The following is a 72089-nucleotide window of genomic DNA, read 5'->3' on the forward strand; positions in this document are numbered from 1 at the left end:
TGCCTTTCACATTCACAATGAATAAAGCATCTTGTGTGAGATTTAGAATAGTCATTTACATTCGTATTTCTTAATTCCCTTTTTGTGCTAATTCTATCTTGCAGGAACATGAGAAAAGCTTGAATTAAAGAATTTTTCGATGTTTTCAATTCCAGTGTTGTAATAAGCTAGATATTAATAAAAAATCTACATTTTCAGTCTTAGATTAGAATGGATGAGCATGTAAATAACATCTGTTTCATTATTTTCCTTTGTTTTTGAAAAACTCACAAATGGAAACACGAATGGCACGTGCACCATTCTAATAGGAGGTGACTAATCCTAAGTTGATGATTTGCATCAATAGCCATAGTTAGGATGTGAACAAAACTTCGGATTTTCATCTTTTTTGGAATAACACTGGATCCACACTGGATCCTTTTTAAAAAAATCATCATATTTTCAAATATTTTTTCTCCTTTATTAGAGTTTAATTTAGAAATTAACTCAAGACATATATCAATGGCCACAGTCAGGATATATTGAGAGATTAATTTCATTTTAAACCCTATAAAGGCACCAAAATGTATTTTATTCTCTATTTGAATTCAAATACGATTATTATATAATGCATTCAATGACCATAGTCAGGGATGTATTATATCTTTAATCCTATTTTAATTCACTTAAAGAATGAGATATGATTTTCAAATTCTTTAAATTCATTTCATCATTTAGGATAGAATTGCATCATATTTTCAAAATTCCTTTTCCAAAACTCCAAGTGATCTCAAATATCTTTCTTCAATCTCTATTTCAATTCATTCTTCTATCTTATTTCAAAGATTTAAAATTTTGATTTCAAAGTCCGATTTGACTTTGAAATTTCAAATTCAATGTTATATTCAAAATTTCATTTCCAAATTCAAGTCCAATTTCAAAGTTCAATTTAACTTTGAGATTTCTGATTCATCTTCTGATTCAAAATCAAGTCTATTTTCTTATCTTCAAATTCTAAATCAAAGTTTGAGATTGATTCTAAATCTCAAAATTTAACTCTTTCTAAGTTTTAAATTCAATCCGGGTTTTCAAAACCCAGACTCATCTTCAAAAGTCCCATTTGGACTTTCAAAACCCAAATCCAAAGTTAGAACCCAATTCCGTCTTGGATTCTAGATCTTGGATCCAATTCTATTTAGGATCCCAAACCCAACTTTATCTTGGATCTCAGACTTTAGATCCAAAATTCCATTTTAGGATTCCAGATTTCGGATCCAATCCAATCTTGGATCTCAGACTTCATATCCAAATTCCATTCTAGATTCCGGATCCAATCCGATCTTGGATCTCAGACTTCTGATCCAATTCCATTTAGGATCCAAAATTCAATTTTATCTTAGATCTTAGACTTTGGATCCAATTCCACTTAGAATTCCAGAACCTGGATCCAACCCTATCTCGGATCTCAGATCCAGTTCCATCTTGGATATTAGACTTCAGATCAAAATTTCATTCTAAATTTTCAAATCTAATTTCATTTCCAATTCTCAAAGCCAATTTCAAATTTATTTCTCAAGTCTAAATTCAAATTCCTGTTTTTTTTTATATTGATCGATTCTTGAAAATTGATTCTAATTCAAAGTCCATTATGACTTCAAAAAATCATTCTTATTTCAAAATTTTAATTCTAAAATCCCCTTTTCTACAGATGCATCTTTCCAAATCCTGATCATTCTGTGATCATCGCAAAAATTTTCCTCTCTTGTGGTTTCTCTCTCTTCCTTCTCTTTCCCTTTTCTAGCCTCTATTTTCCTCCTTTTTAAAGGAAAAAAAAGAAAAGAAAGAGAAAAGAGAAAAGAAAGAAAGAGAGAGAGAGGAACTCTTTTGCGCGGTCTCACTCGACCTTTATTTGAAAATATTTAGAAATTTAACTCGCCTCCATTTTAAAAATATTGCGGGAAAATGGAGAGACGGGATTCGCTCGTCGGCACGAGGTTCGACCGTTCCTGGCGCCTTTACCAGGGGTAATCAAACCAAGGATCGAATCTATGCCTTTTGCTTTGCCTAAATATAATATAAGAATTTATTCTAACTCTAAATGCACAATGAATCATATTTGTGCAATACAATAATGTATGCTCATTTTAAAAGATGTTTTGAAAATTTCCAAGTATTCTGAGACGAACTTGGTAAAGGAGTGAAGAAATTATTGAATCTAACTTTAGAACTTGAGATAGATCAGAGAAGTTCTAAGTTTTTGAAATAATCAGAGTTGAAAGAATAAATCTTAATTTTGAGAAGGAATGATTTAAAGCTTTGAAAAGAAAGGAAATGAAGTTTCAAAGTCAGAAATGGACTTTGAATTTGAACTTGAATTTAGAAAAAGAAAATGAATACTTGAGATGGAATTTGAATTTAGATTTCTGAAGTTTTGAAATTTAGAATGGATCTGAGAAATCAAATGGTATTTAAGAATAGAAATGGATTTAAGAGATTCAGATTAGATGAAATTGAAATCTAGAATTGGAATTGGATTCCGGATCCTAGGCAAAATGGGATCCGAGATTTAGAAATCAAGATGGACTTGGGTTCTGGATCCTAAAATGGAGTGGATCTGATGTCTGAGATCCAAATGTAGAATTGGGTTCTGGATCCTAAGATAGATTTGGATCTGAAGTTTGAGATCCAAATGAGTGTTTGAATCCTGGATCCTAAAGAGGAATTGGATCTTTAAAATGGATTTAAGATCTGGGATCTGAGGTCCAATATAGAGTGGATTCTGGATCCTAAGATGGATTTGGATCTGAAATCTGAGATCCATAGTAGAATTTGGGTTCTGGATCCTAGAATGAATTTGGATCTGAAATCTGAGATCCAAATGTAGAATTGATTCTGGATCCTAAAATGGATTTGGGGTTAAATTCAGGACATGAATCAAGAACTTCCAAGTTTAAGTTGAACTTGGAAAACGAATTTTAGAATTTGAATTTTGAACATACAAATGAATTTCAAAGTCAAATTAGACCTTGAATTTTGAAGGGAATCTCAAAGTTAAATTGAACTTTGGATTTGATTTGGAGTATTTGAATTTGGAATTTAGAAGATGAATCAAGAGTCTCAAGGTTAAAATTGAATTTGGAGTTTGATTAGAGTTTTGAATATAAATTGAATTTGGAATTTCAAAGTCAAATTGAACTTTGAAATCTGATTTGAATTTGAATACAAAAAATGACTTTGAAATCTCAAAGTTAAATTGGACTTTGAGATTGAAAATGAAATTGAATTTGAAAATGAAATGATGAATTGGATTTTATAAGAATAGATTGAGGAAGATATTTACATCACTTGGGGTTTTTGAAAAAGGAATTTTGAAAAATATGATGCAATTCTATCCTAAGTGATGAATGAATTTAAAGAATTTGAAATTGGATTTTGAAAAGCTATTTCATTCTTTGGATGAATTAAAATAAGATTGAAGATATAATACATCCTTGACTATGGTCATTGAATGTATTATATAATAATCTATATTTAAATTCAGGTGAAGAATGAAACATATTTGGTGCTTTTATAGAATTTAAAATGAAATTAACTCTCAATATACCCTGACTATGGCCATTGGTATATATTTTGAGCTAATTTTAAGTTAAATTCTGATAAAAGAAGAAAATATTTAAGGAAAATATGATGAATTTTAAAAATGGATCCAGTGTGGATCCAGTGTTATTTCGTAAAAGATAAAGATCCTAAGTTTTGTTTACATCCTGACTATGGCCATTGATGCAAATCATCAACTTAGGATTAATTATCTCTTACGAAAATGGTGCACGTGCCATTCATGTTTCACCATTGTGTGAATTTGAGAAATAAAGGAAAAATGCATGAATAACAAGTAATTCATGATATTTACAATGCTCATTCATTCTATCTAAAACAGGAAATGTAGAATTTTCATTAAGATCTTACTACTACAACACATAAAATTGAAGTTACAACTCCAAGTAATGATATTTTTCGCACATTTCCCTGCAAAACATGAGTTAGCACAAAACGGTAAATACATATGGCAAGAAACATTATTGTGGACTGGGAATACAAGTGATATACTAACCGTGTATGGCCTAAAATGAGGAAAGCATTTGATTATACCTAGATGATGTCTAAAATGTCCTTTTGGACAAAGAATGCTCATACAAGATGAAGATACAGGAAGTAAATATGATGACTGCTTAAATTTATAGATATATATATGCTACAACAAAGTATCTAGTAATAATGATGGCATGCTATATACTCACTAAGTGTGTCTACATGATATGTTGCTACAACAGTGAAAGGAGTCTTAAGTGTTCTGAGGAGATGGCTACAATTTACAACAAGTGCGACAATTATTGTGAGAGTGTCAATCAGCTACAAGGAATGAGGCATATATACTATGGTTGGGAAAAGATTGACAGTAAGTATGCAGGTAGAGGGTAAGATGAATATCACATGGAATGGATAGTGCAGCAATTGAGTGTTATATTGGGTTTGAAACAACAAATCACAAAAACATTGACAGTAAGGTACAGCTGCAACCTACGAAGCATGTTTATATAATATATGGTGAACAGGGAATGTAAAAGATGCAAGAAAAGGGGCATACCTTCAATCCATGCGATGTGACCATCACTATCCTCTGATTTTGTCAATTTCTAGAGATTCTGGAAACCTTAGGTTGGCTGTTGCTGAGAGATAGAATAATTTCGCTGCGCCGATACTCTGGCTTGAAACTTTATTAGGCATAACTTTTTGAACAGAGTTGAAGGTAAGGGTGGCTACTGGACAGTTTGTAGCTGAAGTATTGGTCTTTTGCCATATTCTGGATATTTGCCTGAACGTATGATGCCTACACAGACTTTATCACATTTCCTACTGTTAAATGTCCCATGACAGCTTTGGGAGAGAAGTTTGCATCAAACTGACGTTGTCACAGGATTTTCCCATTCATATGTAATCCAACCAGATGGAATATACACTCACAATCACATATGACACATGATACCATTAAAACCATATTGAAAAATTCACTGCAGCAGGGCAAAAGGGTAAAACAAGGAAGATGGTATCTTCATTGAAGCAGAACTTTAACAGACCTATAACACGAACCATGATGATTAGCACAAAACCTCTCTTAACTTTGAAAGAGCTCATCTCATGAATCTGACGAATCATTGTCTTCGTCATGCCAAATTGCTTACAATAGGTATGTGGGTATAACCTTATGCACAACATGAGAGCTCTTAGTAGTTTGCAGCCCAAAGTAACATGATTTCAGCAGATGCAGAAACAAGAATTGCAATTTCAGAAAGTATGATAAGAATGATGTTCCGGAACAAACCTAGTGGAGAATTACAATCTTGCTACCGCCACTTAATCCTGCAAAGATCATAGTATTGGACTTCACTCGCCTGGTGTTTCTGATTGCAGGATCTTGCTCCACAGGTGGGCCATGGTCAACAAGAATTTCTTTGCAGCAGTTTTGTTTACTTGCAAGGGCTCCAGAAACTCGACAGAAGTCTGAAACTTAACTACTGATGCTAAATTACTGGATGATTCCACTGCCTTTAGACAACGAAACATCGACACATAGTGGATCAAATGAGATTTTCTAGTGAACCAGATCTGAGGAAGCAGACGCGACTGGAAAAATCAGATATTGATATGCTGCCCTGAATTGCTAATGCTCACTATGTAATGATGCTTTAGCATATCTGGTGTAATGAGCTAAGGTAACATATTTTTTTCTTTGAAACATTGATATAGCTTGCATATAAACACATCTATGCCTAACTGATCCGATGAGGAGTGATACATCGATTTGACATTGCAATGCAAATTATGCACAAATACGCAGGATAAAGATGCCTATGATCAGCTGAGATGCTAAAAGAAACAAAACAAAATGCTAATGAAAATATGAATGAACAGGATACAGGGTAATCAATGAATGCCACAAAATCATACGAGATGCAATGTGAAAATGCTGTGAAACATAAATTCCTATGAGGAACAATTAAAATTATGTTAACTTGAAATACTTATGAATGGCAACTACGAAACTAAAGTATTCATCATTGTAGAAATGAAGTATACTGCCATCGGACTGATACAAAGGGGGGCAATGGATCTTCTCATGTTTTGTTTGGATAACATTGCATTAGAAATCATTATTTTCACCAGCAACCCTTGCAGACGTCGAGGAGCATGAAACCATAGACCCTCCAGATCTCCAAAGGGAAAATATAAATCTAGATAACACAACAATTCATTGAGTCTTGAAGATTACACTTAACAGATGCTTAACTGACGACAACTGCATATCTACACCCAGGATCATACATTCTTTTCTTTTCAGCGAAATGCAAATATACTCGAATTCAGGCAGGAGATAACGTTGTTATAACTGATGATAGAAATCTGATCCCGATCTCTGTTCAGTGATGGAATAAGCCACAACTAGGATGTCTATCTTCCCTTGACACTGACAACAGGAGGGTTTACCGAGACAACCATAGGCCCCAAGAGCTTTCTGTCACAGAGTGATGCTCCCCATGCCTGATCTTATTCAAAGGGATGTTCAGTGGCCACTTGGATGATACACAAGTTCGATGAATGTAACACCAGAGTAAGTAAATATAAAAGAAAATGATGAAACAGATTAAATCAAAGTCCTGTAACGAATGGTAGTATGCACAGAGAATGTACAGGGTTTGTATTTCTGTCAACCGAACTCAAATCTTAATTGTACACTGCATGTCGACCCCATATTCAAAATAGATCCTCCAACAGTTGAACTGATACAAAGGGGGCAATGGATCTATCTTACTTGATCATACCTGTAGGTAAGATCGGTACAGAGTAAGCAAAAAAATAAAAATAAAAATAACATATGATATAATAACAATGGAGAAGATTTCTTGAAGTAGATAAGCTTGAACCAAATATCCAGCAGTAAAAGCAGCCATTCAACAACTTAGAAAATGGAAATCTGACCTCTGTCCAAGTGCACTTAGCACGAATTTTGTTGGCAATAACTGCAATCAAAAAGTCAGTAGCAAGCTCTATTTTCTGATAAAACATCCACGCGTGTATGAAGAAGCAGACAAGTCTATTGGAAGTCATGCTACTGCGATGAAATGTATCTCAAAAGGTAAATTAATCTCTGATTTGCACAACAAATCAATTTTTGAAGATGATGATTTCATCCCCTTTGACAGATTTCAAGCATCTATAGGAATTTTTGCAAGATTAGTCTCTTGCTAAATCGGATTTTACCAAGTCCTTCAGTCATATGTCAAGATATACCATCCTTTGATATTTCCAAGATTCGCATCAGTAATGGCTTCCGTTCCTCTAATATCTCAACAACTTTCGGCAGATTGCAGAGTCCACGGTAAATCTCAATTTGAATATGAGTTGATTCATAACTACATTGTTATAGCAGACAGACGAGCTTTGAACATCCTTCCCGATTATCCTGGAATTGCTTAAGCAAATATAGAATGTGATTTAACTAAGAAAATGCACAGGGATAACGTACTGAGTGAGGATATACCTAAACAATGCAAGCCTGTCATGCAACAAACACCACATAGAAACGCATGAAATTTATATGAAAATGGCCTTAAGACATAATACACGATTATAAGATCATAATATAAGGTCCAAATGCAGAAAATTAAATCGCGCAAAGGCATGCTTGCAAACAATAGAACAATACAGTATATGATGTTGCAGGTTATCAAAACAGGAAACCCAGATTCGTGGATGATCAAAGATGGATATAGCACTTAAAGATCGCACGGAAGACCAATACATGAACTAATGGACTTCGAAAACTGAATGCCACACGATAACTGCAATGAAAACAAAATGAACTAAGATACAGATTGTAGTCATAATATACAGGGTTGATGAAATTCAACATGAAAGAGAGGGGAAAATAATGAATCTGATAATATAAAAGCCAGAAAATCTCATGTGTACAGATAATCACGACTAATTTAGAAAAGTAAAGAAAACGAAAATCAAAATGTTAACTGAATCATTTTGAGAGGATCATGCCTTCTAAAAAAAAAAGGGGTCGACTACGGATTAGAAAGCGATGTAGACAGCATAATAAATGAAAGAAAAAGAAAAAAATAAAAATACAGCGATGTTGGAACACCTCCATTCCTTTTTGATATAGCAACGGGTAGATCGATTCTGCTATATGCAGATCGACTCTACCGTAGATGCATTTAAGATAAAATGGAAAGAAACAACACACAAAAAAAAAGGATAATTTAGAAATGAAGGGGCCACTTACCTGTGACTACGGATACCTCGTGGTCGCCTTCCTTTGATCCGATGGAAGAAAAACTCAGGAAATGAGAGAAGAAAAAGGAAAAAAAAAAAGGGGGAGAAGAGGAAGATGGACCAGGAGATGATGGGAGCAATGGGGAAATAAGGAGGCAGTCGTTCAGAAGAGAAGGGTGAAGGCGGATTCGAGAGAATGAAGAAGGATGCTGGGGTGAGAGCGGATCGTGAAGGAGGAAAGAAGAGAAGCATGAATGGGGGGGGTGAAGAAGCGGTATTGCTGAAGAAGGGAAATGGGGAGGTGATAACGGATGACCTTGGAGGAACAATGGGATTTGTTAAAATAGGGGAAGAGGGAAGAACCGAGAAGGTGATTCGGTTGGCGAATCAATGGTTGGAGATGGAGGATTCGTTGGTGATGAGGGGTTGAGAATCAGCTGTTGGAGGGAGTTTGCACATGGCCATGGAAGGCTCGGGTGAGAGGTCGAGAGAGAGGCGGCTGAGGGGGGCTGAGAGAGAGAGAAGCGAGAGTTAGGGTTTTCAAAACCCTAACTCGACTTTTTTAAACATCGAGAATCAGATTTTCCAAAAAAAGGCCTCTTTGAAAAGTTTTCTCTAAAACGGGTTTCTAAAAACTATTTTGCAATTTTCTTCATTTATTTTTGATATTTTTTTTGGTTCTTTTCCGAGTATTTTTTTTTTTTGTATTTTGGGAAATACAAAATCCTAAAATGTACGGCAAAACAAGGATTTAAACTATTTTTTTTTGTATTTTTGAGAAATATTTACAAAAAGAAGGTTTTCAAGGCTATTTTGAGGAATTTTTTTTTTCAGAAAATGGGTTCGGACCTGAATTTTGAGAAAATGTTTGAGTTTTTGAAGCTCGAATTTGAGAAATGTGATGGATCCAAACGGATGTCGAATGGACTGTCCGAGCTATTTAAAGACTATTTTTGGTATTTTCTATAATTTAAATTTAAAATTTGAACGAGGAGATTTAGATTCGGATCTGGACAATGGATCCAGATCTGAAATCAATTTAAACATATAAAATGAATTTGATTTCAGTAAGATTTGAGAAATGAACTGGAATTTATATTTAAAAATGACTCATTTGCTCAAAAAATGAATTTAGGGGCAAAAAGGGAATATTTAAAAGATTTTGAAAAATTTGGGGGGTTCACACATTCCAAATCTCGATTTGGAGATTCAAGTCTCTTCTTCCAGATCTATTCCAAATCCTGAGTTCGATTCAAAATTTGAAATCAAATGCGATTCTTTGAGTCATCTCTTCACTCCATTATCAAATTCATCTCAGAAACACTTGGAAATTTTAAAATCATTTTCTCAAAAGAGCATACATCCTTGCATTGCACAAGCATGATTCTTTGTGCATTTAGATTTAGAATAAATTCTTAGATGATATTTTAGCAAAGCAAAAGGCATAAATTCGATCCTTGGTTTGATTACCCCTGGTAAATGTGCCAGGAACGGTCGAACCTCGTACCGATGAGCGAATCCCGTCTCCCATTTTCCCGTAATATTTTCAAAATGGAGGCGAGTAATTTTCTAAATATTTCCAAATCAAGGTCAAGTGAGACCCCGCAAAAGAGTTCCTCCTCTTCTCTTCTTTTCTTTTCTCTTCTTTCTTCTTTTTCTGTCTTTTATTTCTCCCTTCTAAACAGGAGGAAATAGAGGTTGGAAAGGAAAAGAGACGGAAGAGAGAGAATACGAGAGAGGAAAAAATTTGCGATGATCACAGGGCACCAAAAGGGTGTGAAGAGAGCAAGGTTAATAAGTGTTGCTATACTTCTTTCAGAACAACTTCGTTAAGCTGGTTCCTCAGATCATTTGTTCCTTGTTCTTCAGTGAGGTATATCCTCTTATTTGTTTATTGCACCTTGTGTGTTTGTAAGGCTTATGCCTTTTGGCCACCTTGTAATCTTTCCAAGAAGATAGTAAAAGGTGCTGACCTATCAGTCGTTGTGGACGTACCTCAGTTGAGAGGGAACCACGTAAATCATTGTGTGTTATTTTTGTTTCCGCTGTTGGTTAGTTTTTATTTTCTTCCACTGTCAGCATCACATTGTTTTCATCGATTCACAATTGTGGGGAAGACTCGATCTGTCTATTTGTTTCCGCTTTATCCCCAATATCTGGTATCAGAGCTTTGGTTCGTATATTCGTGTGTGAAGTCATGGAGAACAACGTTGTCGAGCGTATAATCAGTTTGAATGGCATAAACTAGATAACATGGAAAACTAAGATGGAAGACCTCTTAGTCTGTAAAGATCTGGATGGACCCATTGAGGGTGTCAGTAGCAAACTAGAAGAGATGAAAGACGATGAACGAAAAAAGCTAAACCAAAAGGTGGTCGGTTTTATTCAGCAGTGGATAGACGACAGTGTCTTTCATCATGTTTCTACAGAAACTTCGGCGCATAGTCTTTGAACCAAACTAGAAAGCCTTTACGACAGAAAGATGACAGTGAATAAGACTTTTCTATTTCGGAAGCTTGTAAACCTCAAGTATAAAGAGGGTAACTCTATCGCAGAGCATTTGAACGCCATCAAAAGCATCGTGAATCAGTTGGCCCCGATGAAGATCGCTTTTGATGATGAGTTACAAGCTTTGTTGTTCCTCAGTTTTCTTCCTGAGAGTTGGAAAACATTGGTGGTTATTGTTAGTAACTCTGCACCTGATGGAACGGTAACTATGAGCCAAGTTACCAGCAGCCTGCTTAATGAAGAGATCAGGAGAAGGTCATCAGGTGTTGCTTCTACCTCCCAGGCCCTTGTAGTTGAAAACAGGGGGAGTGGTAGGAGTAAGAGCAAGACCCCGTACTTCCGGGGCCAATCCAGAGGCCACTCACACTCGAGCTCAAGGAAGAACGTCGAGAGCTATTATTGCCACAAGAAGTGGCACATGAAGAGGGAGTGTTGGAAGCTCAAATTCAAGGAGCAGAGCAGAGAGAAGAGCCCAGAAGAGAAGTAGGGTGCCACAGCCGCAGTCACAGAAGAAGAGCTCATGGTTGTCTGTGATGGCACTAGCATAAGTTTGATTGGTCAGGAGACCGATTGGGTGATCGACTCTGGAGCTTCATTTCATATTACCTCACGGGTTGACTTCTTCACTTTCTATTTGCAAGGTGATTTCGGTAATGTCTGAATGAAAAATGAAGATGTGTCAAAGATTGTTGACATAGGCGACATTTGCTTGAAAACAAGTGTTGGCTGCAAGTTGTTGCTGAAAGACGTGAGGCATGTACCAGACATCCGACTGAATCTGATCTCTGCCGAAAAGTTGGATGATGAGGGCTACAACAATACCTTTAGTGATGGAATCTGAAAGTTAACCAAGGGTACCTTGGTGGTAGCCAGAGGGACAAAGGTTTGTTCCCTTTACACTTTGCAAGCGAATATCTGCAAGAGTGTTGCAAATGCTGTGGAGACTGGCTTGTCCACAAAATTATGGCATAGAAGGCTCGGGCATATGAGCGATAAGCGGCTGCAAGTTTTGGCCAAGAAAGAGCTCCTGACAGGTGCAGCAGGTACACCTTTGGAACCATGTGTCCATTGCTTCCATGGTAAACAGAATAGAGTTTCTTTCCATAGAAGCATTGCATATCGAAAATCTCACATTCTAGATCTTGTATATTCTGATGTATGTGGACCTCTGAAGGTCAAGACACTTGGTGGTGCACTATATTTTGTGACTTTCATTGATGATCACTCAAGGAAAGTCTGGGCTTATACTCTGAGAACTAAAGACCAAGTTTTAGAGGTATTCAAGCATTTCCAGACCATGGCTGAAAGAGAAACTGGTAGGTAGTTGAAGTGTGTTTGTTCGGATGATGGCGACGAATATCTTGGGCCATTTGATCAGTATTGCACTAATCACGGCATCAAGCATGAAAAGATCGTGAGGATGACACCTCAACAGAATGGAGTTGCTGAGAGGATGAATCACACCATTCTTGAGAGAGTCAGATGTTTGTCGTCTTACTCTAAATTGTCAAGATCTTTCTGGGGTGAGGCAATGAGGACATCAGTTGATCTTATCAACTTGTCTCCTTCTATTCCTTTGAAGGGAGATGTTCCAGAAAAAGCTTGGACTGGGAAAGAACCTTCCTATGGACACTTGAGAGTATTTGGCTGTAGAGCATTTGTTCACATTCCGAAGGAAGAGAGGTCCAAGCTTGATCTAAAAGCCAAGTAGTACATCTTCCTTGGCTATGGACCTGAAAAGTTTGGCTACAGACTGTATGACCCTGTTAATAAGAAGGCAGTCAGAAGTCGAGATGATGTCTTCTTGGAAGATCAGACCATTGAAGACATTGGTGAGTCTGAGCCATCAAAGTCCAGTAAAGGTGATCTTGTTGACATAGATCCCCTTGATGCTCCGGCTGTTCAAGATCCTGTGGAGGAGATGTCACCTCTTCAGGATGATGCAGAGGAAGGAGGTGTTGAGATATAAATTGAGGGGGGAACCAGCACTCCAAGAGTCACTTCCTCAGACTCTGATAAGGAGGTCTACTTGGGAGAAAAAATCATCCAAGAAATACACATTAAATGAGTATGTGATGATTACAGATCAAGGTGAGCTAGAAACTTTTGAAGAAGCTTTGGAGGACGCAAACCAAGTTGAGTGGCTTAAGGCAATGAAAGAAGAGATGGATTCATTGCATGAGAATCACACCTTTGATCTGGTAAAGACACCTAAAGGGAAGAAGGTGTTGAAGAACAAGTGGGTCTTCAAGTAGAAGACTGACGGCAACAACTCCCAACCTAGGTACAAGGCACGGCTTGTAGTGAAAGGTTTTGCTCAGAAGAAGGGAGTTAATTTTGATGAGATCTTTTCGCCAGTTGTGAAGATGTCCTCCATCCGAACTGTACTCGATATAGCTGCAAGCATGAATTTGGAAGTTGAGCAGCTTGATGTGAAAACTGCATTTCTGCATGATGACTTGGAGAAAGAAATTTATATGGAGCAACCTGAGGGCTTCATTAACAAGGGTAAAGGGCATTTTGTCTGCAAGCTGAAGAAGAGCTTGTATGGATTAAAACAAGCACAAAGGCAGTGGTACAAGAAATTTGATAACTTTATGACTGAGCATGGATATTCAAGAACCTCCAGAGACCATTGTGTATTTGTGAAGAAATTTTCAAATGGTAATTTTACCATTCTCTTGCTTTATGTGGATGATATGCTGATTGTGGGCCAAGACATCAACATGATAAATGAGTTGAAGCTGGAGCTGAGTGAGACCTTTGCCATGAAGGATTTAGGTCCAGCAAAATAGATTATTGAGATGAAAATCGTTCATGACATATCACATGGGCCGATCTAGTTATCACAAGATAAGTATATCAGAAAGGTTCTTGAGAGGTTCAACATGGATAAGGCAAAGCCCGTTAATTGTCCACTTGCAGGCCACTTCAAACTCAGCTCAAGGTAATGTCCTGCAAATGATGAAGAAGGAATCAAGATGCAGAAAATTTCCTATGCTTCGGCAATAGATTCATTGATGTATGCTATGGTCTGTACTCAACCAGACATAGCTCATGTTGTTGGAGTCGTCAGTCATTTTTTGTCAAATCCAGGGAAGGAACACTGGGCAGTAGTGAAATGGATTCTCAGGTATCTTCACGGCACTTTAAAGATGAGTTTGTGCTTTGGAAAGGATGAACCTATTCTTGAAGGGTTCACAAATTTTGATATGGCTGGTGACGTAGACAATAGAAAGTCTACTTCTGGGTATTTGGTTACCTTTGCAGGGGGAGTAGTTGCATGGCAGTCAAAACTTTAGAAATGTGTAGCTCTCTCCACTACAGAGGCTGAGTTCATCTCCATTATAGAAGCCAACAAGGAGTTGCTGTGGGTGAAGAAATTCTTGCAAGAGTTGGGCTTGAAGCAAGAAGTGTATGTTCTTCACTGTGATAGCCAAAGTGTGATTCACTTGAGTAAGAATTCCTCGTTTAATTTAAGATCAAAACACATCGATGTTCGATATCACTGGATTCAAAATGTCTTAAATGAAAAATTGCTGCAACTGGAAAAAGCGCATACTGATGACAATACATCAGATATACTGACAAAATCATTGCCCAAGGATAAGCACGAGAAGTGTCGATTCCTAGCAGGAATGGAAGAAGCTTCCACATAAGTCGAGAAGGGGGAGAATTGTTGGGTTTCTCTCCATATTTAGCTTCGCCGCACTCCAAGCCCTCTTCGCTGCAGTCTCTTTCAAGCACGTCGCCTGATCTTATTGAGGATGGTTTTGTATTCGTTGGTCAGTGATTTGTAGAAGTCCTTCTCAGTTGAATGACAATTCAGCTATTCAGAGTTTGTGGATCAACGATTTGTGGTTTGAGTTTGGAGCTGTGTAAGTCGACTTCGTATTTGCTGGAATATCGATTTATGGTTATCGCTCGAATAGCGATCTGTGGTTATCGCTGGAATAGCGATTTGTGGTTATCGTCGGACAACGATTTGTGGTATCACTGGATAGTGATTTGGTTATCGCGGGATAGCAATTTGTGCTGTCAGCAGAACAACGATTTGGAGTATCGCGGGATAGCGATTTGTGCTATCAGCAGGACAACAATTTGGAGTATCGTGGGATAGCGATTTATGTTGTCAGCAAGACAGCGATTTGGAGTATCGCTGGATAGCGATTTGTGGTTTTAATTGGAAGTCGGTTTGTGACATCATCGCATGGCGATTTGTGGTCATCGCTGGGTAGCGATTTGTGGCATCGCAGCATGGTGATTTATGGGTATTGCTGGAATAGTGATTGACGCTCCTGATGCTTCGTAAGTTGTGCAAGATGTTTAGTATTTTCACATTTATTGTGGGTCTCATGAAGGGATGGATGAGTGGAAAAACAGAGAGAGTGTCGTCAGGTGCACGCAGAACATTAGAGAGAGAGTGTGAGGAATACTTTTAGGACACCGAAAGGGTGCGAAGATAGCAAGGGTAAGAAGTGTTGCTACACTTCTTTCAGGACAACTTCGTCAAGCTGGTTCTTCAGCTCATTTGTTCCTTGTTCTTCAGTGAGGTATATCATCTTGTTTGTTTGTTACACCTTGTGTGTTTGCAAGACTTATGCCTTTTGGCCACCTTTTAATCTTTGCAAGATAATGGAAGGTGCTGGCCTATCAGTCACCGTGGGCGTACCTCAGTTGAGAGGGAACCACATGAATTGTTGTGTGTTGTTTTTGTTTTCGTTTAGTTTTTATTTTCTTCCACTATCATCATCACATTGTTTCCATCGATTCACACTTGTGGGGAAGACTCAATCCGTCTGTTTGTTTCCGCTTTATCCCCAACAGGGAAGACTCTCTCTCTCTCTGTCTCTCGTTCATTCCCTCTTTCTTTCTCGTTCTTTTTTATTGAGGAGTAGCCCGAGTGCTTGATTTAGTGGGTCCAGAAGCTGTGAAAATCACGTTAGAGATTGAAGATCTCATGTTTGACGTCTCTGGGGAGGCCGGCAATGAAGAGTGTTCTGAGTTCATCAGTGTGGCCCTAGGGGGTGAGGGAGAGAGGGTGAGTACAAGATGGCTGCTGGTGGTTGTCATTGCTGGGAAGGTACGGGTAGTGAGGGTTCTAAAGGTTAGCACTTGTCCTACCTCCGTAAGTAGCAGCCATGAGATCCGTCTCTCTCTCTCTCTCTCTCTCTCTCTTGAGCCCAGGTCAGTTCAGTCCGTTGTACTCAAAAGTGTGATACACTGACCCAGGATGATCTTGAGACGAGTTGAGCCTGAACATCAGTGGTTCAAGCTTGGGCTGAGCTCGAGCCCAAACCAAGCCTGTACACATATTTGCTTGGGCGAGCCGAGCTTCTGCATGCCAAGTTTGGCTCGTGTGCATCCCTATGAGTGATGGAGCGGGTTGATCAAATGGTCCAACACCGAATCATTGATGTTTCTGGTACTCCAAATACCAACAAAAAGATTACACACGTCAACGATCAACTCTATTTTCGTCATTCGGAGTTATTCTTGGTCTCTCCCTTTGACTAAGAATGCTACTTGACCACAAACCATTGAACCACACTCAAACCTGGTTTCGTCATTTGAGTTATCCTGGGCCTCTACCTTGTCCAAGAAGGCCGCTTGACCACAGACCAGAGTGACCCGCACTCACACCCGGTACGACTCGTGTGATTAATATCACCAGAGCGATTCGTACCTAAAGCAACCGTGTCCATAAACTTATACCTGAACTTTGGTCGGGACCATCACTGAGAATATCATATTGTTCAAATGGGTCTATCCAATTATTGGAGCATTGGACCTATAGCCATAAAAGTAAAACAAAGTGACCAAATGGGTTCAGTTCCGCCCACGGTTCAGCACCCAATGTCTGGGCTGGGTCCAGGATCACCATATAGGTTAGGGGGATATCGTCTCAGCCTACAAACCCCGATACGAAGGGCACAAATGGATTGGATTTGATGGACCTTTTATCTGATTCCAACTCTTTTTTTCTTGTTATGGATTCTTAAGATAAGATCCGAAAGAGTATTCCAACATTACTTTCAGGTCGGGTCTGGGCGGCAGTTGAATCAACCATTTAAGTTGGATCTATTATGTTCTCATATTTGAATAAAATCTGATCCTGCTGCACTTTTTACCCGTAAAAACATTTGTTTCGGTCTTTCCTTTACAGGATCCAGCATTACCACACATTACATCATAAAATCTAATTTCGGGTCGGTTCATACCGCATGAATTTCATATTCGGATTTGGATCAAACTTGATCCAGACCGTACTTTCCTCGCGTGAACAGCCTTGACTAAACCCTAGGGGTATTATGGTCATCAAATAGCCAAACTCCGGTGAAACGATCAACAGTCCATGACCGAAGTTTCTGATGGTATTTTAGTCATTTACTACCTAATTGACCCTCAGCCACAGCCACAACTCACTAGCCTTTTCTTCCCGCGTTAACCGTTGGGTTCTTGGCGTTCGTTTTTCGTGTATATTTCCTGCATCCCTTGATCTCTAACGGCACTCTTCTTCTTCTTCTTATTCTCTGTCTCTCTCACACACGGCACTCTTCTTCTTGTTCTTCTTCTCTCTCTCTAGAATTTCTACTACTCGTGAAATGGACACCACCACCACCACCACTATTCCGGCACCACCACCAAAAACCTCTCTCTACGTCGGAGATCTTGATCCCACGGTCTCAGAGAGCCAGCTCTTCGAGATGTTCTCCGCCACCATACCGGTAATCTCTGTTCGCGTCTGCCGGGATAATGCCACAGGAAGATCTCTCTGCTACGGCTACGTCTGTGTCCATTCCACTTCTGATGGTAAAACTTTTGATCCCCTCTTTCCTTCTTTCGACTTTCTTGTGTTTTGCATTGTGAATTCTTGGAGATGGCTGTTCATAGTTTTCGGGTTCTCGCAGCAACCAAGGCAATCCAAATGCTAAACAGCAGCGTGTTGAATGGGAAAGCTATAAGGATTAATTGGTCTCGCAGAGACCCCCAAACAAGAAAGAATGGTGCCAGCAATCTGTTCGTCAAGGTACGCTTTTCTTTTTCTTTTTTTTCTTTTTATCTGTTTTATATAATATGAATCTTTATTATTTCTACATGGCGTTATTTGTTTTCTATCTCTGGATCTCTTTCCTTTTGTTGGTGTTATTCATATTTTTAGGTTTCCTTTGTGATCATTGTTTTAGTTCCGGATGCAATTTGTTCTTTTTTTATGAGTGTTTTCCAGTAATGACATGAAAATCGGTGTGTACCTTGAATCTTTAGGCATGATCCTTTTGGCTAATCTGTCATTCTTTTTTGTCTTTTGATTCTTTGGCATGGTATATTTGGTGATTTTTCAATCATTGGTTGATCTTGGGTGTGATTATTTGTTTTATTGATACAAGGAATATCTTTGTGCAGAATCTTAATGAGTCGATTGATCATAACGGGATCAATGAAATGTTTGCCAAGTATGGAAGTATCCTATCGAGCAAGGTTGTAATGGGGGATAATGGGAAGAGCAAGGGATTTGGCTTTGTTCAGTTTGAAAAAGCGGAAGATGCTAACAATGCTATGGCTAATCTGAATGGTACGACAGTTGGAGGGAAGATCTTGTAAGTGGTAGATTTTATTTGGTTAATTTTTCTTTCTTCTTGATTTTATTATGCTTCAATGGGGATTAATGCTTCAAGTATGCATCTGTTTCTTGCAAACTTTTATCTGTTTTTGTTTTTTCCTTCGTTGATCTACAATTTTGTGGTGTGCATTAGGTGTGATGGTTCAGAAATCCTGTGTGCACCTAGATTTCTTTATACTTTAAATTTCTCATTACTTTTCTTTATTTATTAACATCTTTGAAACTCATGAATCGTGTAAACTCATTTTATTCTTTTCTTTCATGGTCATCTTGGTAGCTATCCTTGTAGTAGAATGTTTGACCCTACTATTTGCCTGATATTTAGAACTCTTTTTGTGATGCTCCTTTCTTGGTTGTAACTGATGTCGATTTTTATACTGACTTTCACCTGAATGATTTTCAGGTATGTAGGGAAATTCATCAAGAAGAATGAGAGGGTTGTACCTAATAAAGAAAATAACTTTAAAAATCTCTATGTGAAGAACTTGGATACAGAGGTGGTGACAGAGGATGTGCTCAAGGAAATGTTTTCCGAGATCGGTAACATCTCTGCATGTGCCATCATGAAGGATGGCGAAGGGAAGTCAAAAGGGTTTGGATTCGTTTGCTATAATTCCTCGGAGGATGCCAAAAAGGCTGTTGATGTCATGAATGGAAAACTATTTGGTTGGTGTTTCTAATTCTGTGTCCACCTTAATTTTCAGCACGACTACTATCAACATTGCTCTTCTTGCTCTTTGAGTTCCACGATTCTAGTCATGTTTATTGTGACCACAAAGTTGAAATTGAATCTCCCATTTAGTGACTTTTCCCTAATGTGGAAAACCTTTTCCTGGACTAGGTTCAAAGCCACTATATGTAGGAAGGGCCCAGAAAAAAGAAGAGCGCAAGAAGATCCTCCAAAGTGAATTTGAGGAAAGGCGAAAGGAGAAAAGCTTAAAGTTTCAGGTGGTGCACTGTCTTAAGTATTTTGAGCACGAAACATTAGTTTTCATATACCTCATTTGCGAGTTTATAAACACTCTAAGAGAAAAAGAGCAATTTTGTTGTACATTTTTCAGGGTTCAAATGTGTATGTGAAGAATATCCATGATTCTGTTGACGATGATCAGTTAAAAGAACACTTCAATAGCTGTGGGAATATAACTTCAGTGAAAGTGATGCGTGATGAGAAGGGGTTGAGTAAAGGATTTGGCTTTGTTTGCTTCTCCTCCCCTGAAGAAGCAAATAAGGCAGTAGCCACATTTCACTGTGAGCATTACCTGCTTCTTGTTCTAGCTCAAGTTTCCTCTGCTTTACTTTACCTTTTTCTTTTCCATGATGCATGTAAGTGAAAATTAGCACATTGTGGTACATATTTATGGGCTTTGTCAAAACACTTTTATGCAGCAACCATGTTCCATGGAAAACCCTTGTATGTAGCTATAGCACAGCTGAAGAAATTCCGGCATGCCCAGCTGCAGCTTTTCCATTCACAATGTATGTCTGGATTGGCCACAGCAACACCTCCTGCTGTCCGAGCTAGTTATTCTCCCATGTACCTTTCACATTCTCAAGGTGTCATGGTCCCTCACTTTGGCAACTCAAATCATCAGGCAATCATGTGCCCATATATAAGTCAGAGATTAGGATGGAAGGTAAATGAACCATTCCCAACACAAGGATTCCATGATAACCTGCCTCTTCCTATGGTAAAGATACATTCCTGATTTGACTGTTCCTGGTTTCAGTGCAGTTATTTAGTTGATTCTCCTTTACACTTAGATTTTCTAGAATAGTAACGTGTTTAGGATCTGAATGGACAGAGGGAGCAAAAGCACTTGAAGGGTCAAATTAATGGAATCACCCTTCCACATGTCCCACAGCAGGTCCCATATGTGTCACACTGGCACCTTCCTGTTAATCAGCCTGTAAAGGTACCCTCCTATTCTCACTGTAAGAACCTTTCTATAGTTATTGTTCTTGTGACTTCCAGCATCTTCTGGTTTAAGTTCTTTAGATGCAAGCTATGGTACTCTGTTACTGATGCAGCATTTATAAAAGTTACTGTTTTTGTAAACCTGTTATTGCATCACATAGGAGTATAGCATGTGGTTAATCACTTTTACGGTTGATCAATATATAGCTTCTTTCTTGGTGACTGTCATACTATGGTGATAATAAACAAATGAGATTGTTGGGCTGTTGGATGGATGTAGTCATGTTATCTTGCATATCATTGATGTGCAATCCTAAAACTTTATATGGCGATAACAAACAAATGAGATTGTTGGGCTGTTAGATTGATGTAGTCATGTATCATTGACAAGCAATCCTAAAACTTTACTGACACATGGCATGATGATGCTTTTGCCGGGCCAGCATCAAATTGTGAAGGTGAAACGGATAATAATTTTACAATGTGCAATGAGTTGAACAAATGACTGTTTTGCCAACTCTGATTGACCTGCACTGTGCCTACATATATTGATGCTGGCTCCAAAAGCTGGTCTGGGATAATCAATCCAAGTTGTCCTGGATAGAGGTTAATGCAGTAAGCCTTTTCTGGATTTGGGTTTTCTTGGTGAACATTGAGAACGGCAACCTCAATGTCAAAGAAAGAACTTTCATTGAATATTTGAGACGAGTATGCCAATGCACTATGGGAAGGTTTCCATAAATGACAGATGGATTAGCAGTAAGAGTAGATGTATAGTGCAGCATCAGCAAGTCAGAACTCAGAAGCAGGTTGCGGCAGTGTTCCTTGGGGATTTTCTACTAAAGGAAGGTGAAGCAGTTATGCAAAATCATGCACATAGAAAGTTCAGTTAGAAAGATTAAATCAATTAGATATCTTATGATAAGGAAGCACCTATAAGTGTGTTGGTGTGTTGGTACCTGTCTCTCTCTCTCAACATAGTTGTGCATAGATGAATAATGAAGTCCAGTTGTTTGGTGATGGCTCTTGAGACTAGATGCAGGTCTTGCTCATTACAGTATCTGGTAGATTTGATCTAGATATGCTTCTGTTAAAAGGTGCAGTATCCACCAGTCCAGTTATCACATTCTGCCCTATTGGCAGCATTCCATGATTGTTTCACATGATGGTTTATGCAATGTGCCTGCATTTGTGTTCGTGTGCACATGCAGGTGCGGAGGTTGGGATGGGGCGGGAGAGGGCTAGAGGGGTGTGTGGGTCTTCACCTGCTTTTGCATTAGCCCACATGTATATCCTTAAATTTCATGTTTTAGATGTCTAATCTAGATTCAACCAATTTGATACTCAGATGTAAATTACCCGCTTTGTCATATGGCTTCGCAGATGTAACCATTTCACAGGCTGGTCATAGGGCATATTGGATTTATTTACTATCATTAATTTGACTAAAACCTTGCGTTGGCTGCATATTTTTCTGCTCTCGCTGACCTTGTATTTCACGTCATATGCTGCAGTCTGCTAGACGCATAGCTAATGGTCCAAAGCATGAGAAGACCAATGGACAAGTTTATCCAAAGGTATCCACGGTTAAAGGTGGATTAAGCAAAGCTGTCCCTGTTCCCTTGAGCTCTCCAAGAGCCTCTTCTAAGAGCTTCAGCATACTGAGCAGTCAGCTTACAACAGCTGCTCCTGAGAAGCAGAAACAGATACTCGGTGAGCATCTCTTTCCTCTTGTTCAGAGACTTCAGGTGCACTAATCTGTTTTTTCACATGTGATTTTTTCATACTGATCATTGCCTGGACTCTTGATTGGCATAGGCAGACCATGCAAATCACAAAGCTAGAACTAGCTTCCCTTGATACTTCAATCATGATACTAACTCCATTGTTTCGTTTTGGTTTGCAGCATGAGTTTGCAGGGAAAATAACAGGCATGCTTCTAGAGGTGGACAACACGGAATTGCTGCTGTTACTCAAGTCACCTGACGCACTTTCTGCAAAAGATGCAGGTCTTGAAGCTCCCCAAGACAGATTTAGATTCTAAAGATGTCACGTATGGAAGTCATCTGCCTGATGCGATTTCTATTAAATGATTGTTGTCTGCTCAACTTGAGCTTTAATTAGTCAAGCAGCAAGAGGATTCAGCTATTCTTTTATTTTGGAATCATTCACTTGAAGGGGGACTTGATTTTATTTTCCAATTGATCCATTGACAATTACTTCAACATTGCTCGCTTGAAAATTTGAAATATCTGAGAATTGCTCATTGTAGATATTCAGAAATACTAGAGCATTTCATTGCTATATCATTATATCATACATCATAACTCTGATGACAACCATCTTTTTTGGAAATTCTATAATCTATAGTATCTCATACTTTAATGGGCTCAAGTCAGCGCCCTTTTGAATTCTGTTGGTGGGTCAAGGCAATCTAGGTTTCTTTCTTTTTTGAATCTAGTTGTAGTGCTCTATCATTTGAGGGCTAGAACGTCTGCTCATAAAAATAACGGTAGCATTTAAAAGTGAATGCAGACGGTCATGAGGTTTCCAAATGCTGACAAAGGCCATAAAAATCAAATTTGTAAAGTTTTATGTTTAATCTATTTAATTAACTGTAAAACACACACACACCACACACACACACACACACACACACACATATATATATATATATATATATATATATAGATAGATAGAGATAGATATAGAGAGAGAGAGAGAGAGAGAGAGAGAGATGCTAAATGAAATATGCTAAATGGGTTTTTCTGCTCTTTCGGTGTTTTTTTCGCAGTTCCGACCCCATAAATGTGTTGGGCATGGTTGATTTATGAGAAATTTACACATGGATCATGTGTTTTCTATGAAAAAAGTGATAGAGGGTAACTAAAATATGTAAACCAGTCAAACTAGTATGCACTAAGATTTTCATAGTTTTTTTTTTATTTTTTTCTAAAATTTCACCATACTGATGCAATCTAGATGCATGATTTTGTAGAAACAGACTTTGGATCATCTGATTACTATGTATAAGAAGGATCTTTTAAGGCTTGAAAATCAATGACTCAGAATTTTCATACATATGCAAGCATAAAAATATTTTTTAAGGTTTAATTGAAAAGATACAACCTACAACCATGATTTCTAGTAAGTGTGAGTAGGTTCATAGCATTACTCTTTAAAAAATATTTTTACATATATTTTTAACTTGTATCAGAAAAATGTGTATCTTCCTATGTCACACGGACTCGGCTAGGGAGGTGCCGCACCCGAGTCGACACGCCCCGACACGGGTGCGGACACGGGTGCGGCCTCGGACACGGCCTGGACTCGGTCAACGCCGAGTCGGACTCGGTCAACGAGTCCAGGTCGAGTCCGTCTTAATTTTGGACTCGGTCAAAGTTGACCGAGTCCAAAAATGTCCATTTTTAGTACAAAAAAATAAAAAAAAAGATCTTTTTATATATTTTTTAAAAATATATATATATATATATATATAACATGAGTCTTAAACATTAGGCCCAGAAAAAAAATTATTCTTAAATATTATCATTTAATTCTCTCTCTCAATCTTAAAAGCTAATAAATTCTCATCCACGAGTACCAACACTTTTCATCCACCAAGTTCTCTCTCTTATAAAAGCTAATAAATTCTCATCCACGAGTAGCAACACTTTCTCATCCACCGAGATCTCTCTCTCTCTCTCTCTCTCTTTTTCAAATCTAGCTTTGAAAAATTAAAAGCTTTTAATGCTTTTAATTAATGTTATGAATTTTAGCAAAAGATATTTAATGCATTTACCAGAACATGCTTTTAGTTAATGCTTTTAATTAATACCTTGATGATGTTTTATTCCCATGGTAGCTAAGACTCGGCTGAGTCAATGATAAACTCAGCCTAGTTTGGTTCTAACACAGTTATACTACTATTTTAACTCAGTTAGTTCAGGATCTGAGACAACTTGGAAGAGTCACGAGCCGAGTCCAAAATTTATATAGACATATGCACACACTGGATATATATATATATATATATATATATATATATATATATATATATATATATATATATAGCCGAGTCCCCGTGTCCAAAATTTTTAAAATTGCGCCGCACCCGTGTCGCACCCGCACCCGCACCCGCACCCGCACCCATGTGACATAGGTATCTTCTAAACCATTTATTTGCTCTAAACTTTTTTTTCGACAGAAAAAGTTGGGGCCTGTTTGTAAATCATTCAAACATACTTGCATGTATTTTTTGTTTAATCTAAACTTATAATATATGTGATCTTTATAATTATTAGAAATCATATATCAGTTTAAATATTTTTCATCTTTAAAGATGTATTTTTTTTTAAAAGCAAGTTGGGTTGGGCAGACCCCTACCTGTTATACAACTATACCATTGGGTTTTGAACCCACAGCGTCCCAACACAAGGTGACATGTACTAGCTGCTCCTAATAGACAAGCTGAGCCCCCGTTGGTTTTAAAGATGTGTTGTTCATTCAACCAAAAAATCAATTACCTATATTACACCAAAAATTGGATTAACTAAAAATAATGAATTCTTGTTAAATTAATTCAATTTAAAGTATGTTTTTTAGTGATTACATAATCGTACATCATTTATTGAGTTTGATTAAGCAAAAATGCATTAAGGATATTTTTTTAAGGGGTTAGGCCCATTTAGATAAGTGTTCTAGGCACCAACGGGGGCTCCTAACTGGTAAGAGTCTGCTGAAAAAAAAAGGGTTATAGGCTGTACGCATTACTCATATATATATATATATATATATATATATATATATATATATATATATATATATATATATATATATATAAAAGAAAAAAATAGGTCTCTGACCCTTTTTTTGGCCTACGTCGTGCTTATCGAACTTGGATGGAGGTTTTCAGGTTGTTTTTTAAAAGTCTTACTCCTGATCGATTTACTAAGAAATTACACTTGGATTATATTGTTTTGAGAAAAAAATATTTTTTTAAGCATAACATGATGTACGATCAGATTTTAGAAAAAGATTTTTTCCAAAGCTCGGTAGACACAAAACAAGCGTCAGGCACCTACCAAGAGAGAGAGGGGGAGAGGTTGGCGTTCGTGATGGAGTTCGCGGAGAACCTGATCCGGCGGATAATGGAGGACCCGGAGGAGAGGGACATGAAGAACAGGGAGCACATCTACGCGGTGAAGGCGAGGTGCGAGAAGACCAAGGAGATGTGGGCGCTGCCCATTCGGCCCTACGGCTTCTGGACGTTCGAGCGCCACAACGCCCAGCTCGCCCGCGACGCCCAGATCAGCAACGCCCCCGGCCGCCGCGATCCCTACGACGACCTCCTCCACTACCAAGAAATTCCCCCCACCACCAAGTAGCTGCATCCCCCCTATTCACGCATCGCGTGTCGTTGCATCGCATCGAGGTAGCGATTATCTTTGTCTTTTGGGTGCCTATTTGTTTGTTCTTTTGTTGGGTATATCACCAATAAGAAAGTAGGTTGACACGACGCTCTAATAGATGGAATTTAGGAAAAGAGGAAGACAAGCGAAGGCTTGGAGTTGGAGGGAGGCAGCGATAGGTGATAATGAATGATTGTAAGGTGACGCAAGTTGTACCTTTAGGCGGAAAGGAATTGGGAACCAAGACCCATAAAGCCAATCCCATGTAGTTGGGTTAAGGGTTAACGATGATGATCATGTCATGATAATGAAGTGCTTTCTTGGTTGGTAATCTATATCTTGTGATCGGGTGCACGCATTCATCCAAAAATCAAGGAAAAGTTGTGATTATCCCACTTTTATCAATAAGTGGGTACATCGCAAACGCCCATTGAATTTCAGCTTATGGGTGATGGATAGATCGACTGATTAGTGAACGCAATCTCGTGGGTGAGGGAAACAATTGTTTTATGGTGGGGATTCTTGGGATTTTGTTCAAGTGTTTCTTGTACCCAATTTAGTCAGATGGTTTTTGTGGACGGTACAGCGGGTCATGCAGGTGTGTGATTTCTAGGGTTTTCGTTTTTATGGAAGATTTGTGCCTTGAAATGTTCCAAGGAAGCCGTTTGAGAAAAGTGTAACCACGGTAATGCGAAGATTGTGTGTTTGGTTTGTGGAGAAGTGAAAAGTTGTCCCGGCTCGTGGAATCCATATTCTCTGAGATATGAGGAAATGACATTTGCGGCTATTGGCTAAGAAGAATGTCCTTTCCTCATTGTCTTTGTAAGATACAGATTCCATATTTTATTTGATTCATGAGACGGTACTTCTCAATGCCATGGAACGGGATTTTCAATTCCTTCAGAGGAAAACGCTATATAAGTTCTAATTTTTAATGGAATGTTGCATCTTAAGAACCTCCCAACTGAAATGTATTGGAAATAAGGAACTATACACAACCTTACATGCTGAGGTTTCATCAAATGAGATACTGCGTAAAACTGACAAATGAATAATTTTCAAAGAGCAATTTAATTACAATCTGATTGTTAGAGTTAGAGACAATAGGATTATCAAAACTTGTGTTGAACTTCTTGCATTATTATGCAAAACTCAGCAAGAGCATTGCCACAAGTTAAACTATGCATGGACTAAGCTGTTAAACCAAACGCATATTCAGGGCTTCAAGGCCTGATTAATATTCAATTGGAACATCTGCTTCTAGGTGTACCTCAAGGGTTCTTAGAAATAAAAAAGTCATTCATCTTCAGTCTTAGGGACATCATCAAACACAATAACCACCGGAACTATCACTAAACCTTTTGGCCATGATCATATACATCATCTTCTTTTAGGAATAGAATTTGCTAAACTATCCAGTTTATCATTTTCTTTTGCTTTTCAATTAGAGGACTTCATGGACTATCAATCATGCTGAAAGTATTCCTGTTCCATCCAATTCACATGCTTGCTATGGTCTATTCACACCATAAGTTTTGCTCTAGGGGTGTTGGGATCCACCAACTTATTCAGAAGTGTGAAATAAGACCAGATTATCACATTTTGGTCTAGATGGCAATATCCCAGCTTGTGTATTTTCAGAAAAATCTTGCAGATTGTACCTAGTTCTTGTTAAAATGTATCTCCTCCTAAAATCGTTGATGTAAATATAAATATATATACTTATATACTTAGAGATACATATACATATAATATTTATATGTATATGTATCTCTATATATATAAGTATATATATTTATATATTATTTTCTTTTTGTTCACCCAATAAGGGTATTATTGTAAATTTCCTTTTTGCGCATATTCCAATAGGAATATGTTGTATCTTTTCCTTTTATTTTTTATCTTTTTTGTTTTTCATTTTTTATTTCTTTTCACCTTTTTCACAAAAGGTGCATTGGGGATCCCCCAATAGAGTCGTTGGGGGGTCCCCAACGGTCACAAAAGTGACCGTTGGGGGCTCCCCAACGACTCCTTTGGGAGCCCCTTTGCACCCTCTTCTTCTTGTATAAATAGGGGTGATCCCCTCTTGTTTTTCCTAAGCTTGAGAGTCTCAAGCATTCGGTTCCTTCTATAAAATACATGCCATTGTGCATGTTTATTGTTTTTACGCTTTTGCGTATTTGTTCAAGTGTTGTGAGAGTGCCTTCGTGCACATCTTTTCCATATTTTTTGTGCTCGTATGTGTATTATCTTTTCATAGACAATTTTACATGGTATCAGAGCAAGGTTGATTATTGAAGATCGTGGGATTCTCCTTTTTTCGAGTGCCTCGAAAAATGTGCCTTCCGATCCTTGAAGATTGAAGTGGTGGATCTTTCTTCTCAAATATTTTAGAAGAATCTTGTGCAAAATTGGTGTTGGAAATATTGTGTTGGTACGCTTTTTTCTCTATCTCTCTTCTCTCTAATGGGCGAAAAAGAGTCCCATTTTGCTCTTGGTTTCAAATTAAATGGGTCCAACTATCATGTTTGGGCCGGAAATATGGAGGCTCATATAAAAGGGAAAGGCCTATGGGGATATGTTCTTGGCACAATTCCGGAACCGGAACCCAAGATTACCATAGTAAAAGAAGGCGAAATCAAGATTCTTGAGGGAGAAGAAAGAACCAAAGCTCTTGAAGAATACTCCAAGAAACACGATGAATGAGAAATGAAGAATTTCAAGATTCTCTCATGGTTTTTCTCATCCGTAGAAACCAAGATTAATGCCAACATTATTAAATTCAAAAAGGCATCGGAAGCTTGGCATTATCTTGAAAAAATGTACACCTCAAGGGATCTCTCTCATAAGTATTACCTTCAGAAGAAGGCTATCTCTCTCTCCCAAGGTGAAATGACGATTAGGGAATACTTTGCCGATCTTTCCTCTATTTGGGATGAGCTTGCAATGCTTGAACCAAAATGGAGTGGAGAGGCAATTGAGCTCCGTCATAAGCAACTTGAAGAAGATCGGTTCTTCAATTTCTTAAATGGGCTAAGACCCGAATTTGAGCAAATAAGGTCATCTCTTCTCTCCTCTTTCACTCCCCCTTCTCTTGAAGATGTTCTCACCAAGTTAAGTGGTGAAGAGACTCGTATGAATTTATGTAAACAAGGACCAAATGTCCTTGCGGTCCCTTGTAATATTGAAGAACATAGTGAGGTCAATGCCGTATCAAGACCCGGAAACAATGTAAAAACCTATCGTCCCCCTCATTTTAAATTCCAAAATCAAGGTGAAAATGGTGGTCAAAGAGGAAGAAGGGACTATAGCAAAACTATTTGTCATTTTTGTAAAGAACCGGGACACATCAAACCCGTATGTCCTAAATGGAAGAGACTTCTAGCTATGGCTACCACTGGTGTACCACAGAAGGATGAGGCATCTTCAAGTGGGACTCTTTCTATAAATCAAATAGTGGAAGCCCTTCAACCTCTCCTCAAGGGATCTACCTCCGGTGCGGCCGTATCCACTTCTTCTCCTCCAGGTAAAATCTCTTGGCTTTTGGACTCTGGTGCATCTTTTCATATGTCCCCCAACTTTTTGTCACTTTCCGATTATTTGAAAAACCGTTCTCCATCTTATGTCTCCACTGCTGATGGAACCTCCCTTGAAATTAAAGGAATAGGTAATTTTGAAACTCAAGAGTTTTCTATTCCAAAAATCAGATTTATACCTAAACTTAACTTAAACCTCCTCTCTGTTTCTCAACTCACGGACCATGGCTGTGATATTAAATTTTCTTGTGACAAATGCTTAATACAGGATCGCCAGTCCGGGAAATTGATTGGGGAAGGCTTTAGAAGAGGAGATCTATACTATATGGAATCTCTTCAAGTTCCAAAAGTTTTGTGTAATGTTGCCTGACATAAGGCTATAAATGTATGGCACAAAAGACTTGGTCATCCTAATATCACCAAGTTATCATATTTACATTTTGCAAAAGACCTATGTAAAAGCTCTTTTTCTTGTAATGACTGCATTCTCGGAAAAATGCGCAGCTTACCTTTTGAGCAAAGAACTATGTTCTCTTCCAAAACTTTCGAAATTGTTCACTCAGATGTTTGGGGACCCGCACCTGTTGTTTCAAAAGGAGGTTTTTCTTATTATGTAATATTTGTGGATGACTTTTCCCGTTACTCGTGGATATATTTTCTTAAGTTTAAACATGAAGTGTTTTCATGTTTTAAAAATTTTCACTCAATGATTAAGAATCTATTCAATAGCAACATAAAGATTTTTAGAAGTGACTCTGGGGAGAATATCTCTCCAATCAATTTAAGGTATATCTTGAGGATCACGGTATTATTCACCAAAGGTCTTGTCCTAAAACACCTCAACAGAATGGGTTGGCTGAAAGAAAACATAGGCACATTATTGAGACTACTAGGACTCTTCTTATATCTCAACATATTCCTAAAAACTTTTGGGCCGAAGCAGCCCTTGCTTCTGTTTATTTAATAAATCGTCTACCATCTAGGTTATTAGGTAAAATATCTCCTTTTGAGATATTACATAAGCTTGAACCTGATTATAATAGGTTAAGGGTTTTCGGATGTAAGTGTTTCATACTTACGGAGAAGAATGACAAGCTTTCACCCAAGGCTATCCCTTGTGCTTTTCTTGGTTATTCCGAAACTCAAAAAGGGTTTCGTTGTTACGATCTTCGAGAGGATAAGCTATATGTCTCTAGAAATGTAACCTTTTTAGAAAATGAGAGTGGTTTTGAAAAAAATGTTTCTCAACAAGAAAATTTTGATTACTCCTTATTCGACTTGTTATCTAGTAATGATGACATATCCAGTGATGATGATGTATCATTAAACCATGATGAGGAAAATGATGAAGATATTGGTGAACATAATGATCCAGAAAGTAGAGTTCCAAGTGAGCCTATTACCTACTCTCGTAGAAACCAAGACACCTTTAGAAGTGCTATTGATCAATATAGTGAGCTTTCCACTCCTCTTGACCATAGAAGATCTGAAAGAAATAGAAGACCTCCAACTCGCTTTGTATCGTTTGATTCTTTTTCACCCCGATATAGGGCTTGTCTTAGTGCTATTCACTCTTATTTCGAACCAAGAAATTTTGCAGAAGCTAAAAAATGTATAGAATGGCAAGAAGCCATGCAAAGTGAACTTAATGCTCTTAAAAGGGCAGGAACTTGGGATTTTCAAACTCTACCTATAGGAAAGAAAACTATAGGCTATCGATGGGTCTTTAAAGTTAAAACTAAGAGTGATGGTTCTTTAGAAAGGTATAAAGCTCGCTTAGTTGCTAAAGGGTATGGGCAAGAGTATGGAATTGATTACGAAGAAACTTTTGCCCCTGTAGCTCGGATGGTTACCGTTAGGTGTCTTATTACTATTGCATCTATTAAAAATTGGAACATTTTTCAAATGGATGTTAAAAATGCTTTTTTAAATGGTGATCTTAACGAAGAAGTATATATGGATGCCCCACCAGGCATGATAATTCCTAAGGATAAAGTTCTTCGTCTTCGTAAGACTCTCTATGGCTTAAAGCAGGCCCCCAAAGCCTGGTATGATAGATTTACCAGTGTAATGTTGGAAAATGGTTTTTCATCGTGTTATACTGACACTGCTTTGTTTACTAGAAAATCTAATGCAGGGATTGTAATTTTATTACTTTACGTTGATGACATGTTAATAACAGGTGATGATGTTCAAGGAGTCAAGGGTATTAAGTCCGTCTTGACTTCAAAATTTGAGATGTCAACTTAGGTTTTCTGACATATTTTCTTGGAATTGAGGTTGCCTATTCGCAACGTGGTTATTTTCTATCTCAATCTAAACTTGCCTGCGAGATTATTGACAGGTCAGGTATTTCTGATGACAAAGTATGCGAAACTCCTGAAGTTGTGGGAGCAAAAATGAAGATTGACGACGGTGTTCCTCTAACCGATCCTACTCCTTACAGGCAGTTGGTAGGGTCTTTAATGTATCTTAGCATTACTCGACCCGACTTGTCACATGCTATACACATCGCGAGTCAGTTTCAGCATGCTCCTACAACCATTCATATGAGTGCTGTGCTCCGCATCATCAGATATTTGAAGGGAACGGTAAATAAGAGAGTATTTCTATCCTCTTCCTCTGAATTGAAATTGCTTGCTTATACTGACTCAGATTGGGGAGGTGACCCTAGTAACCGTCACTCCACCACTGGTTTTTGTGTTTTCTTAGGTGAGTCCTTGATCTCATGGCGATGCAAAAAACAACAAAAGGTCTTCCTGTCATCCACTGAAGCCGAATATAGAGCCATGGAATCTACCACCATGGAAATTGTATGGATTCGAAGTCTTTTGGAAGATATGAGAGTGTTTATCAGAGAACCAACAAAGTTGTGCTGTGACAATAAAAGTGCAATTTATATTGCCAAGAATCACACCTTTCACGAGCGAACAAAGCATATAGAGATGGACTGTCATTATGTCAGAGAAGAATACTTGAAGAAGGTCATTGATCTACCATACGTAACGTCTGAGTATCAGCTTGCTGACTTCTTCACCAAAGCTCTATGTTCGCCCAGATTTCATTTCCTCCTTGGCAAACTTGCGGTTATCACACCGTAAGTTTGAGGGGGGGTGTTAAAATGTATCTCCTCCTAAAATCGTTGATGTAAATATAAATATATATACTTATATACTTAGAGATACATATACATATAATATTTATATGTATATGTATCTCTATATATATAAGTATATATATTTATATATTATTTTCTTTTTGTTCACCCAATAAGGGTATTATTGTAAATTTCCTTTTTGCGCATATTCCAATAGGAATATGTTGTATCTTTTCCTTTTATTTTTTATCTTTTTTGTTTTTCATTTTTTATTTCTTTTCACCTTTTTCACAAAAGGTGCATTGGGGATCCCCCAATAGAGTCGTTGGGGGGTCCCCAACGGTCACAAAAGTGACTGTTGGGGGCTCCCCAACGACTCCTTTGGGAGCCCCTTTGCACCCTCTTCTTCTTGTATAAATAGGGGTGATCCCTTCTTGTTTTTCCTAAGCTTGAGAGTCTCAAGTATTCGGTTCCTTCTATAAAATACATGCCATTGTGCATGTTTATTGTTTTTACGCTTTTGCGTATTTGTTCAAGTGTTGTGAGAGTGCCTTCGTGCACATCTTTTCCATATTTTTTGTGCTCGTATGTGTATTGTCTTTTCATAGACAATTTTACAGTTCTGTCCATTGTATTATATTCTGAAAGACCAAGTTTTATGTATATTGTTTGAGAAAAATAACTAGGGGTCTTGAGGTGAGATGCATATGGCAGCTTCCTGTGCACATCCCTAAAGTGGGTCCATTACATAGAATAGCATTTAGCAGATTTTCTTTGTATACCCTAAAAGTAAAGAAAGTACCATGTGGAACAACTGAAAGCTTATTTTTTAGTAGTAAGCTTAATAAAAAATTGTTTCCAAATTCAAGCAAAACACACGCCTATTGTGTGCTTTGTGCTTCATGCTTCATATTGAGGTGTGTATTACAGTATGACAGGTATCTCATCAATTATATGTAGTGTATTATATGAGTTCACAACAATCTATTCTTTGACTACCATGTTCATGTAGCTAGGCTCAGAATGCTGGATTTGGAGTTCAGGATGCATTTCTTTTTTATATAAGGACTAGACTTGTTTGGAATCATGCAACTTTAGAGGTAGAGCAGATTGGAATGGCTTTGACTTGAGGTGGATTGTGATTGGGGGTGAGACCATGTTTGTGCTTAGTTAAGTGGTAGGCTCATATGCAATGAAAACACAGGCTTGAATCAATTTCAGCAGTATGGCCAATAATATGTTCCTTAATGGCACGCTAGCAATATGATATGAGAATGTACTTCTGTATGATCTGTGGGCTTGTTAGTGCACTGATATTTGTCAATGTTCGCTACACTTTGGGTTTTAGGTGCTTAATTGTCATCAGATGTCATTCTTCATGTTTGTTGTAGAAATTTGATTACCTTACCTGAGACCTTGCATCTTCATCATCCAGCTTCAGCCCTGACATGAGATTATTTTCTTTGGTCCAAGTTCTGGATTGAATTGAAAGAACTGAAAGAGGTCTTCCCACCTTACTCTTGCGAGTGTGTTCTCTTGGGGAAAAAAAAGTCTAGGAAGTCCGTAGATTAAATGCATGTGGCATCTATCTGTGACCCTGATAACTCACAGGGTATCAATTCGTTTATGACTTTCTGCATATACATCAGATCTGAAAAATGTGCAGATAGTAATATTTCATAAGCTTTTCTTTTTAATTATAGGAAAAACATCAAACTAGTATGAAATATGCATGATAGAAACGGCATACATCTACACACTGCTAGTTGACAGGTTAAATTTGAGCCTAAGGTGAGCCATGAGCCTTCTACAGGTAAATGGAGATGCAGGTATATCAACATTTGCAGTCTAGAATTTGATACCATGTTACTAATCCCAAATCATGTTATGGTTTGCAATTGCATCATCAGAAGTATGTGGTGCATGCATTCTTATGCATGAGTAAAAGTAGAACCAAGTGTTCACATAAACCGTAGAAAATTTAGCTAGTTCTGTCATCTAATTAAAAAATACATGGTTCCAGAGTTGACTTCGTATCCAAATAACAGGTAATTTAAACTGTGCCAATCGCAAAATGCATGGCTTGAACTTCATCAAATCTATGTTAAGCATCATGATCCATTAAGCAATTCAGTCATCAGGCTGAATTTGAATTTTTCAACATTAACATGAGCATATCATTGTGGATACAATTAGAAATTTAGAACTATGGAACCGTGCCTATTTCTAGAAAACTAAGTTGTATAGTCTCACATATGCTTGTTTTATAAGCATAAGTATACGTTTAGAAAAAAGATCACTTTTGTTTTCTTATGAATGTAAAATTCAAATAGCACATACCACAAAACAGGCTGTGAGTGCAAGTTGGTGCTACACTTTCGGCTGGAAAGGTGGGTGGACTGACTCATCGTGCTTGTGAATTTTAAAAGTTTGTGAAATCAACATAGAGGGCATTAGTTTTCAAAGAGCAAAAAGCTGATGCTTACAGAAAACCTGGCCTATATGTGAATAAACAAGTTCCAATTCTAGCTATGTTGGGACAAGAACAGATGCCATCAATGGGAAACGATTTTTTAATGTCAACAGGTCTCTTCTATGAGGAATCCCTTAACATGATCCCTGATCTTTTATCTCGCTCTTTTCCACTCCACTCTTGATGAAAACCTTTTATTACCTTGATGATTTGTGCAGATTGAAGCTTTTACTATCTGATGATCCCTGGTCACCTTCTATTCACACCTATACATGACAATTGGCTGCATCAAACTTGGTGAGATGGATTGTGGCCAACAAATCCACCAAAATGGATCTTTTGATTCGCTGAAATTCAGTTGGATGATTCTTCCACATTCTTCAGTTTCTTAGAACATCACTTGATTTATCTTTAGTTACACCAACATCATTGAAAAATCTGATCCTTCCGTCTTCAATATCTATATCCTCCAAGTCTTCTGCCGCCAAATCTGAGCTGCTGCTTTGGCCATCATCCATTCCCAAATCAGGGCTTGATTCCTTTGGAGGTTTAACCACTACAGAAGTCCTGGTTCTGATGACTCATTCTCTGCTAAGGATTTAACAATAATAAGCATGATCTGTGACTCACATAAACCGTATATAGTGCATAAATGTGGTATAGGTACACACTTCTTTCATTTGAGCTTTAAATTTGGTATAGGTACTGCTGGTCAAAACCATTAAACAAGTTCGTGCATATAGTGCATAAATGTGGACCAGTGTTGTGAAAAGCGTTGAGGCTTAGTGAGGCTCTCCACCAAAAACTGAGGCGAGAGGCGTAAGCCTCGGCATAAAGCGTAAGCCTCAAATATTTTTTTTGAAAACTTTAAAAAAATTATAAAAAAACATCTAAAAATACAAATAAATAAAGAAATGCTTTATTGATGAAATAACAACCGATAAGAAATAGAAAATCTCAAATAAGTACTAAAAAATATGAGATTAACATATAAAAGTAACTAAAAACTGATTACATAACTGGAAAATATATGAGATTAACAAAAAAAAGTTAAAATATACTAAGAAACTGATTACATAACTGAAATAACTGCAAAATATATAAGATTAACCTACAAAAGTTAAAATATATGAGATTATTCTCAAAAATATGAGATTAACATATAAAAGTAACTAAAAAAATGATTACATAACTGGAAAATATATGAGATTAACCAACAAAAAATAAAATATACTAAGAAACCGATTACATAACTGAAAACCATATGAGATTAACCAACAAAAGTTAAAATATATGAGATTATTCTAAAAAATATGAGATTAACATATAAAAGTAACTAAAAAATTGATTACATAACTGAAAAATATATGAGATTAATCAAAAAAAGTTAAAATATACTAAGAAACGGATTACATAACTGAAATAACTGGAAAATATATGAGATTAATCTACAAAAGTTAAAATATATGCGATTATTCTAAAAAATATAAAATTAACATATAAAAGTAACAAAAAAAAAGATTACATAACTGAAAAATATATGAGATTAACCAATAAAAGAAAATATACTAAGATACTGATTATATAACTGAAAAATATATGAGATTAACCAACAAAAGTTAAAATATATGAGATTATTCTAAAAAATAAGAGATTAACATATAAAAGTAACTAAAAAACTGATTACATAACTGAAAAATATATGAGATTAACCAAAAAAAGTTAAAATATATTAAGAAACTGATTACATAACTGAAATAACTGAAAAACATATGAGATTAACCTACAAAAGTTAAAATATATGAGATTATTCTTAAAAATATGAGATTAACATATAAAAGTAACTAAAAACTGATTACATAACTGGAAAATATATGAGATTAACCAACAAAAGTTAAAATATACTAAAAAACTAATTACATAACTGAAATAACTGGAAAATATATGAGATTAACCTACAAAAGTTAAAATATATGAAATTATTCTAAAAAATATGAGATTAACATATAAAAGTAACTAAAAAACTGATTACATAACTGAAAAATATATGAGATTAACCAACAAAAGTAAAAATATATCAAGAAACTAATTACATAACTGAAATAACTGAAAAATATACGAGATTAACCAACAAAAGTTAAAATATAGTAATATACTAAGAAACTGATTACATAACTAAAATAACTGGAAAATATATGAGATTAACCTACAAAAATCATGTTGATCATGTCTCAAAAATCTTGTTGTAAAACTTTTTTTTTGTGACTCGGGCTTGTGCCTTGAAGCACGAAGGGCTGCGCCTCAAGGTGAGGCACGCCTTTTGTGCCTCAAGGCGCGTTTTTTTATAACACTGATGTGGACAATATAATGTGGGTGCTACACCAAGACAATGTGGATAAAAATAAGACAGGGTCATGGCTTTGGGTTAGATTTACTCTCTCTCTCTCTCTCTCTCTATATATATATATATATATATATATATATATATATATATATATATATATATATATGTTAAGGCATGCAAACTGTAAGTTTTTGTATTACATATATCTCCTTTCGGGCCATCTTCCTATAGGGCACGTTTGGAAGCAAGAAGATTCTTATAGGAAAAAAAATGCCCATAAGAAGTTTTAAAAAACTTTCACTTGTTTGAGTAGCATTAGAAAAATGGAGTGAAAATTGTGAGAAAAATATAAGAGAGCTGAAAATGGTGGTGTGTGATATATATATATATATATATATATATATATATATATATATATATATATATATATATATAGAGAGAGAGAGAGAGAGAGAGAGAGAGAGAGAGAGAGAGATGCAACGGCAAGACGCAGGTAAAGAAGAAACGCAGAAGATTGCAATTGAATATTGAAACGATAAAACTGAAAGGGAAATTGAATTTCGCTTAAGGAAAGAAATAACAGAATGCTAAAGGATTTGTTCTCCATCAACTGTCCATCCCACGTAGCCCTATTCACTATAAATAGGTAAATTCTCGGTTACGAATCCAAAATCCGGTACAAAGGATCCAAATGATACGTCTCACCATCCATGGTTAGGCTCGCCTCTCTCAAACCTTCGCCTGCCTTGAGTACTTACGCAAGGGTGCTTCCCTTTGTCTCGAGATCGTGCTCGACGTCGCATCCACCACATCCATCCGTTCGTCTACTGCAGTGGGACATGGGACCTGCGTTGCCGACCCCATGTTCGGTAGAGTTCGGGCCTCCTATTCCTGCATTGCATCATTCTCTCTTGGTTGGGAAGAAGTTGCCTCTGACGACTTATTGTCACCACAATAGGCATATAGATCAGACACATTGAACACAAGCGAGATGTGTCAATCCTCAGGCAAGTCAAGCAAATATGCATTCGCACCCAATCGTTGAAGGATTTTAAAAGGACCATGCTTGTTGGGACTCAACTTACCGTAGGTACCCACTAAGAAACACTCTGGACGAATTCAACCCACACTAATTGGCCAACTTCAAACTGGACATCACGACAACCCTGGTCCACAAAGGCCTTGTAAGCCTCATAACTCTCAACCAGTTTAGCCCAAACCTATCGGTGAATATTATGCATGTACTCAACAACGTCAAAAGCATCAGGGGCTGGGTCAAGAACATTCGACACAGGTGCAAGGTCAACCACGTGTGTTGGGGAACGATCATACACGACTTGAAAAGGGGTTTTGCCTGTAGACCTGTTAATAGAGTTGTTATATGCAAACTCGGCTTGAGGCAATACTAAGTCCTAAGTTTTGACGTTTTCTCCAACAAAACTCCAAAGAAAATTCCCTAAGGTACGATTCACGACTTCAGTTTGACCATTTTTTTGTGGGTGACATGCACTACTGAATTGAAGCTTGGTTTTCAATAAAGCTGATAATGATTTCCAAAATTAACTCATGAAGTGTGTATCACGATCTGATGTGATAGAATGCAGCAAGCCATGGAAACATGCAACATCCTTAAAATAATAAGAGGCTACAAGAGAGACATCTGTGGTACGCTTGCACAGGACAAAAATCACCATTTTGGAAAACCGATCAACCACGACTAAAATAGAGTCAAACCCACACACGGTTTTGGGAAGACTAACAATGAATTTCATAGAAACATGCTCCTAGGGAAGCTCGGGGATAGGCAATGGTGTGTACAACCCACTATTCTAGCGATGACCTTTAGACACTTGACACATATGACAACACTGAACAAATTTAGCGACATCCTTACGCATTTTTGGGCCAAAAATGGCGCTCATCCAACAATGCAAACATGTTATCATGTCCAAAATGCCTAGCTAATCCCTCTTCATGAAATTCTGAAATCAACTGTAATCTAAGAGAGAATGTCGAAATACACAACTTATTTCCATGAAAAATATAACCATTATGTACCAAAAATTATGGATTTGATACACTTGTGGAAGAGAGGCATTCTTTTCAGACTTGCTGAAAATCAGGATCAGCCCTATACAACTCTTTACATTGTTCAAAACCAATCACTTGCACCGACATAGTCATCAAAAGACTGTTTTTTCGACTAAGGGCGTCAGCTACCTTGTTGAGAGTACTAGACTGATGACGAATAGTAAAAGTGTACTCTTGCAAGAAACTAACCCACTTAGCATGTCTAACACTTAACTTCTTTTGACTGTTTAAATACTTTAGTGCCTTATGATCCGTGTACAAGACAAATTCTTTATAAATGAGATAATGTCTCTAGTAATGAAGGGCTTGTACCACGACATCATAAGTAGAATATTGTCACTTTGCCTGAGTCAAATTTTTACTAAAAAAGGCAATAGGTTTACGATTTTGACTCAAGACAACACCAACCCCTACTTTCGAGGCATCACATTCCACTTCAAAAAAGTCAAGATCTCGAAGTACTAGGATAGAGGTGCTAGTCATTTTTTCCTTAATAAAGATGAAAGCCTTGTCAGCCGCCGAGGTCCACTGGAATTTGGCTCCCTTAAGGCATTTCGTGATAGGGGCCATAACGGTGCTGAAATTCTTAATGAAACAATGATAGAAGGTAGCCAAACCATGAAAACTACGAGTCTCTCCCATAGTTCATGGGGTTGGCCAATCAACAATCGCCTGGACTTTGGCAGGATCGGCTTTAACACCGATCGATGAAACTATAAAGCCCAAGAAAACCACATTGGAAGTACAGAAGTCACATTTTTTGGCATTTATAAAAAGCTTTTCTCTTCTCAAGATTTCCAAGACTTGACGCAAATGCACTAAATGGTCAGACAAATAAGAGTTGTAAACCAAAATATCATCAAAGTACACAACTACAAATTGTCCTATACAAGGGCGTAGCACTTGGGTCATCATGTTTATGAAGGTACTAGGGGCATTTGACAAGCCAAAAGGCATAACCAACCACTCATACAACCCATCATGTGTCTTGAATGTCATTTTCCATTCATCCCCTTATCGAATACGAATCTGGTGGTACTCACTTTTTAAATCAATTTTTGAAAAGACCGAGACACTCGCCATCATGTCAAACATGTCATCCAGTCGGAGAATAGGAAAACAATATTTAACAGTGATACGATTGATGGCCCTACTATCAACACACATTCCCATGGACCCATCCTTTTTGGGAGTGAGTAGGGCAGGTACTGCACAAGGGCTAACACTCTCATGAATGAACCCCTTTTGCAACAACTCCTCTACTTGTCTCAGCAATTCGGCATGCTCAGACGAATTCATGCGATAAGCTGGCAAGTTAGGCAGACTTGACCCAGGGATAAAATCTATCGCATGTTGCACCACCCTCATTGGGGTAATCCATCAGGAAGGTCTTCAGGCATGATATCCTTAAACTCTTCCACAAGAGAGACAACCTCAGCAGGAATGAACAACGACGTACTCAAAATAGGTTTGGCCACCAGGGCATAGCAATATCCCTCATCCCTACATTGATTAAAAAAGTTCTATAGGATAGGCCTGCAAGTCTAGGGACTCGCTCTGGCTTATCTATAGTAGGGAAACCTGTTTCTTTTATAGGGAGTAAGATTATTTTATGTCCTTTGAATGTAAAAGAGTATGTGTTTTTACAGCCATCATGAGTAGTCTTACGATCAAATTGTCAAGGGCGTCTTAAAAAAATATGGCATGCACTCATAGGAGCCATGTCACACCACACCTTATCTTGGTAATGCTCCCCCATTGAAAAATTGACTAGATAACATTGGGTGATGGGGACTTCATTGCCCTTTTTAAACCAAGCTATCTTATACGGATGAACAAGTTTTTCTGTTTTTAAATTGAGGGTTGACACAATACTTTCGGAAACCATATTTTCACAAGCTCCAGTATCAACAATAACATCACACACATGCCTCTCACAGTTACACCTAGTTCTAAAAATATTGTTTCGCAACCACTTGGATGCAGTTGACTCGCCAGGGGTAGTCAAAACATGGCGAATGGATTGCAGGTTTTTTATGTTACCATCAAATTCTATGACCACCTCTTTGTCCTCTCCCTCAACAGGTGACTCACTTCCACTCTCACTAGATGACTCCGACTTAGTTGCAGGCTCAGTTAAATGGGTTCTTTTAGTCATGGAAGGACACTTTGAGGCCACATGTCCTAACTCTTGACACCTAAAACAAAGAATGGTGGACTCAGCAGGCTTAGTTTTGGAATGAGTGCGGTAGGCTAGCCTTGAATGGTCAGACTTGTTGAAATTAGCTGTGGTGAAAAACTTTGAGTCTTCACTCTTTGAGGAGCTTGCTCCCCTGGTTGGAAAACTTGACTTAGGCTGACCTGACTGGTCACTCCTAGAAGCTTTGAACTCTTGTTTCCTTTTCAATTTCTCCTCCACATTCATGGCATAATTGCTTGCCTGATCTATTGACTCTACTGTGATACAACTAAAATCGTCAGAAATAGCAGGGCGAAGGCCAGAAATATACCTGGTAACCTATTGTCAGGCAGACTCCACAATCTGCACTCATAGGGATAGACGGTGGAACTCTGCAGTGTATTCCGCCACGGTACGAGTCCCTTGACACAGAGTCAGGTACTCCTTGTAGGCTCTCTCAGCATGATCTGAAGGCACAAACTTGGCTTGCATTAGTCTCTGCATCTCATCTTAGGTCTGCATGCACCCCTGTCCCTGTCTTTCCCTCGACCTCTGCAACTCGACCCACCACATATGCGCTAGGTCTCTCAGTCGAGTGGACACCAAGGAGACACGTCGTTGCTCAGCTACTGAGTGGTAGTCGAAGAAGAACTATACTGTGTAGGCTCAATCAAAGAACTGTTCTGCGTCGAATCTACCCATGAACTCCAGAAGGTCCAACTTCACTCCATAAGTGGTGGAGTGATTTTGTACCCTCTGCTGACGACGACCTACAATCCCTGGAGGGTACTCATGCCAGAACGTGGCATCGTCCAAATCAAGAAAACCCTCTTTATCGTTGTCCCGATCGACATGCGGCTGAGGGCGTCGGTCTCTATCGCCCTATGGTAGACGCTTAGGGCACGCTTGCCCATGTTGTACTTGTACTGGTGCTGTTGGAGGCGCTCTAAGTGGGTCCCTAACAAGAGGTGAAACCGGCTGAAAGCGCTGTCGACGATCATGTAGAAACAGTGGTCCCAATAAAGGCGAGAGGACTTGGTGAGTAATAGGGTCATGGGTTGGATCTAAATAATGGGTTTGGTTTGGGTTAAGATTCGGGCATAGGTAATGGTGTTGGGCTAGGTTTGGATAAGGTATTTGGATTGGATATGGGGTTTGGATTTGGGTAGGATAAGGGGTTCAGATTTGATTTGGATTTGGCTTTGGGTAGGTGTTTTGGGTTTGGTGTTGATTGTAACTTGAAATTGAACCCGATTGGATTTGGATCGGGTCTGAGCCTAAACCAATCGTTGGACCCAGATTTGGATATGTTGGATCTTGGATCGAGTTGTGGTGAAAAAAGGCTTAGCTTGAACTCGATCCACGATCCATATTATTATGGGTCTAGTTCTGACCCGGCTCAAAATGAAATGGAGGTTTTGTCCAAGTCTGAATTAGGTTTGGGTTGGTCTCGGATCGCACATTAAGACCAAAATGCTTTGTTGGACCTGATTCAGGGTGGGTCCCAAGTCAGTTCCAACTAGGTTGGCTGAGTAAAGATGCTTGAAGCCTGGACCCGGTCCCAGGGACCCGAAAATTGGTCCTTGGGGTCCGACTCTGGCCCCCAAAACCCCATGGACCAGTTCGGGTCCAATTGGACCCGAGTCAGTCCAAAGGGGTGTGGGTCCCCCTGCATGCTGATCCACTGAAGGGAACCCTGCCCGAGCGGGTTCAAGGAAGGGGGGGAGGTCGACGCCGTCGCCCCTTATCGCGATGGCGATAGGGGCTCAACTCACTATCAGGGGCAGTTCCCATCGGCCATCTCTGGTCAGTGGGACCCTTCCCGATTGTTGGGGACCTGTCAGAAAACTCAGGTCGACGACGGAGGTTCCATCGCCGGTCGCCCCCTTCTATAGGCGGCCACCACCAGTGGGATCCGGCGTTGAAAATGGAGGTTGACCAATCGGCATGGAGACTGTCGGTTTTGGAAGGACAGGTTGGCCGGCGTCCCTACGCAGGCCCAATCCGACGTGTTCAGGATACACGATCAGGGACAACTCTTCGGTTGGTTGATCCCTCATCGCATCTGATCTGGTCCATTTGGGCATTGCTTGGAGGGGGTCGACCACCATCGTACCCGCGAAGCTGACGACATCCAGCAATGGTACAGATCCCGCACGGTTGAAGGTTGCCAAACTCGAATCGGGGGTGTCACCCAAATCAGTTTATTTTTTATGCATCGTTGCCTCGTGCGCTTCCACCGAGGATTCAAGGTTCGATATTCTGTCATATATTCCATCCAATCGTTTCGACATACCTGCCATGTCCTTGCTCATGCGCAACATGTTTTCTTGGATTTTTGTCATCATGTCGAACATACGCATCATGTGATCATCGCTGCTTGTTTCTGGTCTTTCTCGTTCCTTTTCGCTCGCATGATCATCCCTTGCTTCCTGTGCCATGACAACGAACAAGAAGAGCAGGGCTATAACTCTGATACCACTTTGATGCAACGGCAAGACACAGGCAAAGAAGAAACATAGAAGATTGCAATTGAATATTGAAACGATAAAACTGAAAGGGAAATTGAATTTCGCTTAAGGAAAAAAATAACAAAATGATAAAGGATTTGTTCTCCATCAACTGTCCATCCCATGTAGCCCTATTCACTATAAATAGGTAAATTCTCGGTTATGAATCCAAAATTCGGTACAAACGATCCAAACGATATGTCTCACCATCCATAGTTAGGCTCGCCTCTCTCAAACCTTCACCTGCCTCGAGTACTTACGCAAGGGTGCTTCCCTTTGTCTCGAGATCGTGCTCGACGTCGCATCCACCACATCCATCCGTTCGTCTACTGCAGTGGGACATGGGACCTGCGGTGCCAATCCCAGGTTCGGTAGAGTCTGGGCCTCCTGTTCCTGCACTGCATCAGAGAGAGAGAGAGAGAGAGAGAGAGAGAGAGAGAGAGAGAGAGTTGAAAATGGTGGTGGGTGGGAGGAAACTCATGGAATGAGATATGTTTTTGTGGCAGCTCATGGAATGAGATATGTTGTGGGTGAATAGTTGCCCTAAGGGCACATTTGAAAGTGGGAAAGATGTAGGAAAAGTTATATAAATTGAAAAATTTGTACGGTTTTTTCAACCTTTTCAAACAGGAGAAAATTTTTCTCTGAGAGTTTTTCTAAAAAGTACACTTTTAGGAAACATTCCTCCAAGAATGGTTGAGAAATATTTTCAGGGAATTTTTGTGGGTCCTCTCTTTCTATCTCACCACCACCATTGTCACCATTGTTGGGGGTTGGAGGCGAAGAGAAAGAGGTGGAGCTTGGAGGCTTCATATCTTCAGGCATAACGAAAAGAGGGGTAGAGAAGATGAGGCTGGACCACCCATCGGGGTCTTGTAGGTACATGAGCATGGTGGTGACGCCGCCCATGGACTCGCCAAGGATGAAGCGTGGGAGGCCGAGGTAGGCGGGGGAGTTGCGAATGGATTGGAAAAATAGGGAGGAGGCGAACTTGGGGAGGTCATCGAGGTAGCGTGGAGGTCATCGAAGCGGTCGTGGCCGAGGATGTCGGTGCCAAAGATGGCGTAGCCTTAGCGGGCATAGGAGATGGCGATCTTCTAGAAGAGACAGCTGGTGGTTCTTCGTTGAACCCAATAAAAGTGAAGACAGCAAAGAAAATAACCACCGCCAATTCCTCTTCTTCTTTCCTTTATTTTTCTAACGTTTTCTCTTTTATTTTCTCATGCTACACAAAGAAGTGAAATTTTTCATTTAGAAAAAATCTCATACCAAAACTTCTCATAGGCAATTTTTTTTTCTATGAGAGTTTTTCTTTCTTTCAAACATGCCCTAATGCAAAAGAATTTTTGATAGGGATTTTTTTTTCATCCCCCACTTGGAGAAATTTTTCCTATAAAAAATCTTACTTTTTAGAAAATTTTTCTCTCATTTGGAACATTTGGAAAGGTTATATTTTTTTCTTTCCTACTTTTTTCTCAATTCCAAACATAGCCATGGTGCTCACCAATATTCTTGTTGTACCACCCTTATACACATCAGTCCATGTGATTGGTTTGTGCTTAGGGATGACCCAGTCTCAAATTTCTGCCCTCCATCCCCGCCTCCATCCCTGTTTCATGTCCTCCATCCCCTGTCCAAACGGGGTGAGACAGGGTGGGGCGGGGCGAGGACCTGTTTCTCCCGGTCCACTGCCATCCCTAAAGGCATTTTAGTTATTTTACTAACTGAGATCCGGGACAGGACTGGACGGGGTGGGGGAAAGCGTAAGTTCATCCTCGCCTCCATCCCTGCACGAGTTTTTGCTTTTAACCTTCATCCCTGCCTCCATCCCCGAGGCGGGGGTGGGGGCTCGTTTCCCCCCGGTCCACTGCCATCCCTTATGTATGCTTCTATGCGTGAAGAAGCTTCCACTGAACCGGTTAAGGATCCGTTGAGGTCATGACCAACAGTATGCTCATCAGGCATGGATATGTCTATGTGGCATAGGCTCATGTTTGATTTCCAAATATCAGTGATCTCTTGGTTTATAAGAAAAATGAAAGAATAATCTTTTGGAGCGTGTAATGATCATCTCTGGTTTGTGCATAGACAGTGCAAATTGCTGAACTTATTCGTTTGTCATGTTTTACATTGTTTTCCCTTCTAATGATTGATTAAAGCTTCTCGTGACTTCATTTATGCAGGGAAGCTGCAGATACTCCATGCAATAAAAACACCTCGATGGATCCATAAAATGTTGTTGGTTGGTTCTGATTTTTCCTGGGTGCAATCTGCTGACTTTGGACCATGAAACTCAATTGTTAAAATGCTTGCGACTGTTCGAACTTGTGTGTTCGAGATCTATGCATGTTTGTAGTTATTTCATGTTTGTCTATTGACTGTAGAGTATAGACCACTGCATGCACATACTTAACTGAGTAGCATGTTGTCGCTTTCTTACAGGTATAACCATTGAGAAGGGATCATATGGTGTTTAGACAGTAAATTATGAGTGGAGTAGGTGCCAAATCGTGAGTGAATGTGGGGTTCTCGAAGTGTTCTTCAAAAATCTAACCCCATAGATGTGTTTGGCACAGTTGATTTGCTAGACCGTCGATGAGAAAATGTGAATTTTTAAGCTTAATATTTATGAATATTTTAGACCGTTGATTTTCAAACGCTATGAAAACCTACCCACTTGTCAGAATGGGACGATCCAAAGGTCCATTCTTATAAAATCAAGCATTTTGAATTGGATGGTCAGATTTGAAAAAAAAAAAACACCCCTTGAGAAGCTCGGTACGCTGTCGTTGGCATGAATCAGAGTAGGCAGCTACCCCTTATTCTATATTTGTCAAAGTGTAATTGTCCCCTGCTCTCCCAGACTTTCCATGCTTTGAAGCCAAAGGAGCGCCTTACTTGTAAGCATCCATCCATTCATAATAACCTTCAGTCTTCTGAACCGATAGAACGGGGTTTTGGTGATAAAGGAAGTCGCCATTAATTTATGGAGCCAGGTATGGTTTGGGAAATTTCATTAAGACCCGGGTCTCACCCTAGTCCTGATTAAGATACAATTTATCAAATAAAAAATATTATTTTATCAACTATTCATTGGGTCTGCTTTATGTAGGGGTGGCAAAACCTGACACGACCCGCCAACCCGCCTCTTAGGCGGGTTTGGGTTGGGCAAAAATGAACCCGTTTATTAAACGGGTCGACCCGCGTAACCCATTTATTAAACGGGTCGGGTTCATGTTAGGGGTATGCCAACCCGGCTGACCTGTTTAATAAACAGGTTGGGTTCATGTTAGGGGTATGCCAACCCGGCTGACCCGTTTAATAAACGGGTTAGGCAGGCAGGTCGACCCGCCAACCTGTCTGCCAACCCGACCCGCCAACCTGACCCGCTAACCTGTCAACCCGTTTACCCGACCCAACCAGTTTATTAAGCGGGTTGGCGGGTCGTGTCGGGTTACCCGTTTAATAAATGGGTCGGGTTCGTGTTTGCCACAGCTGACCCATTTAATAAACGGGTCGGGTTCGGGTTGAGGTATGCTGACCCGCCAACCCGACCTGATTGCCACCCCTAGCTTTATTATAAGACCTGGGTATGTTTTTTTTTTTTGTAGGTCTGGCTGGACCTAGTACCAGCATCTCAATGTCAGATTCGAATCTAGACTCACCCAGTCTGGGAGGGTCCTCTGGTTGACACCCCTAAGCTATTGACTAAAAAAAACCTTCCTCTACTTGTTAATCCTCTATCCTTTTCAGGTTATTTGCCAGGAGTTGGCACTGGGATAGTAAGTGTGGGGGATTGACCAATCCGGTTGTTTGGTAGGAGCTGTTAGTGCACGTCACCTTTTGTTGGGACGTTGCAAGTTCAAATCCCAATGGCACGTTGTATAACTGTTGGGGGTCTGCCTAACCCCAACTTGCCTATCAGCGGGGGGTTGAGGTCCAATATTACTACTCACGGTATTTAAAATTTAAAGATGATGAGTCTCTATGTTGGTTTACTTTAGATGCTTATCTAACTCTATACCAGACTCCGCTGGGCCAAGTCGGGGTCAAGTTAGGTCGGCCAATTGGATCATGGGCCATGCTGGGTTCTTTGCCAGCTTGATCCTTTCTAGTTTTTTTCTTTTTTTTTTCTTTTCTGAGAAGAAGGAAAACATTTCATTACTCAAATCAGCATGTTATACAGAGGGTAGTGTCTAAGAGTATTCGACAACAAGAGAGTTGAACCGATTTGGAAACAGTCTAAACAAAGGTTGTAACCATCTTAGGTCATTGGAACTTAACTTAGCCCCGCCCAAGAAGAATGGCCTTAAGGATATAAGACAGGTTTGAAGCTTCTCCATCAAAAGTTCTAGAGTTGTGTTCTTTCCAGATAAACCACCAGGCAGTCAAGATCCAACATCGCCACAATAAGATCCATCTAGCATTGAGATGAGGATGCGATGGTCCAATGAGGAGAGTCCACACCCATGACTTAGGAAATGGCCAGAATGATGAGAGAATCGTTTGATAAAACCTACATTCCCAGAAAATATGATTAACTCGTCCATTCCTTTGAGTGGCAAAAATAGCATTGAGTAAAGTGCAATCCCCATTTGTTCAGATTTTCATGGGCTTCAGCCTTTATGGTCATGGTGGTTGATAAGTAGAAAAGAAGGTTGAAGAGTGCACCTCTTCAAAAATAAATCAGATTATTGTAGAAAGGATGGTTGAAAGTTTTGGATGATTTTATCGACAGATTAGATCTAATGACTTGCTTTCAACTTAAGGTTCTCAAAGGACCCATGGTTGGACGACAAGGCTAGTAGGCAAAAGTCTATCACACTAAACTTGGACCCTTTGTGATATACATGAAAGAGCGCAAAGGGTTGTTTGTGAAACCATTTATTTGTTGGGTTTCTTAGGTGTCAATTCAGCTTGGTAATGAACCACATCCAAGGTTTCTTACACTAAAGAATGCACAATAATGAATTTCAACTTATCTTTTTTCTCTCTCTCTTTCTTGAACCAATTATTAAAAAACACAATTACTTGTATGCATGTAGAAGGTTTTGAAAAGCAAAATCCAGCCTTGCTGCCGATCGAACAACACGCCATAATTGCCAAGCGGATCACCAATCTTTCCCTTACATTCAAGGTTCTTGTGACATAAAAACAATCTTATTCAAAATTTTCTCCACAACAATAACTTAAACAATTATACTTAACAATACCATAATTCTAATAATGAAAGGATCAAGGTTGGTCCCATATGAGGGGATTATTCATATCGTCAACTGCACTTAACATCTTGAAGAACAGGAAAGTAAGAAGGGATCCAACGCCACCACTATCACCATCATGGCTTCAGAGTTTCAGTGATGATGGGACCCGTGCAACAGATGCAGCAACTGCCTCCTTGAGCACGAACACAGCAGGCACAGTCTGGACAGAATACCGACCCTCTAATTGGATTCAACACTGCATAACATGACAAACGGCATGAATATCCTTCTTATTACGATGGTTGGATAACTACAATATTAAGAATCTATAAAGTGCTTTTCACGCGCATTTGTTTTAACTTTATTACAATCACCCGATGGGCTCCCCACCGAAACGGTTTCCATCATTTGCAAATGGGATGGGTTTGGTCATACATTCAATCCAAGCCATCCAGCAGAACCATTAAGCTATTGATTGGATGGCTATGATTGAATGTATGATGGGATCCCATCGTTGGCTCCGCAGGCCTGGCCACCTAGGTTGGCCTAAGGCTTCGAGTTGAAGGAGGTCAAGAGTTTGATACTTGGGATGTGTCTATTGCCACGAGAAACTGTCTCCGGTAAGCAGGAGATGAGTAAGGAGACTCCGTCTGTTTGGTAGGAGCAGTTTGTGCAAGTCACCATGTAATGGGATGTTGCAAGTTCGAACCCGGGTGGTTGAACAACTGCTTGGTTGCAACGGTAGGGCTTGTCAGTACTACTGGAAAAGGAGGAGGGGGGCTTAGTTCCTCATTCAGACACTGAAACAGAACCGCGATCAACGTGGCACGTACCGAGACGTTCAAACCAAAGCAGTGGTTTCTCGTCATAAAACAAAAATGATCACAATATACCTAAATCTGAACATTTATACTCTATGACATTGCGATGAGGTTGCTAAATTATTTTAGTTCTCTTTGACAGAACCTAAAATCTTACCTGGAGGAGTGACACGAGATGCATCTGCAAAGGATAGAGGTGAGAGGATGAGAAGGAAGAGAAGCATAGCAGAGAGGAAAGAAATTGAACACATCTTCATCCTCATGACAGTCTTGTAGGAATCGTTGGTTGTCTCCTGCTTTTGCTTTCTTCCTCTTCTTTTCCCTTTTGTACCAAGAATTCTAGGATATGTCATGTATAAATAAGCGGAGATTTGGCAAATGGTATTGGACTGAAAAAAACAAAACAAAGAAGAAGTATGGAATAAGATAGTATCAGACTGCAGCTATTTTTTAACTTCAAGAAGCGTTAAATTTTGAAGTGGAATTGGAATTCCCAAGTCAACGTATTGAGTGGCTTTCATATGTGGGCTTTGAGACCACCTGCCATGCTTGAGGAATATCCGAACCCATTAGCTGTAACCTTTGAGCTGTTGCTGACAATTCAGTTTCATTAATCCCTATCTTCATACCTAATTTTGGGATCTCACTGGTGCAAGTTGTTTTAATCAAATCTGACTTAATGGATGTGATGTACATTGTTCATTTAGTGAATATCAACATTTGAATTGCTAAAATCTGACATTTCTATAGGAGTTTACGGAAACTAACGGCTATAAACATACCAAAATTTGTTGATTTAAAAAAAAAAAATCTTACTTTTTTGTGAAAAAATATTTTCCAAAGGTTGATTCCTATATAATCGTGCCAAAAGATTTGATCAAAACAACTTGCATCAATGAAATCCTGAATGAGATAATGGCGATGGGGATGACATAGGAGATGAGAGCGACCTAACTCTTTTGTGGACCCGTATGGAGGAGGGATTTATGAAGCTTTATGTTATAAGGACAATGCCATTTTGGCCATGTGTCCATGTTACAAGCAGGCTGATATAAAGGACAGGCCCGACCTTCAGCTAAAGTTCAAAGAATTTTTTTGAATTTTGACTCGGAGAAACCACCCCAGGCGCAGAGACCTAGCAGCGCTGGCTCATCTTGCCATACTACGGTCTCTGTCCATGTCGGCTTAAAACTCCGTGGGCTTACCCCTCGACCCCAGAAAGTCACCATGCTTTGGCTTATGCAGGAGGTGACACCCATGAGATTCAAACCTAGACTGCCCGACTAACAGTCTTGGCCCCATCGCACTACGCCAAACCCCTTGGGTCTAAAAGTTCAAAGAATTAGGAGATGAGTAACTCATTAATTTTTTAAGAGAGAGTGGGAGGTTATAAGTAGTAACTCATTAATTTTTAAAAAAAATTCAATGCGCCAGGTAAGTAATACTTTTTTTTATATGAAAACTCTATGCATTTGATACCCTTGCTTCAGCTGTTACAATATTTAGGATTTAAGACTTTGGGGATGATACCTTGACCCCCTGGCACATTTTTCAGAAGTCCTGAATTTGGTGCTGCATCTAAAATCCCAAAATCTTTTTCTTTGTTAAAAGGAAAATTCCCCTTATTTTTAAAACCGGCCGCGTGATATTGTAAAACTTGAGAATTGGGGTACTTTCTTCATTAGCATTATCTTTTTATTACATTCTAGCATTATTTTTATTGCATACCACTATCTTTGTCACATACCATATCAGTATACCATCATTCTTTTTGCCGTTATATGTTTTGTTTTGCATAGCCATGCATTTGTTTGGTTTTTGACTAGGATTGCTGGTTTTGGTCATTGGCCCTAAAACTATGGGCCACATAACTTTGGGCATGTGTCAGGCATAGCTTTTTCGGAAAAAAATAATTTGATAAAATTCTAAGAAAGAATTCGAATCCAGCCAAGTCCTAACTCCCTAAATCACACTACTATTAACTAGTTTACTAGCGTGAGATGTTTCTGATTCGGAAGAAAGTAGGGGAATCCGGTGGAATTCATCAAAACCCAACTCATTTCATCTCTCTTGTCGTCGGCGAGCCAGCTGACTCTCTCTCTCTCTCTCTATCTCTATCTCAAACCCTAGGCCCCAGCGCTGGTCACCTCCATCGCCGGCCTTCTCTCTCGGTCTAGCACTTGCCCCCCCACTCTCTCTCCTCTCACCCTCTCAACATTCCCAAACCCTAGGCCCCATCGCCGGTCTCCACCATCGCCGTCGTCGCACCACAACAAAGCAGTGGATTAGCGACGACCACATTCTGACGTTATTCCGTCGCTAACAGGCTTAGCGACAACGAGGCGACGGTATGCTTACGTCGCGAATTTTTCGATGCTAACTGGCGACAAAATAAATTTGTCGTCAGGTCCGTCGCTAATTGCGATGGAATAACGAGCGATGTATTCTGTCGCCAATCCGCCGATACTAAACGGCGACCTCGACTTGGCGACGGATTTACGTCCGTCGCTAAGCCGTCGCTAGATTTATATGCATAGCGACGAAAACATTCGTCACTAATCCGTCACAAACACAAAAAAAAATAAAAAATTTTATTTGAAAATTACCGAGAACGGTACAATTTATATTTCCTGTACAATTTATATTTCCTATAAATAAAAAACAAACTACACAAAAAATTCCATATAAAAGGAATCTACAATAATTAATCGTTCCACCTTAAAATTAACAAGTTTAATTATTTACAATTCAACAATTATAATTTGGAAACAAAAAAAATAGAACTTCTTCAACATAGTTCTCTAATCATCGCCAACATTTTGTGCATCTTCTTGTTCATTGTCTTTATCTGTCCCTTCAGCTCCGCTACGCTGATTATCGCTAGCAGCCTACACAAGAAAAGAACAGTCAATATTGATAAACAAAATATAATGAAATAAATTACACACTATATGTGATTCTATCATGTGCACATATGTGTTCTAAGGCAATAAAAAAACTTTATATGTGATTCTATCATGCTCATATGTGCTCTAAGGCAGGCAAAAAACTCTTATGTGATTCTATCATGAATTATATGTGTTTTAAGGCATTAAAAAATTTTTATATGCGATTATATCATGCTCAGATGAGTTCTAAGGCAGCTAGAAAAACTCTATATGTGATTCTACCATGCTCATATGTGCTCTAAGGCAGACAAAAAGTATATATGTGATTCGATCATGCTCATGTGTGTACTAAGGCAGTCAAAAAATTGAATATGTGATTATAGCATGCTCATATCACTACAACAAAGCAGTAGATTAGCGACGACCACCTTCCGTCGGTAATCCGTCGCTAAGAGGCATAGCGACGGATTAGCGACGACGAGGCGACTGTATGCTTACGTCGCGAATTTTTCGACGCTAACTGGCGACGGATTTATTCCGTCGCCAGGTCCGTCGCTAATTGCGACGGACTAACGAGCGTTGTATTCCGTCGCCAATTAGTCGGTACTAAACGGCGACCACGGCTTGGCGACGGATTTATGTCCGTCGCTAGATTTATATGAATAGCGACGGATGGTTCCGTCGCTAATCCGTCGCAAACACGAAAAAAATTTTTAAAAAAAATATTTGAAAATTAAATACCGAGAACGGTACAATTTATATTTCCTGTACAATTTATATTTCCTGTAAATAAAAAACAAACCACACAAAAAAATCCATATAAAAAGAATCTACAACAATTAATCGTTCCACCTTAAAATTAACAAGTTTAATTATTTACAATTCAACAATTACAATTAGGAAACATAAAAAAATAGAACTTCTTCAACACAGTTCTCTAATCATCGCCAAGATTTTATGCTTCTTCTTGTTCATTTCCTTCATCTATCCCTTCAGCTTCGCTACGCTGATTATCGCTATCAGCCTACACAAGAAAACAATAATCAGTATTGATAAACAAAATATAATGAAATAAATTACACATTATATGTGATTCTATCATGTGCTCATGTGTGTTCTAAGGCAATAAAAAAACTCTATATGTGATTCTATCATGCTCATATGTGCTCTAAGGCAGTCAAAAAGTTATATATTGATTCTATCATGCTCATATGTATGCTAAGGCAGTCAAAAAATTGAATATGTGATTATAGCATGCTCATATGTGCTCTAAGGCAGGCAAAGGAAAAAAAAATTATATGTGATTCTATCATAAATGATATATGTTCTAAGGCAGTAAAAAAACTCTATATGTGATTTGTGCATGCTCATATGTGTTTTAAGGTAGTCAAAAAACTGAATATGTGATTATAACATGCTCATATGTGTTCTTAGGCAGTCAAAAAACTGAATATGTGATTATAGCATGCTCATATGTGCTCTAAGGCAGGCAAAAAAACTTTATATGTGATTATAGCATGCTCATATGTGCTCTAAGGCAATAAAAAAACTCTATATGTTATTATAGCATGCTCATATGTACTCTAAGGCAATAAAAAAACTATATATGTGATTCTATCATGCTCATATGTGTGCTAAGGCAGTCAAAAAACTGAATATGTGATTATAACATGCTCATATATGTTCTAAGGCAGGCAAAAAAACTTTATATGTGCATATAGCATGCTCATATGTGCTCTAAGGCAATAAAAAAACTCTATATGTTATTATAGCATGCTCATATGTGTTCTAAGGCAATAAAAAAACTTTATATGTGATTATAGCATGTTCATATGTGCTCTAAGGCAATAAAAAAACTTTATATGTGATTCTATCATGCTCATATGTGTTCTAAGGCAATAAAAAAACTTTATATGTGATTATAGCATGCTCATATATGCTCTAAGGCAATAAAAAAACTTTATATGTGATTATAGCATGCTCATATGTGCTCTAAGGCAATAAAAAAACTCTATATGTTATTATAGCATGCTCATATGTGCTCTAAGGCAGGCAAAAAACTCTATATGTGATTCTATCATGCTCATATGTGTGCTAAGGCAGGCAAAAAGTTATATATGTGATTCGATTATGCTCATATGTGTTCTAAGGCAGGCAAAAAAACTTTATATGTGCATATAGCATGCTCATATGTGCTCTAAGGCAATAAAAAAACTCTATATGTTATTATAGCATGCTCATATGTGTTCTAAGGCAATAAAAAAACTTTATATGTGATTATAGCATGTTCATATGTGCTCTAAGGCAATAAAAAAACTTAATATGTGATTCTATCATGCTCATATGTGCTCTAAGGCAATAAAAAAACTTTATATGTGATTATAGCATGCTCATATGTGCTCTAAGGTAATAAAAAAACTTTATATGTGATTATAGCATGCTTATATGTGCTCTAAGGCAATAAAAAAACTCTATATGTTATTATAGCATGCTCATATGTGCTCTAAGGCAGACAAAAAACTCTATATGTTATTCTATTATGCTCATATGTGCTCTAAGGCAGGCAAAAAGTTATATATGTGATTCGATTATGCTCATATGTGTTCTAAGGCAGGCCAAAAAACTTTATATGTGATTATAGCATGCTCATATGTGCTCTAAGGCAATAAAAAAACTTTATATGTAATTCTATCATGCTCATATGTGTTCTTAGGCAGTCAAAAAACTGAATATGTGATTATAGCATGCTCATATGTGCTCTAAGGCAGGCAAAAAACTGAATATGTGATTCGATTATGCTCATATGTGTTATAAGGCAGACAAAAAACTGAATATGTGATTATATCTGAGAGGGACCTGGAATCGAAGATCCCCTTTCCAGAACAACGGCCTTGATCTCATTTCGGAGAAAGGGGGCGACAGTGTCATGGAAGTAGTTATTCAGTGATTCTGTAACGATCTGGCATATATCATCACCGGAAAGAATAGTCTGCTGCTTGGAGCTTATGTCAGCGCAAGAAGTCGGTGAGCTGTAACTGGAAGGAGCAATAACTGGTGAAGTGTTCATATTACTCCCAAACCCGAACACGCGACCTTTTTTGGGTTCACCTGCTGCAGTCACCCATGCTATAGGATCAAGTGATGGATGCTGGGTAGCGTCATCGCCATATCGCTCTACCATCTGTTGCTCATATGCCTCCTATAAAATAATGTTTAAAGTATTCATTAATAATTAATGATAACATTATGATAACTTGCATATATATTGCAATGATTATTAATAGAATAAATACATACCATTGTCGTTCTCGCCTTCTCTGATACGAAGACTCCCGTGGTCTTCCGTTTATGTGTTCCAACAAACACATCCTTACACTGCCTCATTTTTCTGCTTCCTGCAAAGTTAAAGGACAAAAGATTTAGTTCACAAGTTTGCAACAATACTTATAAAATTAATAATATATATTGATGAGTTACCATTTTTTTCAGGTGGCTCCCAAATGTCTTAGATCCACCTGTATGTAGATGGGCTTCGGGCATTTTCGCTCGATTTTGTGCAGCCTTCGCAGAGCGATTTCGAAATGCATCTCCCGCCCACTTATCGCACATTTCATCCCAATAATATCTTCTGATAGTAATTGGGCCATGGCCCTTCCACTGTAGTGGATCATCTATTACGCCAGATGCTTTTTTTGCTGCAGTCTTCATATTGTGCAGCATGTCTGCAAATCGATTGGCAGCCACCTTCTGCCACACCTTCCTTGCATCATTTTCTTCCACCGTAGTTGCGAAGCGATTCGAAGCGTACAAATATTTTTAGAAAGTTAGTAGACATTACTTAAATAAATTAAATATGAAACACATTAACTATGAGGAACAATTGTGCACCATGAATGAGGACCACAATCTGTCTAACACCTCCTTTGGGTACTCTTTCCATTGAGCAACCGGTCCTGGTAGATGTTGAAGAAGTGAATTTCAAATCTCCCGTACTACTTCTTGTGGCTCAAACCTCGTGCTGCACATGAATTGTTACACAGTAAATATCAATATAAAATATTTATAAGATATGCAATAATTGAAAACAAAATACTTACGGTCGATTATTGATATACACTATTCGAATGAGTCTTCTTGTGCCAGCTTGAGAAAACCATGTTTCCTGTGTTTGCTGTTGACTTCTGTGATCAACTGGTGTAGGTGGGTCGTGTACAGGCGCAACATCATCTGTAAAAAAATACATTAGAAATTCTCAGAATGCGCATTTGAACTAATCAAGCATCCAATTAATTATATGATATACCTATCACAGGAGCCCGTGAAGATGAAGGCTGAGCCTGACTACTACTGGATGAGCGACCACTATAACCTCCACGAACCATATTCTAACAAATAACATATGTCATACAATATATTCAAATAATTCACATCAAGTATTACAATGCATTCAAGTCATTCACATCAAGTATTACAATGCATTCAAATCATTCACATCAAGCATTGTAATGCATTCAAATCATTCGCATCAAGTATTACAATGCATTCAAATAATTCAAATCATTCACATTAAGTATTGCAATAATTCAAATCATTCGTTGCATAAATTATAATACATTCAAATAATTTAAATCATTCACATCAAGTATTGCAATGCATTCGAATCATTCGTATCAAGTATTACAATACATTCAAATAATTCAAATCATTCACATCAAGTATTACAATGCATTCAAATAATTCGTATCAAGTATCACAATACATTCAAATAAAATTTTTAATCATTCACATCAAGTGTTGCAATACAACTCATGCATTCGCATCAAGTATTACAATACATTCAAATAATTCAAATCATGCATTCGCATCAAGTATTGCAATGCATTCGAATCATTCGTATCAAGTATTATAATACATTCAAATAAAATTTTTAATCATTCACACCAAGTATTGCAATACAACTCACATCAAGTATTGCAATGCATTTAAATAGAGGTTTGTAGTATAAGATTTTGCTCACTAGCTTGAGAATTCTTCCTCGTCACTAGTTTGACTTTCTTCTTCTTCTTCTTCTTCATTGTTTGCCCATCCACTTGGTACATCATTTGGATCACATTCCTCTATGAATGTTTCATCGGCCAATGGAGATATGACATGCATATCATGCGCAACATCGTGACCATAAGTGAAGTCATAGACATCATCTGATTGATAGTAATCACTGTCTTCAGCTAACTCATCTTCCTGTAACTCTAAGTAAATCATAAAATCTACTAGCTGCATCGTTTGGTGATTCTTCATCTACGACAGTTCTTACATCACTAGAACTCATAGCAGAACCCAGTTCTGTTCCTGCGGCATCAAATATCAAATCCGTATATGGATTATCGTGCACCACATTCACCCGTGCATCAAAATTGTTTCTAAATTCTTTTCCATGAAACATCCAGTTCTGATAATCACTCACAAAACCCTTCCTGTATAGGTGATGTCTAACGCCATGAGGTTCTACAAATCGATTATTCTTACAAATCTTGCAGGGACACCTAATCCGACCTGTGGGATCTACTGTACTGACACTTGCCATTGCAAATTCAATAAAACTGTCAACACCATCCATATATTCATGCGATAACTCATTGTCCACTATCCTACGGTACATCCATTCACGGTTTGCAGTCATTTTGTCGTATGATGTTACGAATAGTATCCTAACCAGTTAAAAGAGAACCATCAGAATGCTATGATGAAGAAAATATCAAATTTATCATGCAATATATGATGTCATACAATCACAAGAATTATGATGCATGCATTGATAACTTAATACTTTTATGTGCAAACTATTCATGACATGATACATTCATTTGAAGCATGCTTTCAGTATACAATTTCACATGGAAGACATAATCAAATTGAAAGTAACTACATGCAATCATGGATATAATCACATCAAATATTGTAATACATCGAAATAATTCATATCAAACAAATGTCAAACATGTACCTGTAACAAACGCACTTCAATATCCCACTAACTACTACCATGCCTAGCATGGACTCCGTACTCCAAAAATAAGAACACTTCCATATTCATATATTAAAAACATGCTCAGCATGATCTCCGAACTCCAACAAAGCAGTCCTAGATATCAACAACTAAGTGAGTGTGTGAACAATAAAGTGTTACATTCAATAAATTAAATAACATGTGATGCACTTGCATCACTTACTCACCATGGGTATTTACCCGATTTGCATTGTTTTTGTCACTTACTTACCACCGGTGGCGGGGCACAAGCGAGTTCCGTTGAAAAATCTGCACAAAAAAACATTGTTTTAAAATGAAGTCACCACGAAAACAAAACTGTTCTGGCAAGGGGTCGACTCCCCTGCTGTTCCGGCAGGGGGTCGACCCCCTTACGAAACATAGGGGGTTAACCCCCTTACGGAACGTAGGGAGTTAACTGACCCCCTGTTCGGGCAGCAAGTCGACCCCCAGCCTGTTACGGCAGGTGGTTAACCCCCTGCCGGGGTCGACCCCCTGCCGGAAAGGCAGGGGGCAAGGGTCCCCTGCCGGAAAATGCAGGGGGTTAGCCCTCTGCAAGAAACGCAGGGGGTTAACCCCCTGTCGAAAAACGCGGGGGTTAACCCCCTGTCGAAAAACGCGGGGGTTAACCCCCTCCGTTTTCCGGAAGGGGGTTAACCCCCTGCCAGAAACGGGAGGGGGTTAACCCCCTGCCGGAAACGGCAGGGGATGCAGGGGGTTAATCCCCTGCGTTTTCCGGCAGGGGGTTAACCCCCTGCGTGAACCAGGAGGGGGTTAACCCCCTGCCAGAAACGGGGGTTAACCCCCTGCCAGAAACGACAGGGGGTTAACCCCCTGCGTGAACCTGGAGGGGGTTAACCCCCTGTCGGAAACGGCAGGGGGTTAACCCCCTGCGTGAAGGGGGTTAACCCCCTGCGTTTCCGGTAGGGGGTTAACCCCCTGCCGAAAACGGCATAGGGGCGTCCTTTACCTTTCTCCGGGCGGCGAACGGTGGGACCGGCGAACGGCGGGAGTGGGAGCGGTGAACGACGAACGGCGGGAGCGGCAAATGACGGAAGCATCGAAATAAGAAAAGGAAAAGCTGCCTGGGATTAGGGTTATTCGAAAGTTAGCGACGGCTTAGCAACAGATTAATTCCGTCGCTAAGCCAACGTAAAATCAAATTTACGAAAATAGCGACGGATGATATTCTGTAGCCACATCCGTCGCTATTTAGCGACGGACTAGATTTCGTCGCGAACGTCGTCGATAAATTGTGCGATCGTAACGACAAAACAATACGTCGCAACATTCGTCGCTAATTAGCGACGGACTATCTTCCGTCTCTATTTTCATAAGATCCATTAATTATAGCGACGGATGTTTGTCGCTCGCTAATCCGTCGCTAACTAGCGACGGAATTTTTCTGTCGCTAACGTCCGTCGCTAACAACGTATTTTCTTGTAGTGTATTTGTTCTAAGGCAGACAGAAAAACTTTATATGTGATTCTATCATGCTCATATGTGCTCTAAGGCAGGCAGAGCAAAAAACTTTATATGTGATTCTATCATGAATGATATATGTTCTAAGGCACTAAAAAAACTCTATATGTGATTTTGGCATGCTCATATGTGTTTTAAGGTAGTCAAAACTGAATATGTGATTATAGCATGCTCATATGTGTTCTAAGGCAGTCAAAAAACTGAATATGTGATTATAGCATGCTCATATGTATTCTAAGGCAGTAAAAAAAACTTTATATGTGATTCTATCATGCTCATATGTGCTCTAAGGCAGGCAAAAAACTCTATATGTGATCCTATCATGCTCATATGTGCTCTAAGGCAGGCAAAAAGTTATATATGTGATTCGATTATGCTCATATGTGTTCTAAGGCAGACAAAAAACTGAATATGTGATTATACATGAGAGGGACTTGCAATCGAAGATCCCCTGTTCACCATAAAATTGTTGAACTCATCTCGGAGAAAGGGGGCGACGGTGTCATGGAAGTAGTCATTCAGTGTGTCCTCAATGATCTGGCGTACATCATCACCAGAAAGAATAGGCTGCTGCTTGGAGCTTATGTCAGCAGAAGAAGTCTGTGAGCCGTAACTGGAAGAAGCAATAACTGGTGAAGTGTTCATATTACTCTCAAACCCGAACACGAGACCTTTTTTGGGTTCACCTGCTGCAGTCACCCATGCTGCAGGATCAAATGATGGATGCTGAGTAGCTTCATCGCCATATCGCTCTACCGTTTGTTGCTCATATGCCTCTTACAAAATAATGTTTAAACTATGCATTAATAATTAATGATAACATTATGATGACTTGCATATTGCAATGATTATTAATAGAATAAATACATACCGTTGTCGTTCTCGCCTTCTCTGATACGAAGACTCTTGTGGTCTTCCGTTTATGTGTTTCAACAGACACATCCTTATATGGTACAATGCCTCCTTTTTTTGCTTCCTGCGAAGTTAAAGGACAAAAGATTTAGTTCACAAGTTTGCAACAATACTTATAAAATTAATATTATATATTGATGAGTTACCATTTTCTTCAGGTGGCTCCCAAATGTCTTAGATCCACCTGTGTGTAGATGGGCTTCAGGCATTTTCGCTCGATTTTGTGCATCCTTTGCAGAGCGATTTTGAAATGCATCTCCCACCCACTTATCGCACATTTCATCCCAATAATCTCTCCTGATAGTAATAGAGCCATGGCCCTTCCACTGTAGTGGATCATCTACTACGTCAGATGCTTTTTTTGCTGCAGTCTTCATATTGTGCATCATGTCTGCAAATCGATTGGCAGCCACCTTCTGCCACACCTTCCTTGCATCATTTTCTTCCATCGTAGTTACGAAGCGATTCGAAGCCTACAAATATTTTCAGAAAGTTAGTAGACACTATTAAAAAAAAATAAATATGAAACACATTAACTATGAGGAACAACTGTATACCGTGAATGAGGACCACAATCTGTCTAACATCGCCTTTGGGTACTCTTTCCATTGAGCAACCAGTTCTGGTAGATGTTGAAGAAGTGAATTCCTAATCTCTCGTACTACTTCTTGTGGCTCAAACCTCGTGCTGCACATGAATTGGTACACAATAAATATCAATATAAAATATTTATAAGATATGCAATAATTGAAAATGAAATACTTACGGTCAATTATCGATATACACTATTTGAATGAGTCTTCTTGTGCCAGACTAAGAAGACTCTGTTTCCTGTGTTGGCTCATGACTTGTGTGATCAACTGGTGTAGGTGGGTCGTGTATAGGCGAAACATCATCTGTAAAAAAATACGTTAAAAATTCTCAGAATGCGCATTTGAACTAATCAAGCATCCAATTAGTTAAATGATATACCTATCACAGGAGCCCGTGAAGATGAAGACTGAGTCTGGCTACTACTGGATGAGCGACCACTGTAACCTCCACGAACCATATTTTAACAAATAACATATGTCATACAATACATTCAAATAATTCACATCAAGTATTATAATACATTCAAGTCATTCGCATCAAGTATTACAATAATTCTAATCATTCGCATCAAGTATTGCAATACATTCAAATGATTCGCAACAAGTATTACAATACATTCAAATCATTCATATCAGGTACTGCAATGCATTCAAGTCATTCACATCAAGCATTGCAATGCATTCAAATCATTAGCATCAAGTATGACAATGCATTCAAATAATTCAAATCATTCACATCAAGTATTGCAATAATTCAAATCATTCGTATCAAGTATTATAATACATTCAAATAATTCAAATCATTCACATCAAGTATTGCAATGCATTCGAATCATTCGTATCAAGTATTATAATATATTCAAATAATTCAAATCATTCAAATCAAGTATTACAATACATTCAAATAATTCGTATCAAGTATTACAATACATTCAAATAAATTTTTTAATCATTCACATCAAGTATTGCAATACAACTCATTCATTTGCATCAAGTATTACAATACATTCAAATAATTCAAATCATTCACATCAAGTATTGCAATGCATTCGAATCATTCGTATCAAGTATTACAATACATTCAAATAATTCAAATCATTTACATCAAGTATTGCAATACAACTCATTTATTCGCATCAAGTATTACAATACATTCAAATAATTCAAATCATTCACATGAAGTATTACAATGCATTCAAATAATTCGTATCAAGCATTACAATACTTTAAAATAAAATTTTTAATCATTCATATCAAGTATTGCAATACAACTCATTAATTCGCATCAAGTATTACAATATATTCAAATAATTCAAATCATTCACATCAAGTATTGCAATGCATTTAAATAGAGGTTTGTATTACAAGATTTTGCTCACTAGCTTGAGAATTTTTCCTCGTCACTTGTTTGACTTTCTTCTTCTTCTTCTTTGTTTACCCATCCACTTGGTACATCATTTGGATCATATTCCTCTATGAATGTTTCATCGGCCAATGGAGATATGACATGCATATCATGCGCAAGATCGTGATCATAAGCGAAGTCATAGACATCATCTGATTGATAGTAATCATTGTCTTAAGCTAACTCATCTTCCTGTAACTGATCATACTCAGAGTATAGTTTGGACTTCACCTTGCAAACTGCCCACCATTCATTTATATCTGACTTTTTGATACTCGGATATGAAGTATAATAAACTTGTTGAGCTTGCGAGGCTAATATGAATGGTTCATATGTTCCAAACCTTGATTTATGATTCACCTCCATAATGCCTGAAGCTTTGTCGAGTCTTGTTGCGGTTGAATCAAACCAATGACACTTGAATAAAGTTACCCTGTTATTTATGCCTAAGTAAGTCAACTCCATTATTTCCTCTATAACACCGTAGTAATCATGTTCATTTTCATCATAGCTGCTATCCTTGACACACACGCCACTATTCATCGTTGATTTGTTTATATCATAATCTTTTGTATGGAATCGATAACCATTTATGATGTACCCGTTGTAGCATTGCACAACTTTGGTCAGACCATTTTCTAAATCACATATTCCTTGATCTTTAACATCACCATGGCGGACCTATGCACAGACATAAACAATGATTGTGATCATGATCAATTAAGTAACTTAGTGTTGTTTATAAGTACAAAATTTATGTTAGCTTCTTTACAAACTGTTTCAACCACTCCACAAACTTAGTTTTACGTTCTGTTTGTACTTCTGCATCAGTAAGATGTGAAACTTCTCTTTGCAACTCCAGATCAAATCGTCTGCAAACCACAAATACTTATATTACCGAGCCATGTATCCACATATAGAACATAAAAGGATTTATAATTATGTTGTGTCTATATATACTTACTCGATGTATGGGTCGATCGCTGAATAATTAAAAAGAATATAGATGTGTGTTGCGTCTTGCTCTCGATCTGTCAAGAGCCTTGATCGGCAACTACCAAATGCATGCCTAAGTGGTTGAAATATTGACAGCTTGTCAGCTATAGTTACTTGTTCTCCATCATCGTTACGGGGCGGGCATGTGTAACATGTTGGAATATGAGGTTCGAAGTACATAGATGAGAAATTTGAAATCTCTTCTAAAGTGTACGCCTCACAAATAGAGCCTTCTACTCTTGCTTTATTACAAACCTTTTTTTTGAGGTCGAACATGCATCTGCCAAAAATATACATTTCAAATTTTAAATATCTGTCATTAAAGAGACAAATATAAAAAAACATATACCTTTCAAATGGGTACATCCATCGATATTACACAGGGCCACCAACCCTTAGATCAAATGTTCCATAACATCGAAAAATGTTGGCGGAAATATCTTTTCTAGCAGACAAACAGTGGTGATGACAGAGTCCTCGAGATTTTTTACATCTGATACTACGACCTCCGATGCGCACAATGTTCTGAAAAATCCGCTCAACTTAGATAATACCCCCCATATAGGTTTGTCTAACATATCATGGAATGCTAGGGGTATCGATCGTTGCATAAAGATATGACAATCATGGCTCTTCAACCCATATAATTGTCCATCGTCAATCTTCACAGCCCGAGCAATGTTAGAGACATATCCATCTGGAAATCTCAATTGTTTCAACCATTGACATACATGTTTTATTTGATCAGGTCCGAGCATGTACTTTGCCTTTGGTTTCAGTACTTTGCCATTATACTCTTTGAGTTCCAATTCTGGTCTTTTACATATTAATTTTAAATCCATACGGGCCTTCAGATTATCCTTCGTTTTTCCTTTAACATTCATTACTATATTGAACACATTATCAAACACATTTTTCTCCACATGCATCATATCCAAATTATGTCGTATCAATAGGGTCGGCCAATATGATAGTTCCCAAAAAATAGATTTCTTCATCCAATTGTGATCCTTCCCAAATCCACGGAAGGGTGTAGGACTGCGAGCATCTGTTAATACATCTGAAAAGTATCACAATCTTCTTAGAATCTCTATACCAGACAATCTTGAGGATGGACCTTCTGTTTTAGTTGTGCCTGCTTTAAACACATTCTTTTGTCGTCGGAACGGATGGTCGTTGGGTAGAAATCGATGATGGCACTCAAACCAGCAAGGCTTCCTTCCATGCCTCAATCTAAAAGCTTTGGAATCCTCCATGCAGTACGGACATGCCAACCTCTCATGTGTGCTCCAACCAGATAACATATCATATGCAGGGAAGTCACTGATTGTCTATAGAACACCGGCCTTTATGTTAAAATTTTGTTTTTTGTGAGCATCATACGTGGTAACATCGTCATCCTACAATACTTTTAGTTAATCAATCAATGACCTTAAATATACATCAAGATTTTGGCCAGGTGAGGTCAAACCAGGGATCAACAGAGACAAAAAAGGATTTGAACGTTTCATACACAAGCTTGGTGGAAGGTTGTATGGAGTTACAAATACTGGCCAACATGAGTATGGAGTTGATCTACCCCCAAATGGATTAAATCCATCTGTACATAGACCGAGTCTAACATTTCGCACTTCCATTGCGAAGTTTTGATGAGTACGATCAAAGTGCTTCCAAGCTTCAACGTCAACAGGATGTGTGATCTTGTTTTCATTGTGTCGAACTTTATTTGCATGCCATCTCATGTGTTTAGCTGTTCTTGAAGACATATACAATTGCTGCAATCTAGGAGTGATAGAAAAGTAGTAGAGCAACTTGTATAAAACTTCCTTTAATCTTGTGCTACCATTGTCTCTTGTCTTTGGCTTGAACCGAGGATGCCCACATGACAGGCATGATATGTTGTTTTCTTGCTCCATGAAATACAACATGCAGTGATTTGGACAAACATCAATCTTTTTGTAACTCATACCTAGAGCATTGACCATAACTTTTGCACGATAGAAATTTTGTGGCAATTTCTCATCTTTGGGCAACATACTCTTCACAATCATGCACAAACGGTCAAAACATGATTGACTCAAATTATACTCGGACTTCAAATTCATTAGTTGAAGAACTGCAGACAAGATAGTGTGACTCTCGCAACTGTTCTAAAGTGGCTCATCAGCATCTCTAAGTAAATCATAAAATCTATTAGCTACATCGTTTGGTGATTCTTCATCTATGGCAGTTCTTACATCACTAGAACTCACAGCAGAACCCAATTTTGTTCCTGCGACATCAAATATCAAATCTGTATATGGATTATCGTACACCACATTCACCCATGCATCAAAATCGTTTCTAAATTCTTCTCCATGAAACATCCAGTTCTGATAATCACTCACAAAACCATTCTTGTATAGGTGATGTCTAACGCTATGAGGTTCTACAAAACGATTATTCTTACAAATCTTGCAAGGACACCTAATCTGACATGTGGGATCCACTGTACTGACACTTGCTATTGCAAATTCAATAAAACTATCAACACCATCCATATATTCATGCGATAACTCATTGTCCACTATCCTACAGTACATCCATTCACGGTTTGCAGTCATTTTTTTATGATGTTACGAATAATAGCCTAACGAATTAAAAGAGAACAATCAGAATGCTACGATGAAGAAAATATCAAATTTATCATGCAATATATGATGTCATACAATAACAAGAATTTTGATGCATGCATTGATAACTTAATATTTTCATGTGCAAACTATTAATGACACGATACAATCATTTGAAACATGCTTTCATTATACAATTTCATATAGAAGTCATAATCAAATTGAAAGTAACTACATGCAAGCATGGATACAATTACATCAAACATTGCAATACAGCGTAATCATTCATATCAAACAAATGCAAACATGTACCTGCAGCAAACACACTTCAATATCTCACTAACTACTACCATGCCTAGCATGGACTCTGTACTCCAAAAATAAGAACACTTCCATATTCATACATTAAAATCATGCTCAACATGATCTCCGAACTCCAACAAAGCAACCCTAAATATCAACAACTAAGTGAGTGTGTGAACAATAAAGTGTTACATCTAATCAATTAAATAACATGTGATACGCTTGCATCACTTACTCACCACGGGTATTTACCCGATTTACATTGTTTTTGACACTTACTTACCACAGGTGGCTGAGCACGAGCTGGTTTCGTTGAAAAATCTGCACAAAAAAATGTTGTTTTAAAATGAAGTCACAAAAAAAAAGAGGTTGTTCCGGCAAGGGGTTGACTCCACTGCTGTTCCAGCAGGGGGTCGACCCCCTTACGAAACATAGGGGGTTAACTGACCCCCTGTTCGGGCAGAGGGTCGACCCCCAGCCTTTCCGCCAGTGAGTTGACCCCCTGTCGGAACAGTAGGGGGTCGCCTGCCTGCCTGAGCAGACAGAGGGTCGACCCCCTGCCGGAAAACGCAGGGGGTCGACCCCCTGTCGGAAAAAGTAGGGGTCGACCCCCTGCCGGAAAAAGCAGGGGGTCGACCCCCTGCCGGAAAACGCGGGTGGGGGGGGGGGGGGGGGGGGGGGGGGGGGGGGGGGGGGGGCGTCGTTTACCTGTCTCCGGGCGGCGGGGCCTGCGGACGGTGGGATCGGCGAACGACGGGAGTGGGACCAGTGAACGACGAGAGTGGGCGAACGGCGGGAGCAGCGAAAGAAGAAAAGGAAAATTTGTCTGGGATTAGGGTTATTCAAAAATTAGCGATGGATTAATTCTGTCGCTAAGCCAACGTAAATCAAATTTATAAAACGAGCGACAAACTATATTATGTCGCCAAGTATGTCGCTAATTAGTGATGGAACAACTTTTGTCGCAAACATCATCGCCAAATGGTGTGGCCGTAACGACAAAACAATATGTCGCAAAATCCGTCGCTAATTAGCGACGGACTTGGCGACGGACTATATTCCATCGCTATTTTTGTAAGCTTCATTCATTATAGCGACGGATGTTTTTCGCTTATTAATCCGTCGCTAACTAGCGACAAAAATATTCCATTGCTAAAGTTCGTCGCTAACAACATATTTTCTTGTAGTGTCGGCCTTCTCTCTCCGGCCACCTCTATCGTCGGCCTTCTCTCTCAAGTCTATCCCTTGGCCCCACTATCGGCCCTCTCTCTCCGAACGGCAAGCCATCGAGTCCATCTCCAACCTTCTCCACCTCATGCAACAATCCTCTCCTTCACAGGTTTGTTGTCCATCCCCATTCCCATAACTAACATGATCCGAGGAATTGAGGTGACGACGCTGGTTGGGAGGCAACGTTGTGTCGGCTGACAGTGAAGCCTTCCCCCTACCCCCAATCCCTCTTCTCCCCTCTCCTTCGCCTACCCCCCCTCTCCCTTCTCTACTGCCTTGTCGCTCCCCCTACCTCTGCTATCCATGTCGCTCCCCGTCTCCCCTGCTATCATTGATGCACCCACTGTTGTTGTTGTCCCCACCCCGCCTTTCTTTACAAAAACCCTCACTTAACCCCACATCACTCTGTCTCAATGGAAGTCACCTGCGTGCAAGATCTCCTTTTGTGGGAATCCATCCCGCCTGAGTTGTTCCACCTCGTTGGATGCCACCGAACCACACAGTAGCAGCTATAGAAGGAGGAGACTGGCTGTCGATCATGGTTTTGGTGTCAAATCTGACTGTGGACTCTCGCACTTTACTGGAATGGAGGCACAAGATCATCCGGCAGGAGGAGGAGTGCTTTGTCTGCCGCTCATCTCTCCTCGGTGATGACTTCTCTGACCTTGACCAGCTCCAGGCCCTGTGCCTCAAGGGATTCAACAAGCAGAGTCGTCTGATCCTCAAGATCATCAATAAATACTTCCCTAGTACTCTCTCTCTCGACAAGCGAAGACATTCACATTTCTTTGCTCTCATGGCCATCCTGTGCCATGAAACTGCCTTTGGGATTTTTGCATTGTGAGCCTTTGGAGTTTCGGTGGAGGGAAACACTTTTCTGGTGCTTCTACTATCATATCCATCTTGAGAATCGAAGGGATTTCGCAGAGGAATCTGTGAACACAAGGGCGACGACGATGATGAAACTCCAAAAGCCTCTCTCCATGTCTTCCTCGCCATGTTTTTTTTGGGGTATTGGCTCCAACCATCCTCTGCACATCAACCAGCAAGCCCTTCTATCCATTCAGGATGCTTTGAATGACTAGGGTGCTGCTTTTGCCCTACGGTGATGGGGTTTTGATATTGCCCTTCTATTCCGTCTATCAATCAAGCTATTTTCATCCCTTTTGGTTGTGTTCTCTTCTTGTCTGGCTTTCGGCTCTCTCCTCTCTCTAGACATTCGGTACTTTATATGTGCCATGAGGAGGGAGCCTCTTCAGAGTTGTTCAGTGGGAGCTTTGCTGCGCAAGCCATTTTTCTTTTGGGTTTCTCCTTGTGGGGGCAATGCCTAGGGTTGGCAGGATGTTAAGCCCTCCTGGCAACACTCTTTCTCAGGTGTTCTCTCTCGGGGCCGAGCTGCGACGTGCAAAGCCTGGCGATTGGTGGTGTGCTGAGTGTTTCTCCCTTAACTTTTGAAAGTGTGTCGCCTGTCATCGTTGTACTTCCTCTTTCCTTTTCCGGTAGCATCCTGTCTGGAAGTGCCATCATGCCAATAGTCCTCCCTCTCTCTCCTTGAGGCAGAAGTTGATATCCAGTCAGGGTACTCGGCGTTCTCAGAAGCCCTGTCGTCACTACTCTTTTTTGCCTTGGGTGCAGGTTGGCAAGTTGCTTGAACCCAAGTCATCCTTTTTTGCTATCAAAATCGGTTCTTTCTGGGTTCCGACAAGCCAATTTCCTACATTGCCAATGTCGTTCACTGAAAAATTCATGCAGTCTTTGGCGGGTCCTTCTCTATCAGCAACTCTTTTCGGTGGTAGCTCCTACTTGCCTGGTGGTCTCCTCGGTTCCTATTCCTCTCAGCCGCCATCTCTATCTTAGAGTGATGCTCCCAAGTGCATTAGAATTCCTCCCGTTGAGGACTGCTTTTCTGGGAAGTCATCTTCTCTCCTTTCGTCTCCCAATGCTCGTGGTTTACAAGAGATCTCTTGGCATCCTCAATTCTCTTCGCATTTATCTCCTGTTGCTCCTTCTCGAGGTGCTCTCGTGACTCATAGTGTGGTTGGTGGTATTCTCAGTTTTTATTTGCTTTGGTCTTTGCCCTCGCTCCTTTTCCCGCTCTGGAGGTTTCTTGGTTATTGCTCCTCTAAGCTGCCAAGAGCCTTCACGACTGGTGTTCTTGAGGCTTCTGGGTTCTCACCCTTTGATGATGGCTCTCCTACTCAGCAGTCTACCATTTGCTCACTCCCCTAGGCTCAAGTCTCATTATTCCCCCCTCTCAGAGTCGTAGGGCCATCATTATCATGTGCTCTCCCTTAGGCCACCGTTTTGCAAGGTTTTTCGGTTGCTTCTGGAGTCGTGTGCAGCCTTTGTAAGTCTTAGTGTGAGGATTCGCTCCTGATCCTTTTCCCATGCAGACGTTTTGATGGCCCTTTGGTTCATGTGATGATTTTCAATATCATTTCCTGTCACACCTCCATTAGCATGGTTATCCCCATGCTGGTTCTTCTTTGCCCCCCCCCCCCTTGCGGTTTCCGTTTTTTGTTGCCCTTCTTCATTTATGTCGATCGACCAAGGTTCACCTTGCGAACCCGACATCGCTTCCTCTGATGTTTCTTCTTCTGCGGGTGCTCACCCACCTGTAGGGCTCAGTCGTCCCTCCTCTCATCTGGGCATCAACATGGATGATGTTGCTCGGTTGCTCGAAGTCTCTCTTCCTCATCTTCAGCTCATTCATATTTTTGACGTCATGCTAGCTTCTATTGTTGCGATCTCTGACCTTCTATCTTCTTATGTGGCTCTCCAAGCGGAGACCGTTCTTGATCGCCCGACTGCCTCCTCATCCCCTTCACCAGGTGCTAGAGTTGTTTCTTCCCTGAGGCGCTATTGTTCTACCCATCGTGGGCGCTGTCGCTTCCCACAATGCTCGACCCTTTGCTGATTTTTTGCCTAGGCGTTCTGCGAGAGCTCACACCCCTCAGAGTTTTGCTGGCTTTCAGCTATGAAGGTGTTGTGCTGGAATATCAAGGGATTGAACTGTCCTGACAAGCATATGTTCTTGGCAAGCTGGATTTTCCAAGAAAAACTAGATCACATTGCCTTATGCAAAACCAAAATAGTCGCGGTTTCTTGCTCTGTTGTTTTCAAAATTTGGAGAGGGGTCCATTTTTTTTTAAACCTGCGGTCCACTATGTTGGTGGTCTTCTTATCCTCGATAAGCCTTCTCTGAGTATCTCCAAAGTTGACGAAGGCTTGTTATTACTATTGTTTGCTCTTTCCTTAAAAGCGGGGGTCTCTCATGTTGTGGTCACTTTTGTCTACGATCCAAACCGTCCCCACCTTCACTCTGCTTTTTGGACTGATTTGAGCAGGGTTCTTAGTTCTTTTGAGGAGTCGCACCTTCTTATGAGGGACTTTAACTGCTTGTTGTCCATCCATGATTTCAACCTTACCGTCTCTCCATCGGCATCTATGTGAGGTTTCCAGGATTTTGTTCAATTGCACCAGCTCTACCCTGTTCCTCTCACTGGTGAGGCTTTCTCGTGATCTAATAGACGACCTCGTCTGTGCTGCAGACTGCTAGACCATGTGCTCATCTCCCTAGATCTTGTGGT

The 72089-nt window shown here is 39.1% G+C and overlaps 2 protein-coding genes and 1 pseudogene across 2 annotated transcripts; all 3 read left to right on the forward strand.

Annotated features, from left to right (window-relative positions):
* The first annotated feature begins 17432 nt into the window (after positions 1-17432).
* LOC149835026 (polyadenylate-binding protein 7-like) lies at positions 17433-22410 on the forward strand. Its single transcript, XM_090009508.1, has 10 exons — positions 17433-17640; positions 17739-17857; positions 18232-18425; positions 18852-19114; positions 19290-19396; positions 19510-19699; positions 19838-20085; positions 20254-20502; positions 21881-22114; positions 22273-22410. Exons 1-10 carry the CDS (start codon positions 17433-17435, stop codon positions 22408-22410), a joined length of 1950 nt encoding a protein of 649 aa, XP_089865634.1.
* Positions 22411-25423: 3013 nt separating this feature from the next.
* On the forward strand, positions 25424-46412 carry LOC149835027 (uncharacterized). The gene is made up of 2 exons (XM_090010373.1): positions 25424-25800; positions 46191-46412. The coding sequence occupies exon 1, from the start codon at positions 25484-25486 to the stop codon at positions 25751-25753; it is 270 nt and encodes an 89-aa protein (XP_089866499.1). The 5' UTR covers positions 25424-25483; the 3' UTR covers positions 25754-25800; positions 46191-46412.
* Positions 46413-71035: 24623 nt separating this feature from the next.
* The window catches only part of LOC149835028 (uncharacterized), a 24981-nt pseudogene continuing 23927 nt past the window's right edge, over positions 71036-72089 (forward strand).

The sequence above is a fragment of the Nuphar pumila genome, chromosome 6, assembly GCF_984573655.1.
Source record: "Nuphar pumila chromosome 6, dmNupPumi1.hap1.1, whole genome shotgun sequence".
In the NCBI taxonomy this organism is placed as follows: Eukaryota; Viridiplantae; Streptophyta; class Magnoliopsida; order Nymphaeales; family Nymphaeaceae; genus Nuphar; species Nuphar pumila.

Bases quoted from the DNA above. Each gene is read 5' to 3' on its own strand.
- LOC149835026 (XM_090009508.1), top strand. From the start codon at position 17,433: ATGGACACCACCACCACCACCACTATTCCGGCACCACCACCAAAAACC. The intron at 17,641-17,738 runs GTAAAACTTTTG...GGGTTCTCGCAG, and splicing joins TGTCCATTCCACTTCTGATG to CAACCAAGGCAATCCAAATG. The intron at 17,858-18,231 runs GTACGCTTTTCT...ATCTTTGTGCAG, and splicing joins CCAGCAATCTGTTCGTCAAG to AATCTTAATGAGTCGATTGA.
- LOC149835027 (XM_090010373.1), top strand. From the start codon at position 25,484: ATGGAGTTCGCGGAGAACCTGATCCGGCGGATAATGGAGGACCCGGAG.